Below are 72,089 nucleotides of genomic sequence, written 5' to 3'. Positions count from 1 at the left end.
CGGTCTTTCTGCTATTTTGCAGGCAGTAGGTGTGGTGAGCAGCACTTGATAAGGCCCTTCCCACCTTGGTGAGCTCCAATTTTTCCTTTGGAGTACTATGATCAGGATCCAATCACCTGGTTTCAACCTGCAAGACACTGGAGAGATGTCACTCGGCAGTTCGTTGTTTAGAACAATCTCTTTATTCTCAAGTAATTTAGTCATCCATTCGGCTAGTGTAGTTTCTCTTATTGACTTATCTATGGGCTCACATTGACAAAATGTGTCCCATTGTCTGATCTTATCAGAGTGGGGATGCCATATGTTGGAATGAAATGGTTGCACAAACATTTTGCTACTGAGATGGCGTCTGTTTTTGTTACTGGATAGATTTCTGGCCATTTTGAGAATACGTCTATGATCACTAGAGCGTATTTTGAGCCTTGGCATTCATTTAGCTCAATAAAATCCATGTGGATTGTATGAAAAGGATGAGGTGGTGTGCATTATGCGCATTATGTTTTTGGCAAATCATGCATGTTCTGACAAATTTTATCTACCACCCCTCCCTCCTGTTGACACATGATTGTGTGTGTCAATAATGCTGCTGATATGTGTAGGGAGTTTGGTAGTATTGGTTCGCCATTACAAGTCATCAAATCATTTTCTAGCTGTGCTCTACCTTTTAACCATTTCCTTCGTTCTGTAGTTGGTGCGGCTTTCTGTTCATTTATAAGCACATCAAGTGCTATTTGCAGTGAGGTGTCAGACATTAATGTCTGTAGTTTGTTGTGCTGCTGCTTTTGCGGCTTGATCTGCGAAGTTATTGCCTTTAGTGACCTCTGAGTTGTCTTTCTGGTGTGCAGCACATTTACATAATGCTAACTGTACTGTTCTGGCAATATATCACTTCCAACAGTGCCTTTAAAAGATTTCCATGTTGCACTAACCATCCCTCTATTCTGCCAAATTTTTGCAAAATGATGTACAGCTGCAAAGACATACTGGCTGTCAGTGTATATGTTTATGTCTTGTCCTTCATGCAATTGACAGGCACGTATGACAGCCGTGAGTTCTGCGCTCTGTGCAGAGTATGAGGAAGTTAGTGCTTTTGCTTCTAAAACTGTGTCTACTGTGGTTACCGCATAACCTACACAGTTCCGCCCAAGGCTACTTTGGACGCTGAACCGTCTACAAAGATGTTAACGAAACCAGCCCGTGGGGTGCTGTGAAGGTCAGCGCGTGGTTTTGTTTCCTCATCTAGCTTCCTAGCTCCTTTATACAGCAGTGTGCGTCACCATCTTGCAAAGTAGGGGGAAGTGTGCTGGGGTGTAACTGTCCACACTTTTCAATTCTGATGTGTGACTGTGAAAGCAAAATGCCTACATAGGAAAGTTGTCTGGCATGTGCCAAACTTCTAAGTTGGGAAAAACTTTGCATTGCTTACAGTTCAGAGCTCACAGCTCTAAAACTAGGCATCAACAAATCATATGCCTAATCATTATGTGTCACTGTGATCCACAAGTATGATCACAAATTTGTTTTCCAAACTTACAAAACAAACAAACAAAACAAATTGCCTATGGCATCAAGGCTTTGCGTTCATATTAATTGAGTGTAAGCTGCTTTCTTCATTGCAAGTGTTTGTTACAATAAGGTTTAATTCATGCATCTTATCACTGAGTTCTAAATTCAAACTATCTCACTTCTGACTCTTTCCAAAAATAATTTCACATATAACAATGTGTGTATGTGTTGTCTATTCATTAATATAGTTGTCAATTATTTCTGTCATTATTTTTACCTTCTTTTGTTTATGACATGGCGGACATCTCTAAACAATCATGAGTTCAGCCTTCAGTTTCAACCCAATTATACCTTCAGAGCTGTCTTTACACACCACAGGCACACATATTTCCTGTTTCTGCAGACTAATCGAACTCTTTTGTTTTTCTTTGTATTCATAGTCTATAAACCCTCTTTAATTCTACTAAATCTTGATCTAAAACCAATACACCTTTATGTCACGCTCACACTTCTAAATAGAGCCCTTTCAGACATCAGGAATCATCACACACACTGCCTTTCCTCTCAAACTTCCACTTGTTCACTCACTCTACTATGAACCTTTGTAGTGTTATTATTACTTATTTTTTATTATTTTTGTACAAATCACACCCAATCACTCAAAACCTACTACTCACAGCATTCACACAGTTAAAATCACTCAAAATATGCTTTCATACGAGTATTTCAGACATGCTTTTCAGAAAGAGCAAGTCAAAACAAAAACAACTGAAACCTCTAATCATTCTCACAGCACACACATAAACTGGAGTAAAAACTAAAACACACCGGCATCAGTAGTAACCTCAAGAGAGGTTACTACTGAAAGATATATAGTGGTCACTTACTATACATCCAGAGTAATGAATTCAAACTCTATTTATACAATTGTAGTGAGCAAAACCAGCATCTCAGTCACAGGCATTTAGCAACACTTGCAAACAATAGTTATAAAGCTCAACAACACTCTAAACCGAAAGCAACAATCTCCATGCGCGTCACCGCTCCTCATTAGCTTGGTAGTGTCCACATATTTAATTCAGCTTCTCAATCTTGTAGCTTTAGCTGTTGTATACAGGGTTTGGCTCATTAGTTGTTAGCATAGGTTCGCTCTTCATCATAACAAAGTCTCATCTAAGATGACAGGTTTACAAGCAGGTCAAGTGTCTCTATGCACCTGATTAGATTTGGTATTTTCTTTATTTTCTTTATCTCATATATCATTGTACTGAGGTTGAGCAAACCTTAAGCTTGATTTAGACTACTTTTAACAATCATCCACCTCACATCATATCATAACTGACTGAGGTGCCTCTTCTTATTAATAGTATGTCATTATTAATGTTATCATTGTATTGTTTTTCCTTCTTTATAACAGCAATAGTATATTACAATACACTACTTTACTTTACTACTAATATACAATAGTTTATTATTTCATATTTTATTATGTATCCATCACGGGTCTGTGTGAATCTGCAGCTTCACACCTTCCCAAGCTGGAGACACACTTTCCTTGGCTGAACAATGACACAGCCGTAATATACCTCATGCATCTCTCTTTTTTATTTGATATATTTTCGTGTGAATTATCTGCTTTCATTTATTCTATTCGTTCAGCTTGGTTGTCTTCCCAATTTTTTTTCATTTGTTAGTACCAATTTACAGGTTGTTATCCTTCCTATTATCGGTTTGAATACATTAGATAAGCTCTACTTTAATTTAACCTTTTGTTTATTCCACTTCATTCCTCTTTCCATGCTTTAAAATATTACAACTCTTGTGTATGCTTTGTTTTCTTTTTAGCATCCTTTTCAGTATTTATTTCTGCTTGGAGGGTTTCTTATAATTTAGTTATACATTTTCCCTCCCACGTGGGACATTTAGGTTTTCTTTGGATTTCTCCATCTACATGCACTAATTTGTCCGGCGCCTGGACATTTTTTCTCTAACCACTGCTCGTCAGCAGTGAGTTTTGAAGCTTCGTTACCCATTTTAATCCTTTACAACTACACAACTGCGGCACCTTCTCTGGCACGAGAATTGAGAGAGGTAGTTGACACGGCCTTCTACTTTCAAGCTATTCTTGAAAGCGGTGTCACCTGTACGTGATAAAACACGACCTTTTTCTCTTTTCACCAGTACTTGGGTGGCCAACAGTAAACAAATTAGTGGAATAGTTCAGCCTCCTTATTGTGCTGTAAAATCAACTTATTCCACCAACAAAAATAAAACAACAAATACCTTTATACGCGCGCTACCTTTACCCACTACGGGGGAGCTACCAGTCCCAGACGAGCTCTATCTTTATTTTAAACGCTACCATCCCCTCTCGGGCGAGCCTACTACGATTTTTCGCAACGTGTTTCAGAGTGTCAATATTCACCTGTTTGCTGATTAATTGCCGGGTTGTCAGGTCCCCCTCATCGACCCCCACCGTCATGGACCACTTTTAAGAAAGCTGGCCAGAACCCGAATTCACGCTTCTGGTCTTTATCCTGTACCTGGACAGGAGGTGTCGACAGACTTCAGCGCAGGCTTCTCACGACGTCAGGACTCGATGAGGTTTTCCCGTGGGGTCACACAAAAGTGTTATGTCCCATCCGGCTCGAAGGACCAAGAAATGTCAGGAGTTTTCCTGTATTGCAACTCAGGTCAGAATAAAGACACTCAGACAGACAGGTTAACGTGTACACGGGTGAGACTCATGGAGACCCGCGCCCTGGAACAGTTGTCAGGCTTTATTTATACCCCAAGCATATTCGTGTAGCATGTACAGGAAGAGATAAAATAGAACTGTGCTGCATGCAGGCTTCCTGTTGAACAGAGCGTAACTTCTCTATTTAAGCTGAACACTGAAAGAGCAAACACATCTAGATGAAATGTACTTTTAAGCATAACATAATAAAATTCCTAAAGTCCTAAAAAATCCCTTAACAAAGTGACATCATATTCAGTACTTACTTTTGACAGTTCACTCTTCGGCCGCTCCCTTCTGCCGTATTTTGCGGCAAGATTATCCACACCCACCGCTGCGCTATGAATTGTGGGATATATGGGACCACGAAGCGTGCACCGGACCACGCTTGATATTTGGGGAAATCGATGGCGCATTTGGAGTATGCATTTGAAGTACACTTGGAATTGGGACAGCCGTCGGTTACGTAATCGCACTTAAAATGCGTACTTCAAGCGTGCAGACCCTGAATTGGGACACAGCCTGCGTTCCTCCGCCACTGCCTCGTTTGAATTTTGGACGAAATGGATTCTGGGATATTGCATTTCGTCCTTTCGAGCTGATTGGACACCAGAACATCCAATCAGATTTTTTTGCATCCAAGTCTGTGATTGGCTGGTTTTGTGGCACAAATATAACGGTGTACAGAAAGAGTTGAGCGCGCACAGGCAGAAATGTTGAGAGTGCGAGCAACACATTGCGAGCAACACATTGCGAGCAAGCACAAGTGCAAAAACTGAGCGACAGGGGCTGCTATTGTGTGTGTGTGAATAATAGAAAAAACACTGAAATACATTTTTTGCACGCAGCTATGAGTTTTGTTCACTCAAATTTAGCTTTTCTTCGCTCAAAATAAATTTCTCCTCAAAATGCAACACTTGCACCTGCAATTTTTTTTTACGTGCGCTCAATTTTTTTTACGTGCGCTCAGAATAGTGGCACAAAAATAACGCCGTAGAAGGGAGGGGCTTCTCCCCAAACACAAACAATATATACAAAAACTTGCAACACTGCAACATGCTCTAACAAAAATAAACACTGACACAGCAACACATGCAAAGGAAATAAATAAAAAGAAGGACATGTCCCATCCCCCAGATGACATTTGTTACCGCTCACTAAATTATACAAAAGTGTGTTGCATCCTCGGTGTAACAAGAATGTGTCTCCACACTCCAACTCCACCCAAGAAAGAGCAAAATCTCTGAGGAAGTGTAAATGCAATGCAGCCGTTTATTGACTTTGGCAGTGAGCTGCCAAAATAACAAACAAAAGATCTCCAAAGGTCCCTAATCTTCTCTGCCAAACTAAAAGTAAAAAAAGTCAATTTGTTTCCCTAAACTCCTACTGGAAAAACAAGGGAACACAGGTTTCAGCAACAAAGGCTCACTGCTATGAGGCTGCTGCAGTGTTCAACATATACCGTCAGAGAAAGGGTTACCTAATTTACAAAAGTTTTTACAACTGTCCCAAAAGAGTTGAGCATTTCTTTAGATGTGCTATTATTAGTTCGAGAAAGCTTTCTTTACTCATCCAAGTGATGAAACTTTCTCTCACTGAGAACACTACGAACAGAAGAACAGAATTTTGGGGAATTTCCTTACCTGGATGGTTGAGCATACATCAAGATATTTACAACTATTTACAAAGGACAGATCACAGTGACTCAGCCTGGAGCAGTGAGCTCTGCTGTGGGAGGATCTGTCACTATCAAGTGTAGGACCAGTCAGAATGTTTATGTTTGGAAAAGCTACCATCTTTTAGCCTGGTACCAACAGAGAGATGGAAGCCCCCCCAAACGTCTCATTCACTATACTAGCACCCAACAATCAGGGATTCCAGCTCGTTTTACAGGCAGTGGATCAAACTCTGACTTCACTCTGACCATCAGTGGAGTCCAGGCTGAAGATGCAGCAGTTTATTACTGTCAGAGTTATCATGTTATCAACAGTCAGTATGTGTTCACACAGTGAAAAACAGTCGTACAAAAACCTCCTTCATTCAGACTGAACAGAAACTGAAGTGACTGCTGCAGCTGGAAGATACTGCAGAGACTGATACAGTTCAATGAGGACACACACACACACACACACACACACACACACAAAATAAAGTGATTCATCACAAATTTGTGTCCTACTGCTATCGCATACATGTTGTGTTCAACTTTCAAATATATATTTAACTAAAGAACAAACGTGGGCCATTAACAGATACTAGGATAAGTCTTCTTCATGACCTTTGACCTTAGAAGTGGAGCAAATCCACTGAATCTATATCAAGATAAAATAATCTGAATCCAAAAATCTGTAAATGTTCCTGATCAGTGAGGGTCAAAATAAAAACAACACACCTGTGAATTTAAGATTTTACTGTAAACATCTCATCAAACATGAAGATGAGTGAAAAATCTGTTATTGAACTGAAGGTGTTTTCATATTTTGAGTATTTGTTCATATCGTGATTCATTTAATCTTCTCCTTGTTCGTCAATCAAATTAAAACTTTGTACTTCAGATTCTTTCTAATCACTCCTTGTACTCGTTGACTCTCCTGTCTGTGAGTTCTCCTCAGAACAAACAGCTCATAAGAGACACTAAAGACTCTTTCTTCTTTAGACTTGCTTTGTAGTCTGGTGAGATTGTTTCCGTGGCAACCAGGTCCCAGCATTGCTTCATGAACCAGTCTGTCTGATACAGGTGAACAACACCACCAACAACCTACCACACACATTCATGTAACTTTGAACAAACATAAAAAATAACCTGTACAATTTTAAAACTCCTTTTTCAGCTTTTGCCAAAATGCAGATCTCCTTAATGGTTCTTTCAGCCTGTGTTTTATTTTACCAGTGTAAAATAAAGACATCATGTTGGAGTGCAGAGTTGGTCTAAATTCTTGGAAATGAAAAATATATTCATCAAGTGCAGGTTTGTAGATTTTGAATAAAATAAAATGTCTGATTCAACCAAAATTCACTTTGCAAAACATCTTTATTACCTAAAACATGAATGTTGTCATTATGAGAAAGAAAATAACAGTTTTAGTCTTTATTTGTTCTTTAAAAAGAAAGATGGAGAAACAGTTACAGAGTTGAGAATGAGAGCATTAAACCAGTATCAGGTTGAGTCAGGTCAGGACTGGGAACACTGGACTCTCCTCAGTGGCTCTGAGACCAGAGTCTGGCAGCCCTGGGTGGCCTCACAGGTCACAGAGCCCACCTTTATCCAGCGGTCTGCAGGGAGCCTCAGGGTGCTGCTCCAGCTGTAGAGGCCGTCATTCTGCAGCACCACGGGGCTCCTGCTCTCCTCCCAGCTGATGCTGCCACTCCCATCCACCTTCCAGGACAGCGTCCAGTCTGAGGGGAAGCCCTTGTTGGCCAGACATGTGATTGTTGCAGTCCCCTGCTGTAGCTCCTCACTGGAGGGGGGCAACACTGTCAGGATGGGACGGGTATCACCTAGGAGACACCAATCAGCTTAGAGCACAGGGAGCACACAGCTGTCAATCAAACCACAGACAGTCGGACACCTTTACTGTAAGAGCTGATTTTCTCCGTTAAGAAGTTTCTGTCAGGTGTTTTTTCTGCTCCACCAATCATTAACTCACACATTGTTTCACTTCCCTTTAAGAAACCTCTCATGCATATCAGCACAGAGAGAATCATCACACAGTTTGACCTGAAATATGTTCAAACTACACTGGAAATAAAAGAAGCAGATGTGGCAACATTTACAAAACAAGTTTAAAATCATCAATATTGTACATGACTTACATTAATATTAACTGGAAACAAATATAGAGGGAATATATTCAGGTACAAAAACTGGATTTAAAAGGTCAAATAAATTCAAACTAATTTTCAAATAATTTTTTGACAGACTACACATATCAGAGATCATCTTTTATTTTCTAATAGTCAAGATTCCATTTTTTCTTAATTTGACTAAAATGAAAACATAAAATTTTGAGATCTCATCTGAAGATCTATACGTCATAAGTGGATGATTAAAACAAGTTTGATACTTTAATTTCTAAAGTGATTGTTCATACATACAAAACTTTGAAAATACTTTTAAAATGTTATTTAATATAAAGACAGTATTTGATCATTAAACCAGAATAAACTTACTTCCAACATTCAGTCTGGTTCCTCCACCGAACGTGTACCACAGTGATACAAACTCATTGAGGCGCCGTACAAAAACCTCTGACTGTAGAGAGACACGGCTCTCTGACTCTGTTAGACTGAACTAAAGCTACAAACCCTCAACATTTAACCATTAAAACTGCAAATTAAAAACCAAATCATCCTATGGATTATTCCAATGTTTTAAAATCAATAAAATGTATGTTTCATACACATTCATAAACCACACTGTATTCCACTGTGAACACAGGAAATCTTCATAATTACATGCCTGTGAAGGTTCTCAGTCATCCAGGTCATCGTAGTCAAAGGAGTTTGCAAAGAAAAGCGTCTGGACTTCTTTAAGTTGCTTGAAGAAGTCCAGACGCTTTTCTTTGCAAATTCATAATTACATTAAAAAAAAAATTTTTCCTGCCACACCCAGCAGACAAGTAGAATAAAATTAAAAGAAAAAAGCTGCTTAAATAAAACAGGTTTAAATGTGACTTACTTCCAACATTCAGTCTGGTTCCTCCACCAAAAGTCCACCACAGTGATACAAACTCATTGAGGCGCCGTACAAAAACCTCTGACTGTAGAGAGACACGGCTCTCTGACTCTGAAACAAACAAACTCAACAAAATAATTCACTGTTTGCACAGCAGCAATGACTCAGCTGATATGACTTCTTCAAATAACATCATACAAAGTGAGATGAATTACAGTTAGATCCATAAGTTTTTGGATGATGACAAATTTTTGTAATTTTACTCTGTACACCAACACACTTGATTCTGACTCAAACAATTAGGATGTGATTGAAGTGCAGATCATCAAGCTCCTTATCCTTTAAAGGCATGAGGAGTTTTTGGAGTTTAGTTTTGTATCAGCTGTTCAGGAATCACAGCCATATTTAAACATGGTCCTCCATTTTCAGAGGCACACAATTAATTGGACATATAAAAGATAATTGCAAATACAATACTTGGAAATAAATCCTTTGTAGACAATGATTGCCTAAAGTCTAGAACCTATGGAGATCAGCAAATGCTGTTTCCTCCTTTGGGATGCTACTCGGCCTTTACTGAGTCCAAATTAAATTTCTGCTTGTTTGTGGGTCTCTCTGCATTCAGTTTAGTATTTAATTACAGGAAAGCATGCTCTGTTGAGGTGAAACAAGGTGACTTGACCATTTAAAAATATCCTATTTCCTTGCCTAAGAAAGTCTTACGTGTTTTTTTCCCAGTTTTCTTTGGGCCATTACCCATTTGCACTGTGAAGGGTTGTGCAGTGTGTGTTGCAGCACTTGGCTGAATGTGAGCAGAGAGTATAGCTGTGTACACTTCACATTTCATCCTGCTACCTGTATCAGCAGCAGTGTTGGGAAGGTTACTTTTAAAATGTATTCCACTACAGATTACACAATACATGCCCCAAAATGTATTTTGTAACGTATTCCGTTACGTTACTCAATCAGAGAAACGTATTCTGAATACTTTGGATTACGTATTATATTATCATGCTTTATACAACTACATGAATGTAATATTGCTGTGTGATTTATTACTATTAATGAAGGCTACTCGCCATACCAACTAGATGTTTAAATCATAATATAAAATGAGTAACAGTAGGTGGACATTAGGTAAGGCTGCACTTTTTGCAGCGATCTCGTATAGAAAACTATTCCGCGTGTATATAAAACAGGGTCGCGGCTCTGAACCATAGTAAAGGGACCTCTGGCTAATACGTCGGGTTCGTGTAGCTGAAAACTAGCTTTACTTTGTTGTCTGGGTCAACTTTGCTAGCGAGAGACAGAGAGAGGTGTTGAAAGGCTGCTCCAACGGAACTTATTCTTTCAGAGGAAAACACGAACACAGTGTACGATCGAGTCTTAATAGCTTACTTACAACTGGGCTCGTCAGGCACTCTGTTTGGCTGCAGTGATTATTATTATATTTACATGCGTCCAGCTCCTGTTTCTGCTCGGTGACAACTTGTACTTTTCCGCTCTCCTTTTTCTCCCTCCCTCGCTCACAGATACATAACGGGTATGGTAGTCCATTCTCCCTCCAGCACGGGCTACACTGCCCATGAGGCTACATTCTTTAGGGCGATGCCTGTAACACTCTGCCTATTGCCTTCATATTAAATCATTTTTGTTAATAATTTTTAAAAATATTAATTCATGTCATTATGCAAGTAGAGGTGACATGGGCTGCGAAATTGAGACACAGGCTTTAGAGCCTCTTAATGCGTGTTTTGTTTGGGGCGTGGAAACCAAAAATAGAGAGGGCATAGCCGAACATATGAAAAGTAAAATACCGCCCTGTAATCTATGGCGTTATTTTTGTGCCACTATCCTGAGCGCACGTAAAAAAAATTTGAGCGCACGTAAAATAAATTTGCAGGTGCAAGTGTTGCATTTTGAGGAGAATTTTTTTGAGCATTTTGAGCATCTCCGAGAACGTTAGAGCACTTATGGAAATATGTGATGTCTTGATAAATCGAGCAGACATTTGAAGTTTACACAGCAACATTCTCGCATGAAAATATCTTAAAAGTTTATTTTGTGACCCAGAAAGAGTAATATTTCAAACTCCGCCACTCTGTGTTCCTCCGCCACTGCCTCGTTTGAGTTTTGGACGAAATGGATTCTGGGATATTGCATTTCGTCATTTCGAGCTGATTGGAGACGAAAACAGCCAATCAGATTTTTTTGCATCCAAGTCTGTGATTGGCTGGTTTTGTGGCACAAATATAACGGTGTACAGAAAGAGTTGAGCGCGCACGGGCAGAAATGTTGAGAGTGCAAGAAACACATTGTGAGCAACACATTGCGAGCAAGCGCAAATACAAAAACTGAGCGACAGGGGCTGCTATTGTGTGTGTGTGTGGATAAGAGCAAACACTGAAATACATTTTTTGCACGCAGCTATGAGTTTCGTTCACTCAAATTTAGCTTTTCTTCGCTCAAAATAAGTTTCTCCTCAAAATGCAACACTTGCACCTGCAAATATTTTTTACGTGCGCTCAAATTTTTTTTATGTGCGCTCAGAATAGTGGCACAAAAATAACGCCATAGTAATCCCTTTATTTCAGCAAAGTAACTGTATTCTGGTCAAAGGAGTTTGCAAAGAAAAGCGTCTGGACTTCTTTAAGTTGCTTGAAGACGTTTCACCTCTCATCCGAGAAGCTTCTTCAGTTCTAAGGTCAAATGGCCGAGAGTCCCAGATTTAAACCCAGTGGGAGTATCCCCCCAAGGAGGGACAAAGGACCCCCTGGTGATCCTCTAATCACATGCGCCAAGGTGTGAAAGCGGGTGTGGTACCTAATCAGCCAGGGTTTCGGGTGAGCTCATGTGAAACCTGGCCCCACCTTGTCATGTGAATTCCTGAGGTCAGATGGCCCAGGATGTGAGTGGGCGTTAAGGCGTCTGGGGAGGGAACTCAAAACTGGATTATAGATGGCAGACAGTTGGTGTCGTAAACCACCGCCTCTGTTCAAAGATGGTCGCTCACAGTGGACATAGATGGCCTCTTTCACTCCTCTTTCAAACCATCTGTCCTCTCTGTCCAAAATGTGAACATTGGCATCCTCGAAAGAGTGACCTTTATCCTTAAGATGCAGATGGACTGCTGAGTCTTGTCCTGTGGAGGTGGCTCTTCTATGTTGTGCCATGCGCTTGTGAAGTGGCTGTTTGGTCTCGCCAATGTAGAGGTCTGGGCATTCCTCGCTGCACTGTACAGCATACACCACGTTGTTAAGTCTGTGTTTTGGAGTTTTGTCTTTCGGGTGAACCAGTTTGTGTCTGAGTGTGTTGCTGGGTCTGAAGTACACTGGGATGTTGTGCTTGGAGAAAACTCTCCTGAGTTTCTCTGATACACCAGCTACATAGGGGATGACAACGTTGTTGCGTCTGTCTTTCTTACCCTCCCTCGCTGGTGTCTGATCTTCTTTTCTGTGCCTCTTTGCTGACTTTATGAATCAGATCTTCTTTTCTGTGCCTCTTTGCTGACTTTATGAACACCCAATTCGGATAACCACATGTTTTCCGTGCTTCCTTTACATGTGTGTGTTCCTTCTTTGTCCTTTGTCCTTTGTCCCTCCTTGGGGGGATACTCCCACTGGGTTTAAATCTGGGACTCTCGGCCATTTGACCTTAGAACTGAAGAAGCTTCTCGGATGAGAGGTGAAACGTCTTCAAGCAACTTAAAGAAGTCCAGACGCTTTTCTTTGCAAACTCCTTTGACTACGATGACCTGAATGACTGAGAATCTTCACAGACATAACTGTATTCTGAATACAACCTTTTTAAACGGTAACTGTAATGGAATACAGTTACTCATATTTTGTATTTTAAATACGTAATGGCGGTACATGTATTCCGTTACTCCCCAACACTGATCAGCAGTAAGATTATCAATAAACACTAGTGGCCCAGCTACACTGGCAGCCAAAACCATCAGTGCCATAACTTTGGCTCCACCATCTTTGACAGATGATGTGATTTGCTTCAGATCAGTTTTTCTCCTTTGTAATTTTCTCCTCCAATCATGTTGAAAAAACTTCATCTTGGAACTGTTCCTGCTCTTTTAAATGTTTTACTGGCAAAGTTTAATCCAGACTTCCAGTTCTTGAGTGTGACAACAACCAGTAACTGTTTCCTTTCATGAAGGTTTCCTTTGATAGTAGACTTTGACTATGATACAGCTACCTCCTACACAGTGTTTTAGACTCGTACATTTGTATTGTAAATGACTCATAATGAAGGTTTTTTTAAGTGAATTCTTAACTGTGAATTTTTTTTTGTGGTTTAGGGTCTCTTTAGTGTTGCTGAGCTTCCCAGCACATCCATTCATTTTAAGAATGAATCAGATTGTTGATTTGAACAGTCCTGATTTTTTTTTTTTGAGCTCTCTTTTATATTTGTTTTGGTTTTTCAGTCAATTCATAATCTCTTTGGACTTCATGCTGATAAATACAAGTATCTGTATTTATCAGTATATCAGTTCATCTCTTGAACTCATATACTTTTTAAATACTTTATCTTTTTAATTTATCTTAGAATAATGAGGAAACAAGTCCTGTCTGTCCATGAAATGGATTTTGGTCAGCTGTTACTGTTGAGCATCTGGTAAAAAAAAGAGAAAAATGTAAATTATATGTATATAAATACAATCAGAACTTTAGAAAACTGACTCTCAGATCTTGATTATGTTAATTTGACTGATCCAAGTCACACCACAAGGTTCATTACCTTAAAGATGTGATTTATCACTTTCATAGCAGTAGGTGAATGAATGTTTAAATCTGTTTTTAATGTGTGATACCAGATTGAACATCAGGAAAAGACTTCCTGAAGATCCTGAATTAATCAATGAATAAAATACTAAAACAAAAAAGAAAGAAAACATGCTTGGACCTGGAAAGTGCATCCTAGACCAACTAACATTTATTTTATCATTTTACATTTTACTCAAGACATGGTGGCAGATTGAAATGACACCTTTGCATTCCCATTATGATGACTGCTTATGTAGTCATGTTGGAGACAGTCAGATCATTTCCATAGAGAGGCACTTTGCATCAGCAGCACCATGCTCCAGTGCTCTGGGAGAGTTTATAGTCCTGAGAGTTGAACACTGGATGACTGACAGCTGTCCTTCATCACAACAGAAGCCACAGAAATCCTCCTCATCAAAAACATGACTTTGATCTGCGTCCTCATCTGGACTCTCCTCTGCTGCTGCTTCACAGGTAAAGTCCAGAGAATCAAACTCCTCTCCTCTATCAACATCTGTCCCTCTGAAATGAAGCCCACAAAACCATGAAGCTGCTTTATGTTTTTGTCTCTGTATCCTCAGAGTCCAGAGGACAGATCACAGTGACTCAGCCTGGAGCAGTGAGCTCTGCTGTGGGAGGATCTGTGACCATCAAGTGTAGGACCAGTCAGGATGTTTATGACTCTAAGCGTTTAGCCTGGTACCAACAGGCAGATGGAGACCCCCCCAAACGTCTCATTTACTTTGCTAGCACTCGAGATTCAGGGATTCCAGCTCGTTTTACAGGCAGTGGATCAAACTCTGACTTCACTCTGACCATCAGTGGAGTCCAGGCTGAAGATGCAGCAGTTTATTACTGTCAGAGTCAGCACTATCCTAATAGTCAGTGGGTGTTCACACAGTGAAAAACAGTTGTACAAAAACCTCCCTCAGTCAGACTGAACAGAAAGTGAAGTGACTGCTGCAGCGGGAAGATACTGCAGAGACTGATACAGTTCACTGAGAACACACACAGACACACACACGCGCGCGCGCGCACACACACACACACACACAGGAGTGAAAATGTAATTTATGGTACTCTAATCAAATGAGCTTGAATCCAAAAAATTATAATGAAAAATAATATTTTTTAATAACTGAAAAGAAAACATTACATTACAAAAAATGGAAATTATAATTAAGTCTTCAAAGTCAGCGAGTCACCGTAATACATCGCTTTGACAGTAACAAATCCAGCTTCCAATGAAAACTTGAAGTTAGAATTAGTAAAATAATTAAATTTCCCCTTCTGTCTGTCAGGTTTTGTGTGGAGGCGAGGAAGAAGGAACCCAAACGCAGGACTCGCAGGTAGGTGAAGACTGGTGAAGGTTTATTATAAGAAGTGGATGAACAGAGGGTGAACGGACAGTGACTGGCTGGACAACTGAATGGCTGACTGAACTGAGAGAACACTAACGGGAACGACAACATAACATCACACGAATATCAATGACACGACAAAGAACTGGTGAAACCGAGGAGCTTAAATACACAGGTTGAATGATGACAATGATTGGAAACGGGTGAGTACAGGCCTGAACATAATCTGACTAATGACACAAGCTGACATGGGAAAAACAGGAAGTGAGAACAGGCAGGAGATAAACAGTGAACATGAACTAAAAATACTGGGTCAACGACCCAGAAACCCTGACACTGTCTTTTTTTAACTGTTAAATTCTAGCTTCAAGAATAACTTTGTCTTAAACTGGAATATTGGATCATCCTATAATATGAAACTGAATTGTCCTTGTGTTTAAATAGTCTTGACAAGCACTGGACATCTTCAAAACCTAGTACTGATTACAGCCGGCCTCGACTAGAGACAAAAACATAACTGAACATCCCATCACATCAATAGTGAACATGATAAAATAGCCACATTACAACTACTTGACTATGTTACACCTGACAAACTATCAGTGTTAATATTCAGGGAAAAAAACTACCACAGTACAAAACAAAACTGTGAAATCACCTTCACCAGTACAGCCGGGTGGTTAAATCATAAACTTAATTCAATTATGGAGTTTTCCATCTGGACTAAGTAAGTTTCCTCTCAGGATGTTAGGCTGCCCGTAAACATGTTCTCTTGTCTCTTTGTTTTGAATCTGTGTTTTGTTGAATGTTTTTAATTAAGGGAAGGCACACTTTCCTGATGTTACCAACTTCCACCACAAGGCAGCAGCATCGCAACGAACAGCAGTTACTACTTCCAGATTTCACCAAGTCCATCTTTGTCTATGGTTTTATCTCATGTTTGTTTAACTTTGGGATCACGTTTGGTCTGTACAGAGCTGGAGATGCATGAAGGACGTTGATGTGAAATTACTTTAAGTTCTTGCTGTTGATGTTAGTGATCAGTGCCTGCCACTCAGGCTAGACACCACCACGTCCTTACATGTGTAACAAGACGTAGAATCTGCAGTCTCCAGTGTGTCCAACGTCAGCTTGTGAAACTGCTGTGAAATCCAGATGATCAAATTATCAAAACAATGGTAATCAATTCAGATTTTTTCTTCTCCTTTGAAACAGCATTAATAATAATAATAATAATGATGGATTGCATTTATATAGCACTTTTCGAGACCCTCAAAGCGCTTTACAATTCCACTATTCAGTCACTCTCACATTCACACACTGGTGGAGGCAAACTACAGTTGTAGCCACAGCTGCCCTGGGGCAGACTGACAGAAGCGAGGCTGCCATATCGTGCCATCGGCCCCTCTGGCCAACACCAGTAAGCAGTAGGTGAAGTGTCTTGCCCAAGGACACAACGACCGAGACTGTCCAAGCCGGGGCTCGAACCAAGACGAACTGCCAACTCTTGAGCCGCGATCACCCCACATTAGACTAAATACATAAAGAAATCGCTACAGTAGAAGCTGTTGTGGAACCTTCAATCAAGTCATGTTTTAAACAGATGAAAATGGTGTTGTTGAAATATGGAGGTTTGTTCAGCTTTGTTTAAATGGGTAAAATGCTTTGTAAATAACATTTGGCTGAAAATGAGTCACCAAACAAAGTGTCTTTTTTGTAAACAGTAGAAGGGAGTTTCAAAATGCCACTTCTAAATATAATAGTTTTTATTTTTTTTATAATGCATAAATTATTTCTATTTGCAAACAATTATGAAATCATTTCAGAAAAAAATAGTTTTATTACTTCACAAAGCTTTCAGTAGTTTGGCCTCTAAGTATATCTCTGACATGCTCACTGTTTACAACCCAGTCAGCCTCTCAGGTCAACAGATGCAGATCTTTTAAATGTTCCCAGAATTAGAACTAGCTGTGCTGAAGGTGCTTTCAGTTATTGTGGTCGTCTGATTTTCATCCTTGCTGACCTAAATTCAGTTATATCTGTGCATATTTAAATTCATGATTTTTCAGCTTCTATTTTCAAATTCAAAGTTCTGTGAAAATATTTTTGAAAACAGATCACTGACGAACTGCACCATGTGTGACCTCTGTATTGTGTCTTCTCAGGCCTTTAAACGAACGAACGAGGTCAGGTCGATTTTGTAGCAACAGCCCTTTTTATTCAGCATCTGCATTCACAACAACGGACAACAAGTAGAATGGTTTTAACTCTTGCGGACAATCAGTGTGAGCCCTCTATGGAAATCCTCCATTACTCTGAGGATTACATTTACACTGGCAGTGTCATCATATAGCGGTTAAATCTATGCAAATAAAATAGAAGAACCTTAACAGAAATAATCTGCATCTTAAATTTCCTGAACAAAAGGAATACAGAAAAATACTAAAACATATTTAAGCTACGTTAAGGTGCTTCCTTAGAACTGTAAATAAAATAATGTATATCATACTGTAAACAGTAGTGCACAGTCACATACCTGCATTCATTACAAAGGGCAACAAGAAGAATGGTTTTAATTGTTGTGGACAATCAGCGTGGGCCCTGCGTGAAAAAGCGGCATCAGAGTTAGCTAGCTATACTCCAGAGTCTCTTTACTGATAAAGAAGTCTCACATAAACGAATGTTTAACCCAACATAAGGATGGAAAAAATAACCCACAACAAATAATATTTAACCAAAAATAACTGGGTCAACTTGTATTACTGTTACAGCTAGCAACATGATTTTTCTGTCCACCACATTTGCACATTCGTTACCTCTACGGGAATGCTCCATTACTCTGAGGATTACCCAGAATTCCTTGCCCTTGGTAGTTACTCCAGGGTGACATTTTCAACAGTAGGTGGTGCCAATGTCCCATTTAGCGGGATTTATCTTGAACCTTATTTAACTATGTTACACATGCACTGGACTGAATCAACAAATTTCCATAGAGAGGCACTTTGCATCAGCAGCACCATGCTCCAGTGCTCTGGGAGAGTTTATAGTCCTGAGAGTTGAACACTGGATGACTGACAGCTGTCCTTCATCACAACAGAAGCCACAGAAATCCTCCTCATCAATAACATGACTTTGATCTGCGTCCTCATCTGGACTCTCCTCTGCTGCTGCTTCACAGGTAAAGTCCAGAGAATCAAACTCCTCTCCTCTATCAACATCTGTCCCTCTGAAATGAAGCCCACAAAACCATGAAGCTGCTTTATGTTTTTGTCTCTGTATCCTCAGAATCCAGAGGACAGATCACAGTGACTCAGCCTGGAGCAGTGAGCTCTGCTGTGGGAGGATCTGTGAATATCAAGTGTAGGACCAGTCACAATGTTCATGTTTCTGGCAGCACCCACTTTTTAGCCTGGTACCAACAGAAAGATGGAGAAACTCCCAAACGTCTCATTTACTATGCTAGCACTCGATATTCAGGGATTCCAGCTCGTTTTACAGGCAGTGGATCAAACTCTGACTTCACTCTGACCATCAGTGGAGTCCAGGCTGAAGATGCAGCAGTTTATTACTGTCAGAGTTATCACTACATCAACAGTCAGTATGAGTTCACACAGTGAAAAACAGTCGTACAAAAACCTCCCTCAGTCAGACTGAACAGAAACTAAACTGACTGCTGCAGCTGGAAGATACTGCAGAGACTGATACAGTTCACTGAGGACACACACACACAGACACACACACACACACACACACACACAGTTTAACAAATTCTTAAGTTACAACTGAACACAAGTTTCGTTCAAAAAGAGAAAACTTGTGATTACTTGCTGATGCTAGCTGTGTTTCAATAAATGATCTCAGAGCAGTGAAAGCTGAGTAAGCAGCAGCTTGCCTTGCACACTGGTCTCCTACAAATTTACTATGAAAGTCCAGTGGTTTATCCACAATGCACATGTGCAAACCACCAGAACAAAGTCACTGCCCTCTCAGCTTGACCAGCACCAGTCACTGTGAGCGGTAGACAGAGACACAGACAATTTTCCACAGCATTGGCTCTCTTCACCAGGGTGGAGCCTTCCTCGCTCCTCCCTGCTCCTCACCTGTTGGCAATTCCTCCAGCAGTATTTATGACCAGCACTCACAATGAACCTTCGCCAGATTGTCTGCCTACCGTAGTCAGTTCACTGCCTCTCATGTTTGTCTTGTGTTCCTCAGCGTGTTTTGCTTAACTATCTTTTCCTGTTCTCTAGTCGGCACCTGGATACATCTTGCCAACTCTCCCCATAATCATACCTCAGGATTCTGGTCTACTGCTGCTGGGAAAGCTCACTCACGCAAACCGCCATCCATACCTGCCTGCCTCCCTGCGCACCCACATTGCAGTCTGTACTCACCCGATCCAGTTCACCTCCTCCTCCAGCTAATCTCCACCTGCAACCATGTAAGACCTCTCAACTTTGAAATCTTGGATGCCTTCACTACTCCGCGGACCACTCTGATTATTATCTCTTTTATTTCAGTGTTCCTGTTCGCCATAGCTTTCATTGCCCTGTTCCTGCCCCTGCTATTCCTGTGACCAGATTCAGCTTGTGCTCATTGCTCACTGTTACATTTAGCTTTTGTTCAGTCCTCTCTGTTTAAGACTGTTGAAGACTGAAGTGCATGTTAGCCAGAGCTGCCGAAATCAGCAGAGGTGGCGGCTAAGTTAATAGTGTTCCATGTGTCTCGGTCAGGTCTTTTAGTGAGCTATGAGCTCCATGAGGAAAGACCAGTGATTCCAATTGATGGCGAGCCTCCCAGTGTGATTTCCAGGATCCAGATCTGCACAACCAGTCAGACGGCCAATGGTTTATCTGATTCCTGGTAGGATTCCACCAGTCACCCCAACTGGCAACAGTGAACAGACACAAAGAGTGCACTCTAGACTATAAAAATACTAAGTGTGAAACTTCACTGGACCTTTTTGCTGACTGACAGACCATTACAGATCATTCCCTCATCCGATCTGTGCTTTGACTTGACAAACCCTCTATAAACTCTGAGGAACAAACTGAACTATAAGGTTGCAACCTAACAAATACTTTCAAAGGGACACTTTCAATGATTAAGGAAAATGCATTTCATTTCTATTTTTATTTTAAGGGCCCTAGTTGTTGTTTTACTGTGAAACTGTTACTTGTTGAAACTAAAGTCACAATTAACTGAAGTTTTTGTGTATTCTGATTAATCGCACTCATGCCCAGCTCCTCCCCGAACCTAGAGTGAGGTGCACTTACCCAGGAGTGGGTTACATGCAGATTGAGCAACACAAGTGATTTACTGTATGAAGGAAATTCTCCTTTGTGATAATATTTTAAACATGCCTTTCTCTTGTCCTGTCAACTTAGTGAGTTATGAGTTGATATGTAAATTAGTTGATTGTTATTATCTTAGGGACGGATGACTTGATCATAACAAAAGTGAATATAAGAATAAGAATATTGTTGAGGGTTAAAAGAGTGGAGACTCTAACAGACTGAGTTACTGATTACATGGGAACAAACTTGCTTTGTAAAATACATGACATCATTTTACATGTTTTTATTTTAAAGCTACATAAATTGATTGGGTCTGTATGTAACTGAGTGCAAGGGACGAAATTCACGTTTCAGGGATGAAACATTGCAATGAAGTGTTTAGGAAGCATCTAAAAGTGAACATTAGTCTTGTATGAACTGTGCCGCTGCTGAACCTATGGTGAACCTATGCCAGTGGATCCCAGAGTTTCCAGAATTGTGTGTGTATATGTTAGGTTTTTGTAATGTTGATTGTCATTTATGCTTAGGAATATTTAACCATATATGCTTAGAGGTGTATAATCGATTGTGTAGTGACAGGATGTGTGATCTTTAGTAGGCTGTAAAAGGCTTTGTGTGCATTCCAGAGCTCTCTGACTTTCACACCCACATTTTAGGAGCATGGGAGAGGTCATACCTTGTCTTATTGTTTTATGGTAGGATAAACTGTTTTAGTCTAAGTGCCTGTTGTTTAGATGGACGGCTCTGGGGAGTCTTCCTGGGGTCGCAGTTTGACCACACACACACACACACACACACACACACACACACACACACGGTATTCTTTGTTCACATGTGTACCTATGTAAGATGTTATATGTTAATGACCCTATGCATACTCATGTAACCACAATAAAAGGGGGTGCTATGGGGAACCTGGCTGAGAGTCTGACGGAGGTCAAGTGGGTGGAACGACACTTGGCTCCAGACAGGCCTCCCCGTGCACGGAAACATGAAGAACTTTGCCTACTCGTGTCTTGCTTTGCTGTGTAATTACATTGTCTTCAACGTTCCAGCAAATAGGGTTAAGCAACAAACCTATCATTAATTGGTCCTTCGACGCCGGATCCCTGGAGTCGGCATTCACCGAGGAGAGAACCCTGACGTCAGCGAGACGTGAGAATTTGTCATCGGGTCGGTGGATTAGCTGTCTGTTTTCTCTCCTCGACGAATGACGATCGGCGGGATCCGAGGCTGATATTACACGCTAAGCAACGCCGAGTAAGTTGAGAGAGCGACTCTATAGCCGCAAAACTGGGTTAGGGTCCCGAAAGAGAGGTTTTGGTAAAATCGCCCAAGGGCCCAAGCGTCCGGTGAGTGTCCGGTTTTGAAATCGCCCTGGGTTTGTGTCCCGAGTGTCCCTTCACTGGGTTTTGAGTCGCACGACTGGGTTAGGGTCCCAAAAGAGTGTTGCTGTGTTTGTGTGAATGACTGCGGAGCAGGCGTGGTCTGTGACACGGTTGTTGTTGTTATCATGGGTTCCCGAGCAAGTAAGACTGCCTCACAGGGAGATGACACATTCATGCAAGAATTCACTCCCGGCAGCGCGAGCCATTTATATTCTCATAATTGTCATGAGCGTAAACTGGTCGCGGGAGAATCTCAAATCTTGGAAGTTTTCTGAAAACACAGCAGCCTTGAAGAGCGTGCAGAGAAGGCCAGCCCACATCAGCAGCAGTTAAGCTATGCTCTGGTGAATGGCTTTCACCCACCCATTGCTGATTTCATTAGGAAGCAAAATGTTAATCATAACTCTGACCGGTCCTTCACATGCATTAACTGCACCCGCTGTGCACAGGAAGGAATTAAAGAAACAAAGAAGAAGTCACAAAACTCTGCAGTCGCCGCTTCCCTAGCAGATAAAATCATTTTTGAGGGACAGACTGGAAGAGGGCTGAATAGGGGCAGGAATAAGAGAGGTGAAGGCCCGCGGGGATTTAGGTGGGAACGCGACAGAGGGAAGGAGAAATGCTATGCATGTAGAGAAAGGGGTCACTATGCTAGAGAGTGTCCTAAGCGCAAGCCTGAGTAACCCCACCTGTATTAAATGATTAGTACCCGTCAAAACTGCCAATACACACACATGTTTAGATTATTTTTTTAGCTTGCCCTGATCAACAACAGCCGTGCTCCAGACCACAGATTTGATTGAGGTGGATAAGTGTTAACAGTAATCTGCATTAAGCTTAGGGTTGCTCAAATTCAGTACAATGACATATGAGATGAAGTAAAATAGGCAAATATTTTAACTAATTACGTGCATAGAGGCACTTGACCTGTTTGAAAGACTGTTGTCTTAATATGAGCCATTGTTGAGATATAGAGCACACCTATGAAAACAACTAATATGCTGAACCCTGTATGAAACAGCTGAAAACTACATGATGGAGAAGCTGAATTGAATATGAAAGTGCAAGTCTTTGCCACTGTGGGGCAAAGCACGCAACCACTGTGTGAGGTTGTGTTGCTGTCTCTTCTGAGCTGATGAGCAAGCTACACATTATCAGATCGGGAGCTGGCTGAGAACTCATCAAAGAGAGAGAAACAGAACTGTGATAACTCGAGTATGTAGCGTATCCGTGAGTTCAGCTTCTTCTTTCAGATGCGCAGCAGTTTTCCTGCATCTTGACTCATGTGTGTAGAGTGTTCATAGCATCAGCATCATGTTTTTGTTTATTTGTTTTGTTGGGTTGAAAAATAATTAAATAAACTTGTGATCATACTTATGGATCATCATGGCACATATCATCAGCCATATGGTTTATTTATGCAGATGAAAAAAGTGAGTGTGAATGTGCCTGACGTCGCAGTGTGTGTGTGTGCGCTGTGTAAACGTAATTGTCTCTAATTGTGAGAGCGGTGATTCTGCAGGTCACCAGCTATTGTAAAGAGAAAAAAAAGAGAGTAAAAAAGTATAAAAGAGACAAAATTTACATTGTAGATGAAAAATAATTATAGGAAAAAGGTTTTGTGTTTATCAGCCAAGAACAACTACAATCTCATTTTCTGCTTTTAAGAAAGGAGAGTTCAAAAAACAGAGAGAGAGTTTTGTGTGTTGGTTAAGCAGTGATGATAATAATGAAAAAGTCTTAGTTTTGTTACTTTCAGATGAAAAGCAGACCTGAATCAATTTTCCACATGCAGCGGTCGGAAGAAAGTTATAGTTTAACATCATTGGAAAAGTTCAGGCCAAGTTTCTGGCTAACTTATTTACAGCACCATGTGTCCCTCATCCTCACAAGCGAGCTCTCACTCCTCCCTGAAGACAAGGAATGCAGTTCCAAAGAGCAATAACATGGCAGATAAAGAGACAGCAGCAAAGTCCTGAGCAAAGAGTCCCAGCAAGCAGCAGCAGTGTGGACAAACAGCAGTGGAGAAGAAGAGCAAACCTCATCCTGACTGATTGATGAATGGCATTGTGTTTCCAGCAAGCTGCAAATTCACTGTGCTTGTGAAAAGAACGTTTGAGGAGAACTGAGGAGAATGTTGGAGGTTGACATTTGCCACTTTCTGAGTAAAATGGCAAGAAGAGACAGTGGAACACAGGACAAAGCTGAAGAAGAACTGCCGGCTGTTGGACTGTTGAAGTGGGAGAGGACAACAGAGTGAGAGCAGTAGGTGAGAACACAGAGGAATGCTGTTGTTTAATGTGGGAAATCAAAATTTGGGTTAGCAAACCTGGGAAACAGAAAACTGACTGTTTAAGTTGGAAAATTGTGAAGGAATCTGAACCACTGCAAAAAGAAACATATACAAAATCACACACACAAGCAGAACATGCATTAACCCTACTAACACAAACACAAGAGAGCTCATGAAGATTAGACACCATCTTGAGCATGTGAGTCTGTTTATCACCTGGTGTGATGCAAAGACCAGTGGACTCACAGCACATTAGTTAAGAAAGGATCAAATAATAGCAGAGAAGTGTGTAGGAAAGGCAGCTTTAAGAACAGGCCCTGCTGGAGATGCAGCTCCAGACATATCCATTAAACCTGCCTAATAACACAAACACACATGCAATGAAAATCAGCTTGTTATCTCTCATCAGTGTTAAAATAGTGTCAATTTAGCAGACACTTGTTATCAAATGCTGAATTTACCCAATACTGACAGTTAACTCTCTAGGTTGCAGGACAACAGTTTAATTTTTGTGGGAAAAAGATTCTGGTTTGACCAACCCGTGATCAGACAATAAATTTAGTTGTTAATATAGTAAATTGGGAGATGTTTTCTGCCTGATTGATGCAGCACAAGTAATTTACTGTATGAGGGAAAATTCTATTTTTGTGATAATATTTTGAACATTTCTGTTGTCCTGTCAACTTAGTGGGTTAATAGCCGATATGCAAATTAGTTGATCGTTCTTAGATTAATGAAAGGTGATTGAATTCTAGCACGAGTGAATGGGATGTGTTGGAGTTTGTTGGAGTGGAGACTAAAAAATACTGAGTTTCCTGTTTTGATGTGCGAGTGAATCCTGCACCCAGATACACAACTCTGAATACATAAGAACAAACTTCTGTTGTGAAATGTATGACAACATGTCACATGTTTTATGATGACGGGGAAAGAGGAAAACTAAATAAAATCTGTGGCCCAAATGAGTGAAAAGTACAGACCTGGGGATTAAAATTCATAGCTAATAAGACATGAGGCTTATGTTGTGTGTTGTGCGGCTGATGGTTGGTTTGAAGTTTATCTAGCTGATGATTTTTCTTTTGTTGTGAAGTTGAGCCTGCCAATTAGTATGATGGTATGATAAATCATGCTAATGGTATGATTTACCCTCCTGAGATGAGGAGCATGTTGTTGGGAAGGAAGTATTATTTTTTGTTATTTTTATTATTTCCATTTATTATTTCATTTTATTAATTCTATTTTTATTATTTTGCTATTGCTATTGCATCATAATCATATAACAAGCATCTGCATTGACGCATTTATTAAGAGTGATATTGCATTTAGATGTTTAAACATATTGGCACCCAATTAAGTTTTTATTACAGGTGCAGTTATAACCACTTTAAACTGTTGAGTTGAATTTATAATCTTAAATGTTTATATGCAGACTGCATGGTGAAAGAAAAGGCCCCACGCAGAGTAACTCTGTGCCAGAATAAGACAGGAAGTTACATGTTTTTTGAAGTTACATGCTTTGCAGGAAGTGAAACCAAAACCAGAGTCTGAGTGAAAGCTAGTCTGAGGAGCAGTTTCGATGATGCTATTATTTTTTATACTTTTATATCTTTTGATTAAGCTTTCAGTAGAGGTTCTTGATTAAAACATTTATTCAGTAGAGTACACATACATAGTTTTGGTTCGGTTATTACATACACGAGAGCGGCTTCTGTCTCTCGGTCTGGGGGAGGTCAGGAGATAGTCGGCAGGTGAAATGGGGTGCGATTGTGGTTAGCACATAGACATACATGTAACCACACACACACACACACACTTAGTTAGAGGTTCACTTGTAGGGGAAAGTTTAAATTGTTTGGCTAGGGTGCAGTTTCTGTGTGTACGTGACTGTTTGATGGAGAAGCAGGTGCACGAGGCGAGAGCTGAGCTGGCTTACGGGAAACCACCGGGGAGAAGATGGAAGCCAGTGTACTTTTAATTGTGTCTTAAGTTGTCAAATAGAACATTTGTGGTTTTGAAGCTGATGTATGTGATGACGCAATGAGGAGGCGTCACTAAATATACTCTGATGCATATAAAACTGTATTTTGATGTTAGGAGGATGAGATTGTGGGGCTCTCTGCTTACAGAGTCAGCTCATTCTCCCACGCGTGTCTTTTCATTAAAATCATCGTCTTTACCCTTTGGACCAGTGTGGTTACTTGCATTCCTCCTGTGTTTCCTTCCCTATATTCTTGAACCTTAACAGTGTGTCATGACTTAACGAGGCCTTTTTATTTTGATACTTTCACAGTGCACTGAAAGTTTTGTTTGATGATCTCATTTGGAGCAGATCTGCACGATTAGAACAGAAGCGCTATACGACACGTCGTCGAGAAAATTTTTGCAAGTGGGCTTCTCCATTAAAATGGGCTCAGGAGAAAGTCACTTATTTGGGACAAATAGAAAATAGGTCCCTGCCCAAAAAAGGATTCAGTGAGATAATCTGATCTAAATTCTTCTTTTCTTTTTGAAATGACGTCATTTTGCTGAGGGTGGAAACGGAACGCGACGATGGATTCCACTATCAGCAAAGAAAGAATGAATGAATGTATGAATGAATGAGTGGAAGAGAAAAAAAACTGACTGACTGGTAAAAGCTGACAAAAGCTGACAAGACTTTACTGATGTAACACGACAGTGCGAAGTTAACCCCCACCTGACAAAGGTGCAGATGAATCTATGTGTGTTTCTTTTTACAGGAGCAGAAAGATGATAGCAACATCCGAGGTTGCATGATGATTTAACCTTTTTAATGCCACTTTCTGTGTCTGTGCATCTATCAGGGGTGTTATTCACTACCTTGTTTTGCTCACAGAGATAACAGTGACAAAGTGTGTATATACCTGCGCAGCGCTAACATTTGCATTTTCTTTTCTACAGCATTACAGTTCTTCATGTGAGTTGATCATGTGATTTATACCAGGATAGCTGGTTGATGTTCTTCCTACTACAGGATTTTTGGGTTCATGTGTGAAGAAAACTGTTTACAGGTTATGAGTTGGTGATGCTGTTACACTGTGTTGTTAGGAAAATGTTAAAGGTTACTTTGACGATGTGAATAACATGTGAGACATTTCCTGTGTTGAAACTAGTGTCACTTCTTTCCACAGCTACAGGGAGTGCAGAATTATTAGGCAAATGAGTATTTTGTCCACATCATCCTCTTCATGCATGTTGTCTTACTCCAAGCTGTATAGGCTCGAAAGCCTACTACCAATTAAGCATATTAGGTGATGTGCATCTCTGTAATGAGAAGGGGTGTGGTCTAATGACATCAACACCCTATATCAGGTGTGCATAATTATTAGGCAACTTCCTTTCCTTTGGCAAAATGGGTCAAAAGAAGGACTTGACAGGCTCAGAAAAGTCAAAAATAGTGAGATATCTTGCAGAGGGATGCATCAGTCTTAAAATTGCAAAGCTTCTGAAGCGTGATCATCAAACAATCAAGCGTTTCATTCAAAATAGTCAACAGGGTCGCAAGAAGCGTGTGGAAAAACCAAGGTGCAAAATAACTGCCCATGAACTGAGAAAAGTCAAGCGTGCAGCTGCCAAGATGCCACTTGCCACCAGTTTGGCCATATTTCAGAGCTGCAACATCACTGGAGTGCCCAAAAGCACAAGGTGTGCAATACTCAGAGACATGGCCAAGGTAAGAAAGGCTGAAAGACGACCACCACTGAACAAGACACACAAGCTGAAACGTCAAGACTGGGCCAAGAAATATCTCAAGACTGATTTTTCTAAGGTTTTATGGACTGATGAAATGAGAGTGAGTCTTGATGGGCCAGATGGATGGGCCCGTGGCTGGATTGGTAAAGGGCAGAGAGCTCCAGTCCCACTCAGACGCCAGCAAGGTGGAGGTGGAGTACTGGTTTGGGCTGGTATCATCAAAGATGAGCTTGTGGGGCCTTTTCGGGTTGAGGATGGAGTCAAGCTCAACTCTCAGTCCTACTGCCAGTTTCTGGAAGACACCTTCTTCAAGCAGTGGTACAGGAAGAAGTCTGCATCCTTCAAGAAAAACATGATTTTCATGCAGGACAATGCTCCATCACACGCGTCCAAGTACTCCACAGCGTGGCTGGCAAGAAAGGGTATAAAAGAAGAAAAACTAATGACATGGCCTCCTTGTTCACCTGATCTGAACCCCATTGAGAACCTGTGGTCCATCATCAAATGTGAGATTTACAAGGAGGGAAAACAGTACACCTCTCTGAACAGTGTCTGGGAGGCTGTGGTTGCTGCTGCACGCAATGTTGATGGTGAACAGAACAAAACACTGACAGAATCCATGGATGGCAGGCTTTTGAGCGTCCTTGCAAAGAAAGGTGGCTATATTGGTCGCTGATTTGTTTTTGTTTTGTTTTTGAATGTCAGAAATGTATATTTGTGAATGTGGAGATGTTATATTGGTTTCACTGGTAAAAATAAATAATTGAAATGGGTATATATTTGTTTTTTGTTAAGTTGCCTAATAATTATGCACAGTAATAGTCACCTGCACACACAGATATCCCCCTAAAATAGCTAAAACTAAAAACAAACTAAAAACTACTTCCAAAAACATTCAGCTTTGATATTAATGAGTTTTTTGGGTTCATTGAGAACATGGTTGTTGTTCAATAAGACAATTATTCCTCAAAAATACAACTTGCCTAATAATTCTGCACTCCCTGTATGGATGGCTAACTTTATGGTCTTTTTATAGCACCTCTGGACCCTGTCAATTTGTGCCTGACCTCCAGGATTGTCCATGTGTGTTGCTAATGTTTGTTTTTTCTAAGAGTGCATGTAGAGGATTCAGCAGAGACGGACAAGTAACATGAGTAAGCAAATAAGAGATGCAGTGTTTGTGGAATAGTTTAATATGGGGCTCATTAGCTGGCCACTACTGAGCTCCTAGTGTTAAATACATGGAGTGACTTTGCTTAAGGGAAGTCACCGATTACATTAATGCTAACTGAGTACATGGGATGATCCATGTCTGAGGCAAATTATGGCAATGATTGTATTTCTCTTATTTGAGGAAACCTGCACATGATACTGTCCTGCTGATGCTGAATGCTTTATTACTCTTATGATACAATTGTTTATAAGTGTGGAGTTTGATTTCACTTCCAGATCTTGTTTTCCAGGCCATGATGGTGTGTATGATGGCTCCAGGCGGAGCCAGATGTTGAGCACACTTACTGTGCAAAACACACTAACGTCTTTTATTGCAGGGTTACGGAGCTATTCCAGAGGAGATGCCCTGATGTCGCCTGGGACGTGATCTAGCTAACCTTTTTCTTTAAGACAGGAATCTAGGTTTGATGAGTTGACTCATGGGGGTGTCCATGCGTCAAGAGGAGGGGTCCAGAATTACATGAAACTATGTTTTCTAAACTATGTTTTTTAAGATTGTTGCAGTGATTTGTGTGATTAACAGTTCATCAACGGGTATTAAACCTATGTAAAGTGGTGCATCCATGTTCAGATGAGGCTTTGATGGTCCATAAATGAAGCCCACTGAACTAAAGAATGTGGTTTGATGATGGTTTACATGCTTTCCAAATAGAAGTTTTTCCTCCTAGCAAGGAAATACAGGTGCACCAGTCAGAGTATTGCTGAAAGGAATCTCCTGAGAAATCTGCAGAGGCCCAGTGAGAAGCAACCCATTCCAGGCATAGCTGACAGCCCAGGCAGTGGTTGAGGTCAAAGGTCGAGTTGTTTGGGGCCCATCATGAGATCAGATTTCGGAGCCACAGCAAGGACCATGAAGCTGCGTTGGAATGAGAGCTGTGCCAAGGGGGCTTTCCAGAGGCCAACAGAGGAGATTGTGGACAACAGACGGGCACCTGAAGGATGAGGGGAGCGTGCCAAGCTCCACTGACAGCGCAGGCGGAGTCCAAGGATGCCATCATGATTCTGTGAAAAGCACAGGAACCAGACGCTATGGTGGTGATGACAGCAGTTTCCTATGAACATCACCTAATGCTGTGTCACTATACTGTGCATACGATGGCACACTGAAGACTGCTGGGATCATAACAGCAGTAAGATAACTGGATCCAGCACCCTTTCCACAGGGTTTTCCTGCAGAGGATGGACAATGGAGGATATGTATCCCCCACAGGACAAGGAGGTCTGAAGTGAGGTGATGGAGGTAGTAGAGGCCATAAAACTAGAATGCTGAAGAGGTCTGCAGCTTTCACAATAGCTGAGACCCATGTTGACAAACAACAAACTCAACTGGTATGTTTGAATTTCTATTCTACATACATTTGGACTCTGGTCCTATGGACAGTGATGGAAACAACTGGAAGATACATTTATGACGCCCTGCAGAACTTAAACCACTCTGCAGAGAGACGTGTGATTTACATGTCTTGCGGAGGAGCACCACCAAGCTGAAGTGATCTTGAAAATGTTAATTTCTCTTTTGATCATTGACAATTCATTTGTTTACTCGTAGGATGCAGTTTACCATTGAATGAGAACTTGGATAACTTCTAATATATTTGTCAGACTGTGTACATTGACATATGCTGAGTATAGAAATGTTTGCGTTGACACTGTCAGACATGAGGTAATCATAACTGGGTACTTTTCTAGCATAATTGTCAAAAGGGGGGAAATGTTAGATTTGTATTGTGATTGTCATTTATGCTTAGAAATATCTACTTATATATTCTTAGAGTTTTATAATTAGGTGTAGATTGGTAGAGGTTTGATCCTTAATAGTCTGCAAGCTTTGTGTGCATTCCAGAGCTCTCTGACTTTCACACCCACATTTTAGGAGCATGGGACAGGTCGTACCTTGTCTTATTGTTTTATGGTAGGATAAACTGTTTTAGTCTAAGTGCCTGTTGTTTAGATGGATGGCTCTGGGGAGTCTTCCTGGGGTCGCAGTTTGACCCCCCACACACAGATACACACATACACATGTTTTGTTCACATGTGTACCTATGTAAGATGTTATATGTTAATGACCCTATGCATACTCATGTAACCACAATAAAAGGGGTGCTATGGGGAACCTGGCTGAGAGTCTGACGGAGGTCAAGTGGGTGGAACGACACTTGGCTCCAGACAGGCCTCCCGTGCACGGAAACATGAAGAACTTTGCCTACTCGTGTCTTGCTTTGCTGTGTAATTACATTGTCTTCAACGTTCCAGCGAATAGGGTTAAGCTACAAACCTATCAGTATATATCCTAGAGCAGCGGTCCCCAACCTTTTTGGCGCCACGGACCGGTTTATGTCCGACAATATTTTCACGGACCGGCCTTTAACGTGTCGCGGGTAAATACAACAAAATAAAACCAGTACCGGTACCAAAAAAAGAAGATTTATTCATAACACACGAGACAAGACCCAGGAAAACCAAGTTAACAATAAAAACGATTTTAAAAAATAACAAAAAAAAAACTGATAAAACCCCTGAAAACCATAAATTTCACACCCAAGCCTCAACTCTCATGGTCCAGTACCAAACGATCGGTCCCTGGTCCAGGGGGTTGGGGACTGCTGTCCTAGAGCACTTGTGGGCAACCAGTAAATATGATGTGAGGGAAATGAAGGGGTAGTGGTACCTAGTCTGATTTCAGACTTAGTCAGTAATGAATTAAAGCCAGGAGGAGTGAATGCAGCACTGCATGTCACGGCACCTGAAGTTCTAATCCCTACACCTTATTGTTCCACCAGGAAGCAAAATGTTTCTGTGATTTATCTGGCTGATGTTTTTTGGTTTCCTTAATACAAAGTTGAACCTGCCAGTTAGTTTTGGTTTGCTTTCTCTTTCTAAGAGAACAGTTATGCTTGGACATGTCCTAAACTAGGGGGGGGGTAACAGTGCACAAGAGGCTCCACTATCAGCAATGATTAGCATGAATGCATGTAACTGCACTGTGACGGACTGATGATGGGGACAAGTTTTGACTGACTTGCAACTAATACTAAAGACTGCACCTACTTTAGGATTAGTCACTAATGCCTAAATCACCCAAAAAGTGAAAAAAGGGTGAATGTTTGTTTTTGCAGGAGCGGTGAAGGTTGACATGAGTGTGTGGGCCCTGCAGACTTGATCATTTAGCTGCCACTTTCTGTCTCACTGATTTTTGTGTGAAGGAAGCTGTTTTAATAGCTCTGTGTTGGTTATGGAATCACATTGTATTGTTGAGAAAATGCCAAATGTTACAGTGGGGGAAATGTGTATACAATGTGAAAATATACTGTTTTAAAACTAGTGTTACTTCTTTCACACCTGTTTTACTTTGATAGTCCCTGTCCTGTGTGTAGTGTGTCTGGTTTTACTTCCCTTTGTCTCGTCAGCTCTGATTCCTCCCAGCTGTGTTCTCTCTGTGTGTCATCCTGGGTTTCACCTTGCATGTTTTCCTGCGTATACCTGCATGTCATTCTGTGAGTTATGGTCTCAGGTTTGTTTGTTAGATTTTCCCAGTTAAGGTTTTTCTTAGTTTCTGTCCTTCAGTCTGTAATCTCACCATTTGTAAATAAAGCTCACTCGTATCAAAGCCAGTGCCTCCATTTGGGTTGTCTCATAACTCCACACGCCTCAACCGTGACACGTTATCATATCACTATTCAGCTCAAGTTGCTGAACTCGTAACATTAAAACAAGTAAGTGACCTTACTTAAGATGAGTCAGCATTTACAAGATTTCTGAATAAACACATGGGATGATCCATCATTTGGGCACATTATGGAAACAGTGTTTATAATGATTCATGGAAATCCAGTGCACATGAAAAACTTATGGCTGCAGTGCTGGATGCCTTATTACTCCTCTGACCTACAGTTGTTTGTAAATGTTAAGTTTATATTAACTCAAAGATTCTGTTTTTCTAGGCAATTATAGTGTGGATGCAGAGGTGAAACCAGGAGTTAAAGAGACTTAACATGAAAACCACACTAACTTCATCTCCTAACACAGGTTTACAGACCTGGAGCAGATTTACTCTAAAATTATTTGGCAATTTTTCTTTGATTTTTTTCTATGATTTGTGTGACTAACAATTCATGTACAGGTATTGAAACTGTACAGGTGGTACAGATAAGCTTTTGATAACCCATAAGCAAAGTTCACTGAACAGAAGGTAAAATGAGGGTTGATATGCTTTCAAAATGGTTAGAAGTTTTTCCTTCCAGTAAGGAGATACAGCTGCAGTAGCCAGAGCATTGCTGGAAGAAATCATCCCAAGAGTAGAAACTCCAGACTGAGACTGGGTGCAGATGAGAAATCTTCAGAGGGAAGCAGGGACCAGTCCACACACAGCTGACAATGCAGACAGCGGTTAAGGTAGAGAGTCGTGCCACTTGTGGTCCTGCTAGTCATCACAAGAAGATTCCAGGACCACAGTAATAACCCAAAGGGTTAAAAGATTTCAATGTTGATGTTGAGGAAGACAACAAGGGTGTACGTCGTGCTCTGCCCTTTCATCCTACAGCTGCGTTGGAACGACAGAGAGTGAGGGGTGAAAGAGCGCCCTCCTCCAGCAAGCGTGTGCCAAGCTCAGGCTCAGTGACGTACAGAGCGAGGTTCTGTGTCACCTACGAGGAATCAGCGATGGAACGCAGACATTGCCTGATTAAACTGTCAGGCTGGTTTTGCCTGAAGAGGTCCAGTGTGTTTTTAAATTATGGTGGTGATTGGTGCGACCTTTCTAATCATTTTACAAATGATATATATTTACATGACTCTCCAAAAATCACAAACACAGGAAAGGTGTATATGGATTACTGAGTTTCAAACTTTCCAGTCCGGATCTGATTAAAAGTGACTAGAGTAATTATAGTGCGGAAATTTCACAATTACTTGTGCACATTATGTAGAGTATAGAGACTGCTCTTCTGGCATGCCAGTTCCTGATGTGTAAGTGTATTAAATCCTGATTACCTTAGTAAACAGAGCAACAACAGTTGTTAGGTCCTTTGATACATGTACTGAATTCTGATACATTGTTTGACACCCTGAAATAGGATTTTAGGATCATCACATTTCATTGAGGGATTTTACTAGGCCTGAAAAATGCTGGGAGGAGTTTGAATGCACAACAACAGTAAAGATTACAGTACACTGCATGGGTAGATGTTGGGAAACACTAATGCAGCAAAATGTTTGCAAGTTACCTCTGTGGTAGCCATCTTGCTTTTCCTGTAAAGAGGAAGCCCACCTCAATTGCAGTTCTTTTATAGGCCAGTTTGAATTGAGGAGGCGTGGTCTCAGAGTATATAAAGCTGGCAGGAAATGATTAGGGGGCCGTTTTTTTGGAAGCTGCTGTTTGTATGTGCAGGAGACAATAAAATAACTACTTCAGTTAAGACAGAGTGATGTTTTCCTCACCACAGCTCTCTGTGTAACAGTAGCAAACACAAATCTATCATCTGCTGTAAAATTTAGATCAGTGTTTGATCTATGGTGGCTGTGTGGAAACACGTGGCTATTTCGGCGACTTTGACTTCGAAGAGAGATATTATCACGGGAAACTAGACGCAAGAGGAGAGAGAATGAAAATAGAAAACCTAAGGCTAGATAACAAACGGAGACCTGGAGATACAAAGAGAGATCAAAACTATAACAACCCAAACTAGGAAATTTGCCTGAGAATATTAAATAAACCAGAATCAAAAGTCCAGTATCGAGAACACTGGGTACAAACCCCCGGATCATGACACGTATCATCATGACAAAAAATAGTCCACTGTCTTTTAGTTCTAAGATTTTATATATCAGGAAACAATAAAAATAATTTAAGACATTAGCATGTTTTAAATGAGGTAAATACATCCACAGACTAATATCTACACATATCATCATTATTTAACAAAAACTAAGTCAAAATGCAGAAGCAGCTTGTGAAACACTGAGTACACCCTTACTGCTTTTATAGGAATTAAGAAGGTAATTATAAGTCAGGTGTGGATAATCAGATGTATTTGATTAATTGATTATCACCAAGTGTGAGCATCTCTATAAAAGCAGAGGTTTGGCAGTTTGCATTCAGGTGTCTGGTAACACAATGCAAAGGAGGGCTGACAACAGCAAACATTTTATAGAAGCAACTGTTTCTGTCTATGAACATGTGAATAGTTATAAGACCATTTTCAAACAATCTGAAGTTCATCATTCTGCACTGACAAAGTAAGACAATCGACCAGAAGGGAGCCAAAAGAAAAAATCCAAATAAAGTGTTTGATTACGGTTTTGAGCCACCACTGAACATAACAGCTTCACTGCTCCATGTAAGTGATTCTCCAGTTATTTGAACACTGCTGAAGAGAAGAAGACCATTTTTGTAAAAGACGTCCTCGTAGGTCATAATATGGTGGTGACAGAGAGCTCTAACATATCTTTGACGTATACAGCATAGTATTCATAACGTTTAAATCTTCATCAGATAATTTAGTGATTCCTCAGACATTTTCATTATAGAAAACACCACTTATATCAAGACAGAAATGGATAAAGGTGATCATTTAGACCAACTCTAAAGGAATACGTGGTTTTCAACCTTTTCAGAAAATGCTCTCTGCAACAGAACAGCCTTCAGATTCTCAGAATGTTTCTGAAAATATCGTGTGAAAATGCCAAATATGCTGTGAAAAATTCTCTCTTTATAATAAACCGCATCATCAGATTGATCCAACTCCCTGTGTGAGTCAGTCAGATGATTTCCATAGAGAGGCACTTTGCATCAGCAGCACCATGCTCCAGTGCTCTGGGAGAGTTTATAGTCCTGAGAGTTGAACACTGGATGACTGACAGCTGTCCTTCATCACAACAGAAGCCACAGAAATCCTCCTCATCAAAAACATGACTTTGATCTGCGTCCTCATCTGGACTCTCCTCTGCTGCTGCTTCACAGGTAAAGTCCAGAGAATCAAACTCCTCTCCTCTATCAACATCTGTCCCTCTGAAATGAAGCCCACAAAACCATGAAGCTGCTTTATGTTTTTGTCTCTGTATCCTCAGAGTCCAGAGGACAGATCACAGTGACTCAGCCTGGAGCAGTGAGCTCTGCTGTGGGAGGAACTGTGAGCATCAAGTGTAGGACCAGTCAGAATGTTTATGTTCATAGCAACTCCCACTGTTTAGCCTGGTACCAACAGAAAGATGGAGGAGTTCCTAAACGTCTCATTTACTATGCTAGCACTCGATATTCAGGGATTCCAGCTCGTTTTACAGGCACTGGATCAAACTCTGACTTCACTCTGACCATCAGTGGAGTCCAGGCTGAAGATGCAGCAGTTTATTACTGTCAGAGTGATCACACCCCAAGTGTGTTCACACAGTGAAAAACAGTCGTACAAAAACCTCCCTCAGTCAGACTGAAGAGAAACTGAACTGACTGCTGCAGCTGGAAGATACTGCAGAGACACACACACACACACACACACACACACACACACACACACACACACACACACAAAATAAAGCCATTCAACACAAATATGTGTCCCACTCTCATGCATGTTGTTTTCAACTTGCAAATATATAATTAACTAAAGAACAAACGTGGGCCAGTAACAGATACCGAGATGAATCTTAGTCATGACCTTTGATGACCGCAGTGGAAAAAAGCCATAACCTCTAATCAAGTGTCAGGGCTGTCGCCAGAGCGTGGAGTGAACCCAAGACAGACTCCAAGCTGTGATGTGGACAATGACTTTATTTACAATGATGTAGAAACACAACAGTAGTGGATAAAATGTGATTCGGGGCAAAAGAAGTGTAACATAAACTATTACCCACATTGCAAAATTGGTATGGCCCTGATCTGGCCCACACAATGTGCTTACACATGGCCCACATACCGCAAAGAATGACGGCCCTTTGGTGGCCCAGACCTGGTTTGGCAGAGTTGGCCCACACATGGGCCAGCACAGGGCCAGTTGCAGACACACTGCTGGTCCTGTGCTGGCCCAGAACAGTTTCAGCTCTGGCCCCAGATGTCAGCCTAATTTGTACCTTAATCAACCCATGTAATAACAACATGTGCCAGAATAATAATAGTGCAAAAATAACATGATGAAACTCTGTTCAGACAGTGAATGGACGGATTCTTACATAGTCTTATATAATATTTTATCAGTATTTATTCCCATTGTGAAATGAGTATTTTTGTCACGCCCGGAGTGGCAGGCGTGTGGAGATTATAGAGAGGACCCAAAAGGCGGCAGCTCTGGTGCAGGTGAGTCTTTATTTACTCGCGTGGGTACAAACAACAAAGGCAGGTGAACAAAACTGAAAAACCTAAACTGGGAAGAGCTAACAAACAAACCTGAAACCTTGGGTCGAGAAACGGCGATGTAGGGAGAAAACACGAGAACGTGGAGGGGAGCAACACAGACGAACCAGCAACTAACAGAGGCAGACACGAGGTTTAAATACACAGAAGGATAACGAGGGAATGAGACACAAAAGGAGGGCACAGCTGGGAGTAATCAGACCTGACGAGACAGGGGAAAAGTAAACTGAACACACTGCGATAAGACAGAGACTTTTAAAGTAAAACAGGAAACACATGCACGTAATGACACAGACTCAAAACGCAGACTAAACACAGGGATACACTGGTAGAAAAGAATGAACACTAACCGAGGAAGAACAGAACCAAAATTACAATAATAGAAAACACAAAACGCTGGGTCAAAAGGACCCAGGATCATGACAGTACCCCCCCCCTCAAGGGCTGGCCCCAGACAGCCCAAAACAAGAAAACCAAGAAACGCCCAAAAACAGAAAACAACCCGACCAGGGCGGGCGGTGGGGGTCCAGGAAGGAGGGCTCGAAGCCAAAACAAAACAGGAGCACCAGAAAACACAACACGAGCCCAAAACCAAAAGAAGACAAAAAGGAAACACACCGGAGCACAGGAAAACAGTCCAAAACAGAACACCACAGGGGCCGGCTGTGAGGACGGCGACGTGGACCCAGTTCGGGGGGACGGCCAGGGGCCGACAGCACCGGAGCCCGGACAGTTCAGGGGCCGGCCGTGAGGACGACAGCGGCGCCGCCGTGGGCACAGTTCAGGGGGTCGGCCGTGAGGACGACAGCGGCGCCGACATGGACCCAGTTCAGGGGGCCGGCCGTGCGGAAGGCAACGGCGGCGACTCAGGCGAAGGCGGTCCGGGGGCCGCCCACGACGGCGATGTCGCCTGGCCAGTGGCCTGGAAGGTGGCCAGTCAGCTGCAGACCCCGACGGGGTAGGACCAGGCGATGCTGAAGACACGGAGGCTGGACCAGGCGACGCTGAAGACACGGAGGCTGGACCAGGCGGCGCTGAAGACACGGAGGCTGGACCAGGCGAGGGTGAAGACTCGGAGGCTGGACCAGGCGAGGGTGAAGACTCGGAGGCTGGACCTGGCGAGGGTGAAGACTCGGAGGCTGGACCTGGTGAGGGTGAAGACTCGGAGGCTGGACCTGGCGAGGGTGAAGACTCGTGGCGTGGCTGTTGAGGCCGCAGGCGACGGCGTGGAAGCCGGAGACGAAGAGGCCGCATGCGACGGCGTGGGAGAAGGAAGCGGTGGCGCTGCAGGCGACGGCGTGGAAGCCGGAAGCGGTGGCGCTGCAGCTGGCGGCGTAGATGGTGAGGCTGCCGCTGGCGTGGAAGCCGGAGACGGAAGCGCTGCAGGCGGCGGCGTGGAAGCCGGAAGCGGTGGCGCTGCAGCTGGCGGCGTAGATGGTGAGGCTGCCGCTGGCGTGGAAGCCGGAGACGGAGGCGCTGCAGGCGGCGGCGTGGAAGCCGGAAGCGGTGGCGCTGCAGGCGGCGGCGTGGAAGCCGGAAGCGGTGGCGCTGCAGCTGGCGGCGTGGAAGCCGGAAGCGGTGGCGCTGCAGGCGGCGGCGTGGAAGCCGGAAGCGGTGGCGCTGCAGCTGGCGTGAATGAAGAGGCTGCAGCTGGCGTGGAAGCCGGAGACGGAGGCGCTGCAGCTGGCGTGAATGAAGAGGCTGCAGCTGGCGTGGAAGCCGGAGGCGGTGGCGCTGCAGCTGGCGTGAATGAAGAGGCTGCAGCTGGTGTGGAAGCCGGAGACGGAGGCGCTGCAGGCGGCGGCGTGGAAGCCGGAGACGGAGGCGCTGCAGGTGGCGTGAATGAAGAGGCTGCAGCTGGCGTGGAAGCCGGAGATGGAGGCGCTGCAGGCGGCGGCGTGGAAGCCGGAGACGGAAGCGCTGCAGCTGGCGTGGAAGCCGGAGACGGAGGCGCTGCAGCTGGCGTGAATGAAGAGGCTGCAGCTGGCGTGGAAGCCGGAGATGGAGGCGCTGCAGGCGGCGGCGTGGAAGCCGGAGACGGAAGCGCTGCAGCTGGTGTGGAAGCCGGAGACGGAGGCGCTGCAGGCGGCGGCGTGGAAGCCGGAGACGGAGGCGCTGCAGCTGGCGTGAATGAAGAGGCTGCAGCTGGCGTGGAAGCTGGAGATGGAGGCGCTGCAGCTGGTGGCGAGGAAGCCGGAGGCGGTGGCGCTGCAGCTGGCGTGAATGAAGAGACTGCAGCTGGCGTGGAAGCCGGAGACGGAGGCGCTGCAGGCTGGACGGATCCCTGGGATCCTCCAGCGACGACAGGAAGCAAAGGCCGGACGGATCCTTCGGACCCTCCAGCGACGACACGAGGCAAAGGCCGGAGCGGTCCTTCGGACCCTCCAGCGGAGACATGAGGCAAAGGCCGGAGCGGTCCTTCGGACCCTCCAGCGGATACACGAGGCAAAGAGTCCACTAGCCGACATAAAGGCAGCTGGCAATGCACTGAGCACTGGCTTTGCCCAGGCAACACTAACACGGAGGAGTTCTCTGAGGGCTGCTTAATCCTCAGGGGTCCAGTAATAGCTGGGGGGTGAAACCTAGCTTCTGGGGAGGCCCTGGAGTGCATTACTTCGCTTGAAGCAGCTAAAGCGCAGGAATCTCCCTGGGAGGAACTTAGACTTTCTCCCTGCATGAAGTGAGTGTGTGAGATTGGTGACGGAATGAGCGACGGAGCTACGGGGGACACTGGAGCTACGGGGGACACTGGAGCTACGGGGGACACTGGAGCTACGGGGGGCACAGGGGCCTGAACTACAGGCGGCACAGGGGCCTGAACTACAGGCGGCACAGGGGCCTGGGCTGCGGGTGAAACTGGGAGCACTGGAGACTGAGCAGCTAAGTGAGCTACTGGAGGCTGAGCAGCTAAGTGAGCTACTGGAGGCTGAGCAGCTAAGTGAGCCACTGGAGGCTGAGCAGCTAAGTGAGCCACTGGAGGCTGAGCAGCTAAGTGAGCCACTGGAGGCTGAGCAGCTAAGTGAGCCACTGGAGGCTGGGCAGCTAAGTGAGCCACTGGAGGCTGGGCAGCTAAGTGAGCCACTGGAGGCTGGGCAGCTAAGTGAGCCACTGGAGGCTGGGCAGCTAAGTGAGCCACTGGAGGCTGGGCAGCTAAGTGAGCTACTGGAGGCTGGGCAGGAGTGGCGGAGCGAGGCTGGGACGAGGAGGTGGGGAGTCTGTGTAGCTCTGAACGTGGAAGTCCCAAGAACAAAGCAAAGGATTGCAGCGGAGTAAGCCCAGTGTCTTCCACCACACAATCCTTCTCTCGCCGCTGCTTGCTCCTCCTGCAGGGCCTGACTTCAGAAAGCAGCGGTGGAGTGACACCAGAAAGCTGAGTTGAGAGCGGCTGCTGAGCAGGCGATGAGCTGTTCTCAAAATCATCTGCCGCACAGAAGACAGCCCCAGAATGAACAGTCGAATAGTCCGAAAAAGAGCCCTCACTCACCACAGCCGGCGAATCAGAAGTCCGAACGTCCGGCTGTGGGGTGGCGCGCCGGCGGCGCGATCGGCGTTTCCTCCCCGCAGATGGCTCCGACGGGCCGGGCACGATCACATCCGGCGAGTCGGGCAGAGAGGCAGGGGTGGCTGAGAGCAGGTGAGGTGTGTGCCGGAGAAAAGCCTGCATGGTCGGAGGGAGAGATTCCAAAAGCCATGGCAGGCCAGAAAAGAGCCGTTGTAGCCGGCTTTCAACAGCGCGGCGCAGCTCGTACGGAGGGTTCTCCAGCCATTTCCCGAGGAGGATCTCCACATTACAGGTGACGTCATCTTGGAGCTCCTCGGACGGATTGAATGCCGCAGGGTCCATGGTGGCTGGTTCGTGCTGTCACGCCCGGAGTGGCAGGCGTGTGGAGATTATAGAGAGGACCCAAAAGGCGGCAGCTCTGGTGCAGGTGAGTCTTTATTTACTCGCGTGGGTACAAACAACAAAGGCAGGTGAACAAAACTGAAAAACCTAAACTGGGAAGAGCTAACAAACAAATCCTGGGTCAAAAGGACCCAGGATCATGACAATTTTAATCAAAAGAGTATCAATATTTATGCTTTTGATCCCATTTTTAACACTGGGTTACAATTGGATTAGCAATGAATTTAATAACGCTCTATATTAACAGTTACACACTATATAGAACAACTTTATAGAATTATATTTGTTCGCAGATGTTGGCAGCTATGAGTGAAGAGTTAGCAGCTTTTTTTAAAAACAAAACAAGACACTTTTTATCCATAACAGCAAATGAACTGTACAACAGAAAATGCAAATGCTATTTATGGTCTCCTCACAACAATGATAAGAAAAATAAACTGGGCCAATATGGCATGTTTGTTAATACAGAGACACACATGTTAATGTGATCTCTGGTCTCCAAGTGTCCAGCATTCAGACGGCTACCTGAAGACACGCTTCATGTGAGTGAAAATGTGCTCATACAGATATGTAGAGCCAAATACTTTCAATAAGGCCTCTGCAATGTTCTGAAGACAGTTAAACTTGACAGGTAGTGATGTCCAGCAGGTGAAAATGCAAGCTCCATGAACACACACAGCTGTGGATTCCAGCTGCGTTCGTAGTTTTGCAAACCCCCAACAGAGTCGAGCTTTTCAGTTCAATAAGCTGCATTTCGATGTCTTTTGTGTCCAGCCAGTTCATGTGAGGTAAATCCAGCTGCTCATTAAAGCTTTCTGGTTTGATTAGAAAAGAAAACATTGGTCCATACACCTCAAAGTCCTGAAAACGCATCGTGAATTCTGTCTCAAGTCTACGGATGTATCCATGTATTTCCGTGGTGCTGATGCTGTGCTGAGCTGAAAGCTCCTGAAGCATTTGAAGTCGCGGCCCATGTCACCTCTACTTGCGGCCCACATAATGACTGAAGAAATATTTTAAAAAATTATTATTCAAAAAAATTATTTAATATGAAGGCAATACGCAGTGTTACAGGCATAGCCCTAAAGAATGTAGCCTCATGGGCAGTGAAATCCATGCAGGGGGAATGGACTGCCATACCTGTTATGTGTCTGTGAGCGAGGGAGGGAGAAGAAGGAGAGTGGAAAAGTACGAGTTGTCACCGAGCAGAAATGGGAGATGGAAGCATGTAAATATAATAATAACCACTGCAGCCAAAAAGAGTGCCTGACGAGCCCAGCTGTAAGTAAGCTATTAAGACTCGATCGTACACTGTGTTCCGTTGGAGCAGCCTTTCAACGCCTCTCTCTGTGTCTCGCTAGCAAAGTTGACCCAGACAACAAAGTAAAGCTAGTTTTTGGCTACGAGGCCGACACGAACCCGACGTATTAGCCAGAGGTCCCTTTACTACGGTTCGGAGCCACGACTCTGTTTTATATATAACGCGCCGAATAGTTTTCTATACGAGATCGCTGCAAAAAGTGCAGCCTTACCTAATGTCCACCTACTGTTACTCATTTATATTAAGATTTAAAAATGTAGTTAGATATTGCTATGGCGAGTAGCCTTCAGCAATAGTAATAAATCACACAGCAATAGTACATTCATGTAGTTGTAAAAAGCATGATAATATATTAAGTAATCCAAAGTATTCAGAATAGGTTACTCTGGTTGAGTAACTTAACGGAATACGTTACAAAATACATTTTTGGCCAAATACATTTGAGGTATTCTGTTATCTGTAGTGGAATACTTTTTAAAAGTAACCTTCCCAACACTGCCACCGCCACCTCCAACACCACTCCCAGGAAGGTCCCGAAGCACCGAGCCCTAGTTAGTCAGCCGACTCCAGGAGAGCGCTTCAGAGACGATGACGTAAGCGAGGCAAGGGGGGGCTCCATGCTAGGCTAAAAGCTCGGGCTAATCGACCACTGCTACCCAGCCTCTTATTGGCCAACAACAGGTTCCTGGAAAACAAACTCAAAGAACTACGAGCCGGGATCACAACTCAGACATAGGGCTACACCGTGTTAGACTGAGCAGTCTGACCACATCTCTCTGTTCTGGCTTACAGGCAGAAACTGAAACAATTGAACCCTGTCATCAAACCTGTGAAACTCTGGACCCCAGAGTCTGAGCGCATCCTACAGGACTGTTTTGCTCAAACAGATTGGGATGTGTTTCAAACTGCAGCCACCATGGAGGACTTTTCTGTCAATAGACAGGACTATGCTGAATATGTGACTGGGTACATCAGCACCTGTATTGACAATATTGTTCCCACCACACAAGTCAGAAAGTTCCCCCAACCAGAAACACTGGATCAGCAGACATACACCCTGCAATGAAACCAGCCAGTCAGAAGTGCCAGCTTGATGCTGGATCCAGGCCAGACCTGTTTTCTATATGCCTGGGCCACATAAACCAAACCACAATTGGACCAGATGTGGCATTGGAGAGACCAAACAGCCACTTCATAAACACTATATAAATAAAATTGAATTGAACTGTGGAGAAGATCATCAGGACTCTACTGCCCTCTCTGCATCTACCATCGCAGAGTCCAGAGGAGCTGCCTCCATCCTCAAAGACTCCACACACCCCCAACATAGACTGTTCACTCTTCTGCCCTCGGTGTGAAATCTAGAAGATCCCGACTCAACAACTCCTTCTTCCCCACTGCTACCAGACTCTTGAACAGCTGACCTATTTCAACAGTGATAATAATTTTTGTACATTAGGTCATCTTTCATATTAAGCTCACAGCTCTTTTGCACACACATCTATTTCACACTTAAATTTTGTCTTCATTTATTTATTTATACTCCTAGATTTTATATTTCTATTTGTATATATTAACCGGACATCTGTGTGTGGGCAGCAAAGAAAGAATTTAATTGCACAGGGAAATGCTTTTTCTTTGTACATAAGAAAATAAACACTTTGAATCTTTGAAACATGAAAATGAGTAAAAAAGCTGTTATTGAACTAAAGGTGGGTTTTTTTTGTCTGTGAGTTCTCCTCAGAACAAACAGCTCATAAGAGACACTAAAGACTCTTTCTTCTTTTTTAAATTTAATTTTTTTTAAATTTTATAACTCATTTTTCAGCTTTTGCCAAAATGCAGATTTTCTTACAGTACAATACAACTTTATTTGTATAGCACATTTAAAACCAGCGGTACACCAAAGTGCTTTACAGTAATACAATAATTTAGAGAAAGGAAACATTAACAGGGAATAAATACACCAACAGGTGGAGAGTACTAATTAGCCGCAGCGCAGTAAAAATATGTAAAAGAAAATACAAAAGCAACTCGACTAGGAGATTATTCAGTAATAAAATAAAATAAAATAATTAAAACTACATAAAAGAACATTTGCAGGATACAAACACTAACTAGGGAAGGCTAAATTGAATAAAAAGGTTTTCAACCGTGATTTAAAAGACTGAACTGATTCAGACTCACGAATAGCAATAGGAAGATTATTCCAGAGTTTGGGTGCAGCTATGGCAAAATCACGATCCTCTCTGGTCCTCAACCGTGCACTAGGTTGCACTAAGAGCAACTGGCCCGTTGATCTCAGTGCTCTACTAGGAGTGTACAAGCTGAAAAGTTCAACAAGATAACTGGGAGCAATGTTATTTACAATTTTAAAGGTAAGCAATAGTAATTTAAAATCAATACGGTATTTGATGGGAAGCCAATGCAGGTCAGCGAAGACAGAGGTGATAGAATCAAACCTGCCAGTTCCAGTTAAGAGGCGTGCCGCCGCATTTTGAACAAGCTGCAGTCTGCAGAGAAGGGTAGATTGGAGGCCAAAATAGAGGGAGTTACAGTAGTCTAATCAAGAGGCAATAAAGGCATAGATAGGTTTCTTAATGGTTCTTTCAGCCTGTGTTTTATTTTACCAGTGTAAAATAAAGACATCATGTTGGAGTGCAGAGTTGGTCTAAATTCTTCTAAATGAAAAATATATTCATCAACTGCAGGTTTGTAGATTTTGAATAAAATAAAATGTCTGATTCAACCAAAATTCACTTTGCAAAACATCTTTATTACCTAAAACATGAATGTTGTCATTATGAGAAAGAAAATAACAGGTTTAGTCTTTATTTGTTCTTAAAAAAGAAAGATGGAGAGACAGTTACAGAGTTGAGAATGAGAGCATTTAACCAGTATCAGCTTGAGGCAGGTCAGGACTGGGAACACTGGACTCTCCTCAGTGGCTCTGAGACCAGAGTCTGGCAGCCCTGGGTGGCCTCACAGGTCACAGAGCCCACCTTCATCCAGCGGTCTGCAGGGAGCCTCAGGGTGCTGCTCCAGCTGTAGAGGCCGTCATTCTGCAGCACCACGGGGCTCCTGCTCTCCTCCCAGCTGATGCTGCCACTGCCATCCACCTTCCAGGACAGACTCCAGTCTGAGGGGAAGCCCTTGTTGGCCAGACATGTGATTGTTGCAGTCCCCTGCTGTAGCTCCTCACTGGAGGGGGGCAACACTGTCAGGATGGGACGGGTATCACCTAGGAGACACCAATCAGCTTAGAGCACAGGGAGCACACAGCTGTCAATCAAACCACAGACAGTCGGACACCTTTACTGTAAGAGCTGATTTTCTCCGTTAAGAAGTTTCTGTCAGGTGTTTTTTCTGCTCCACCAGTCATTAACTCACACATTGTTTCACTTCCCTTTAAGAAAGCTCTCATGCATATCAGCACAGAGAGAATCATCACACAGTTTGACCTGAAATATGTTCAAACTACACTGGAAATAAAAGAAGCAGATGTGGCAACATTTACAAAACAAGTTTAAAATCATCAGTATTGTACATGACTTATATTAATATTAACTGGAAACAAATAAATAGAATATATATTCAGTGACACAAAATGCTCTTCATGTATATCTAAAACAATTTTTAAAGTTCACAAAAACTCAAAGTAATTTCAAACAATACTTGACAAACTAAAGACATCAGAGATCATATTTATATATATTTTTTTCCAGTTTTAATTTGACTGAAATGTAGACATAACATTTTGACAGAGCAGATCTGAATTACCCTTCATGAAATAAGAGGATGATAAAAAATTCCAGCATCAAACTTCCTCTAAATTTTCGAGCTTTTCTCTCATTCAAAAATCAGAAACGAAATTGTTTAATGATATTTAATAAAAAGACAGTATTTGATAGTAAACCAGAATAAACTTACTTCCAACATTCAGTCTGGTTCCTCCACCAAAAGTCCACCACAGTGATACAAACTCATTGAGCCGCCGTACAAAAACCTCTGACTGTAGAGAGACACGGCTCTCTGACTCTGAAACAAACAAACTCAACAACATAATTCACTGTTTGCACAGCAGCAATGACTCAGCTGATATGACTTCTTCAAATAACATCATACAAAGTGAGATGAATTACAGTTAGATCCATAAGTTTTTGGACAATGACACACTTTCACAATTTTACTCTGTACATCAACACAGTGGAGTCTGACTTAAACAGTTAGGATGTGACTGAAGTGCAGACCTTCAAGGCCCACAAAACTCAGTGGTGGCAGATTTATTCTCTTATGTATTAATCACATATTTAATCATATCACATTAGTGATAGTAATATCACTTTCTTACTTAGTTGTGTGCATGTGCACTACAAATAGGCCTTATGCTCTATAACACACAGTGTCACAGTGGGGACATTGTAACGGGAGACATTAAACAGATAGTGAGACTCCTCCTTATCAGGGATGCAAATTCTTAGGTGACGGCTAAGCAGAAAACAAGGTCATAATTCTCTCTGTGAGGAGGGGGTCAAGGATGAGCTGGACTGATTCAACAAAAGGACTAGATGATACAGTCCCTGATAATGCATTGCTTTAAATGGAGAGACTCTTGAGGGATGACTGTTTTGAGGAAAGGCAGCCCAGAAACTTTACCAGCAGCACACATCGTTGTGTGCCTCAACTTTTGGTCTTTTACCCAAGCTTTTTTCCTTGGTTAGGTTTAGGGATTAGAAATCTGATCTACATTATCATATTAAAATTTGGAACACATTGTCATTAGTGGACCTTGGATTCATTGGGTGTTTCGGCTATTATCACTAGACAGCCTCATCCAAGGAGGCCCTGCCAGGGTTGATCAGGCCCCGGAGTCACTGGTTTGTGTTAAATTGTTATTTCTTCTATCTTCTGTTTAGTTTTCTTCAGTTTATTTTCTTCTATCTATTCCCTGCGACTGAGAAATATTTATGGAGCCTCACTTCTTCAAAGGGATAGAAAATGTAACAGAGAGAAGTAAGACAAGATGGGCAAGATAGGAGAGAGCAGAGAGGAGAGCCGGAAGGGGGGCGCCCAATGTGGCTTCCCACACCTCCCCGCCGGCTCGGGCTGTACGCTCTACCTCCCCACTGCCTCCCAGAAAAGGGAAGAAAAGCAGAGGGAAGAAGAGCAGAACATTTTCCTTTCCTTTCTTTCATTCCTCCTTTTGGTTTCACTACCATGAGGTTACCTGCACAGTCCCCAGGAGGCCCTGAGACAGCTGTATCAGTCAACCAGCAAAACTTCTAATGCTATGTTTTACCCCTTTGATGCCCCCTGTTGAGGCAGGCCCTCCAGGGGTCGATCAATCCTGGGCGTGTATCTCGCGGTTAGCTGACTGCCTTAGCTGCCCAAGTGATGTCAGCCCTTTTTAACCATAGCCAGCAACTGGTCCTCTCAGCAGTGTTAGCTAATTCTCTTATAGCCTGCCAGCATATATCTCTATACTGAAGGCACAGAGATATATGATATGCTATGGAATGTTATTTGTTTCGAGAGTGTTTGGGAAGGTTTAACAATAATTCAGTGTCCTTCCTCAGAAAACTGTTTGGTGATCGTTTTCTCCACATTGCAATTTGTTAATTAAATCACTTCAAAATGCTCACTGGGTGTATTGCAGGTTATTGTTAAAGTCTAAGGGGCTTGGAAAGAAAAGCATTTTAACTTCTTTAAGTTGCTTGAAGACGTTTCATCTCTCATCCGAGAAGCCTCTTCAGACTGAGAACCTTCACAGACGTTATTGTTAAAGTTTCCACAACAACTCCTTATCCTTTAAGGGCATGAGAAGTTTTTGGAGTTCAATTTTGTATCAGCTGGTTAGGAATCACAGCCATATTTAGAGATTGTGTGCCATTTACAAAGGCACACAATTAATTGGATAAACAAGGATAATTCTAAATATAATAATAATTTTTAATACTTGGATATAAATCCGTCGTAGACAATGACTGCCTAAAGTCTTGAACCAATGGAGATCCCCAAATGCACCAAAATGCTCTGCTAGGCCTTTACTGAAGCCATCTTCAATTTCTGCTTGTTTTTGGGTCTCCCTGAGTATAGCTGTGTACACTTCACATTTCACCCTGCTACCTCTATCAGCAGTAACATTATCAATAGACACTAGTGGCCCAGCTACACTGGCAGCCAAAACCATCAGTGCCATAACTTTGGCTCCAACATCTTTAACAGATGATGTGATTTGCTTCAGATCAGTTTTTCTCCTTTGTAATTTTCTCTTCCAATCATGCTGAAAAAACTTCATCTTGGAACTGTTCCTGCTCTTTTAAATGTTTTACTGGCAAAGTCTAATCCAGACTTCCAGTTCTTGAGTGTAACTTGACAGTAATAAAGTTTTTTTTCCCTATGTTTGATTTAGTTTTACAGCTGATTGATGATTTCTAGGACCTCATCTTAATACATGCAAATTCATCTCCTGAACTCAAAATACTTTAGAAAACTGACTCTGAGATCTTGATCATGTTAATTTGATTGATCCATCACTAAACAGCATCATAAAACTGATCCAAGTCCATGTTGGAACCAGTCCAGGAAAAACGTCACAACAAAAGTTTCATCGCCTTGAAGATATTATTCATCATCACTTTTATAGCAGTAGCTGAATGAATGTTTAATGTTTTTAATCCACGGCACCAGTTTGTAGATCAGAAGAAGACTTAGAGATCCTGAATGAATAAAAGATAAAAGCAACAGCAATCAAATACTTGGGGCCTGGAAAGTGCATCCCACACCAAAAAAATTAAATTATACCATTTTACATGTTACTCAAAACATGCTGGCCGATTAAAATGACACCTGTGAATTCACACTGTGATGATTGCTTACGTAATCCTGTTGAAGTCAGTCAGATCATTTCCATAGAGAGGCACTTTGCATCAGCAGCACCATGCTCCAGTGCTCTGGGAGAGTTTATAGTCCTGAGAGTTGAACACTGGATGACTGACAGCTGTCCTTCATCACAACAGAAGCCACAGAAATCCTCCTCATCAAAAACATGACTTTGATCTGCGTCCTCATCTGGACTCTCCTCTGCTGCTGCTTCACAGGTAAAGTCCAGAGAATCAAACTCCTCTCCTCTATCAACATCTGTCCCTCTGAAATGAAGCCCACAAAACCATGAAGCTGCTTTATGTTTTTGTCTCTGTATCCTCAGAGTCCAGAGGACAGATCACAGTGACTCAGCCTGGAGCAGTGAGCTCTGCTGTGGGAGGATCTGTGAGCATCAAGTGTAGGACCAGTCAGGATGTTTATGACTCTAAGCGTTTAGCCTGGTACCAACAGGCAGATGGAGACCCCCCCAAACGTCTCATTTACTTTGCTAGCATTCGAGATTCAGGGATTCCAGCTCGTTTTACAGGCAGTGGATCAAACTCTGACTTCACTCTGACCATCAGTGGAGTCCAGGCTGAAGATGCAGCAGTTTATTACTGTCAGAGTTTTCACTACATCAACAGTCAGTATGAGTTCACACAGTGAAAAACAGTCGTACAAAAACCTGAACTGACTGCTGCAGCTGGAAGATACTGCAGAGATTGATACAGTTCACTGAGCACACACACACACACACACACACACACACACACACACACACACACTTATCTAAGACAAAGTGAGACAATGTGTGATATGTAACATGTAATCTTAATGACTTTCTACCTCACCTACACCCCTTCTCTGAGATTTTAAGTGCTTTCGGTCCCTAGTTATAACATATACTGTGAGGAGTAGGAGGATATTTTGCTGCTATTATTTGCTGCTATTTTTATAATCATCATTACCATTCTATTAATAACACTATGGATATTGCATTCAGATGTTCAAACATATTGGTATCATATTAGTCTTTATTACAGGTCCAGTAAGAACCACTTTAAACTGTTAAGTTGAATCTATAATCTTAAAATGTTTATAGGCAGATTACATTGCATTATTTGAAAGGCTCACCTCTGAATATAATCTGGGCCTAAAAGTCTTCACAGGAAACTGCAGGTTTGCAGAGTGTGCAGGGCAGGAAGTGAAACCGAAAGCAGAGTCTGAATGCAAGTATTTTGAGTAGGTTATGAACAATCAGGTTATTCTTTAGTATCTTTTATGTATCTATATCTTTTGATTAAGCTTTTAGTAGAGGTTCTTGATTAAAACATGTATTCGATATATTACACATATAGTTTCAGTTGTGTACGTGCTGGCCTTCTGTCTGGTGGAAAGGTTACAAGGTTTAGCTGATGAAGTGAAGGGTGAAACAAAGGGCAGCAGAAGCTGACACACACATACACCCATATACACACATCGTAGATAGACTCAGTTATATAGGTAAAAGTTTAATCATGTTTTGCTTGCAACTGCAAAATTGTGCGTGCATATGTGACAGTTTGTGCAGAACATGTGCCTGATGTTCCAGACAGATAAGCGAGCGTCCGGGGACAACAGGAAGACACCTGGATGGAGACGAGACGATGTTCTTTTTAAACTATGTTAAAAGTCATTGTGGTTTTGATTTGACGTATGCATGTATTGTGTTTATCTGATGCAAGAGGGGGCGTTATACCCCGATGCATAAATACTGTGTTCTGACGTTTTGGAGATGAGATTTTGATGCTGTTTCTATACAGTGTCCATCTCCCACGCTGCGTGTGTTCATTAAAATTCGTTGACTCCAACTGACTGGGTCAGTGTGTTATTCCGATCTTCACCATCTCTCTCGTCCTCAAAAATGAACCTTAACAATAGTTATTAAAGTTACATAATTTTCTCAAAGATCAGTAAACTTTCTGGCTGACGAAAACAAATTCCACTTTCCTAAATTTTCTTAAAACCTTATCCCGACTTTATATAAGTTGGATTGTAAGAAAGGCAATCAAAAAATATGCATGCTTGCACTCTCTGTAATGTACAGATTTCTGTACACTGAGTAGTGAGAAAGACTCAAATGCCAGCACTCAGTAAGGTGCAGTAAGTGCTGAATAATTGTACCTTCTCAAAAGTAAGTGTTGTTTTTTGCGGCTCACTAAATTATGCAAAAGTGTGTTACATCCTCGGTGTAACAAGAATTTGTCTCCCGACTCCAACTCCACCCAAGAATAAGCCAAAACCAAAAGGAAGTGTAAATGCAGTACACCCATTTACTGACTTAGGCAGTGAGCTATGCCAAAATATTGAAACAAAAGATTTCTAAACATCCCTAATCTGTTTGTTCGGTGGGGGAGGCCCAGGAGAGAGGGGTGATGTGGCTGTTAGTCATCTGGTAGTTTGTCCATGATTATAACATCATGAGATTTTATTCATTTTAATAAAGCTGGAATTCAGTTAGTAATTTTGTAGATTAAAAAAATACATCATCAGCAAATAGTGAACATTTATACTTGATCTGCCCCATTGTCATTCCATAAATACATGACTGTGATCACATAGCTAATGAAACACCTCAGCTTCATTTAAAGATACTGATTGTGTCTGTTTGTGTTTCACAAGAACTCATTTGAAGCAAAGGAGCAATAGGGTTTAAAAAATCTGCTTTGGTATTACACAGAAGCTAATATTTATTATCAAACATTTAAATGTAATACAACAAACAGAAAGAATGAAACAAAATCATGGAGCTATTTAAGGTCTTCTCTGTTTCCTCCTTTGTCTTCAAATCTTTCTGTCCTGGCTGTAGTTGTGTGACACAGCTGATGACTTGGACTGGGGGCTTCCCAGAATCCCGGGATGGAATGAAACTAACAGCTGGTCCGTTGTCCGAATCGAGTGGGTACGTGCAACATACGGTGCCACAGCTCGGACGGGGCACAGAGCCAGCAGCCTCTCAGTCCAAACCTTCAGTGAGAGCTGAGTGCAGCTCAACTGAATGAGAGGTGGAAGTCCAAGAGGGCTTTCTTCAAGAAGGCAGGGTTGGGCCGGAGGACCACCCCCTTCCCATCCGGCAGCCACCTACAACAGTCACTATGGACTGACAGCGCCACTGTTTTCTTGTATTTTACTTTTATAGTGTTTTATGTTCTATGTTTTGTGTTTTCTTTTAATCATGTAAAGCACCTTGAATTGCCTTGTGCTGAAAGTGTGCTATACAAATAAAATTGCCTTGCCTTGCCTTCCCTCGAGCTCACTAATTAATCTGGTGGAAGTTAGGGCCAGAAAGAAGGCAGTCTTAAGCGATAGCCACTTCAACTCAGCACTTTCCAGGGGCTCAAATGGAGGGCACCAAGGACAAGGTCCAGGTCCCAAGGGGGAACTGAGGACCCTGGCCTGCAAGCTGTTAGGTGCAAAGCAGTGTCAGTGTCACTGAGTGCTGAGCGAGCAAGGCGAACGGCATCCAAGTTTTCCAAGGGAATGGTTTTTTTTTCTTAACTTAGCATTCTGTCATTATCAGTTTTAGTTTTCTTCTGTGGTTTTTCAGACCTTTTTAGTATTGTGCTGTCCAGTGCATTCATTCCTTTTAGGAATGAACCAGATGGTTGATTTGGATAGTTCTAAAGTTTTTGCTATTGCTCTTATGTTTATTTTGTTATTTCCTGTGGTGATGATCTCTTTGGACGTCATATGGATAGTAATTAATTAACACTACATGCAATTATTTTACTTAAAATCAATCAATCATTTGTTTACTTTTTCTCGGTACATGGAAACTGTCCATGAAATGGCTTTAAAAAACGAAGACGTATCCTTGTGGCAATCTTCTAAAATACATTCCAGATTTTAGAAAACTGACTTTGAGACCTTTATTCAGTGGTATGTTAAATTGATTGATCTATTATTAAACAGCATCATGAGACTGGTCCAAGTCTGCGTTGGAGTCAGTCTAGGAAAAAAGTGACACTAAAAGGTTCATTGCCTCAGTGGTGTCATTGATCACTTTTATAGCAGTAGCTGAATAAATGTTTAATTCTGCTTTTGAGCCAAATTACCAGATTGTGCATCAGGAGAAGGCTTCAAGATCCTGGATAAAGTAATAAATAGAATAATAAAAAACTACCAACCCAATTACATCTCAAAACACGTTGGCTAATTAAAATGAAACCTGTGAATTCACATTGCAAAGACTAATTATGTAGTCCTGCTGGCATCAGTCTGATCATTTCCATAGAGAGCCACTTTGCATCAGCAGCACCATGCTCCAGTGCTCTGGGAGAGTTTATAGTCCTGAGAGTTGAACACTGGATGACTGACAGCTGTCCTTCATCACAACAGAAGCCACAGAAATCCTCCTCATCAAAAACATGACTTTGATCTGCGTCCTCATCTGGACTCTCCTCTGCTGCTGCTTCACAGGTAAAGTCCAGAGAATCAAACTCCTCTCCTCTATCAACATCTGTCCCTCTGAAATGAAGCCCACAAAACCATGAAGCTGCTTTATGTTTTTGTCTCTGTATCCTCAGAGTCCAGAGGACAGATCACAGTGACTCAGCCTGGAGCAGTGAGCTCTGCTGTGGGAGGATCTGTGAGCATCAAGTGTAGGACCAGTCAGAATGTTCATGTTTATAACAACAATCACCATTTAGCCTGGTACCAACAGAAAGATGGAGGAGTTCCTAAACTGCTAATTTACTATGCTAGCACTCGATATTCAGGGATTCCAGCTCGTTTTACAGGCAGTGGATCAAACTCTGACTTCACTCTGACCATCAGTGGAGTCCACGCTGAAGATGCAGCAGTTTATTACTGTCTGAGTCTCCACTATCCTAACAGTCAGTGGGTGTTCACACAGTGAAAAACAGTCGTACAAAAACCTCCCTCAAGTGATACAGTTCACTGAGTACACACACACACACACACACACATACACACACACACACACTTTTATTTCATGACAAAAAATCAATTGGTGGAAACGTGATAGTACCTGAATATGACCTTTGACCTCAGATCTACGGTTTAATATATATATAATAAAAATATAATGGTTTCGTTTTTTTCTAATGGTACATGAAAATACTGAGCAGTTTTGTGCAGCATAAACAGATTAATTTTTTCATACTGTGGTGAATTTATAATAAAGCACTGGTGGGCTGGTTCACAGTGACTGTGGTGCTCATGTTCAGAGTTAGGTTACATTGATGGCAACAGAGATTAATTTGCATTTAAGATGATGACACTTAGATTAATTCACTGAATTTTAAAAACAGTATAAGGTTAGTATATAAACAGCATACTGTCACAAATAGAAATCAGCCAAGATAACTTGTGAAATATTATCTTGCAACTTGTGGAATCCAGCTGTGCAAATCCACAAAAAGCACAACCACAAGAAAAAACACTAAGAAAATCTACTGCAGCTCACAATATAAATTATTGTGAGTTGTGATTCTTTTCTCTGTGGTTAGCCACTACAACAGATCTTATATCTGCAGCAGAATTCTGAGGGAGGGTTAGCTGTCTGCCACAACCAGTTGGAGGGTGAACATAGATACAATCAGATTACAGTTTTTAGATGTGGAAAATGATACAGAATCCTAAAAAGTAATAAACTCAGGCACAGCTTTCTGGAAATCCTCCAGTAGCAGTAGCTCAGACACTGATACTAAATCATTGGCCTAACAAATCAATCACCATCCACCCAAAAGAATCTGATCCTCTCCATCAACATCAAAATTATTCTGACTTGATGTTTTCTGTCAAGAACAGTGAAAAATTCAAAAAACAAAGTGAAAAAACAAAGCCATCAAACTATTTAAGGTTTCACCTTTTTGTCTGCAAATCTTTCTGTCCTGGCAGTAATTGTGTCAAGGTTTGACTCTGGGCAGAAAAAAAACAGGACTTCCTTTAGCGGAGACAGTGAATGTATTTACAAGTGAACAAAGTTGTACAAATAGCAGTTCTAACATGCGACATCCACAGTAGTGTTAACAGCAGCTCCCAATGATCCAAATCCAAACACTCCCTCCACAGCTTCTCCCAAACTATTTACAGAAAGTCTCTGAGCTGTCTTCAACGCTGCTCCACAGGTTTCCTGGACATAAAGGAGAACACGGGAAAGTAATTGTTACACAACAAGGTGGTCTCAACTTACAAACCTGGGTTAAACTGATAGTTGTGACATACAAGAAGAAGTGGGAAACGAAGTACTTCATTACCATACTTACATAGAATTTTCAAGTATCTGTACTTTACTCAAGGAAATATTTTCTGACAACTTTCCACTTTTGCTCCCTACATTTTTAAAGAAACATCTCTACTTTCTACTCCTTCAATTTTCAGAACGGGCTCATTACCTTTGCTTTAACGCATTTGAGGTGAATTATTATTTTACTTCAATGTGAGCCTTCAAACATGAAACCGATTTGAGCCTAAATAATAACATGCATGAAGTCCTATTCACGGACTAATCACCAGCAATGTCACATATAGAGAGATAAAAGAGGAAAAAGGGGTTAAAGTGAGCCAGTGGGGTTTTTTGTGAGTTACGATCTAAAAATACCCCGCAAAAGGTGAAATCCGCGAAGTAGCCAGCTTTATTTTTTGGTGTTTTAAGGCTGTAAAACCCCTCACTACACACTTTATACACTTTTCTCAGACAGGCATGAACATTTTCACACTTTTCTCTCTTGTTTAAACACTGTCAAAGTTCAAACCTTCGTAGAAAAACCAGTCCATTATTATAGAATGAAATCAAAGATCAAACCCTGTTTCCAGGTCCAGAACATGGGAATAGAGCAGCTGCAAGAGTGTTGTCCTAGATCCACAGATCCACTTCATTCTTCCAACAGGTTACACATTATTTTTTGTATTGGGAATCAAGTATATCTGTCAGTTGGGCCTAGTGCATAAATGAAATACCCTTTGATTGTATTAAAACAATGAGTTTTAGTGAAAGTTTCCCCAAATCCGTCAGGGTTCCTGGGTCATTGACCCAGCATTTTCGGTTTATGTTTACTGTTTATTTTCCACATGTTCCATTTCCTGTTTCATTATGTTCAGCTGTGTACTCACCTGTTTCCAATTGTCGTCATTATTCAGCCTGTGTATTTAAGTTCCTCAGTTTCACCAGTTCATGGTCGTGTCATTGATGTTGTCACTGCTGTCCGGGTGTTTGCCTTTCAGTTCAGATCAGTCAGTCATTCAGTTCAGTCAGTCAGCCTGCCTTCTTCCCTGTTCTGTTCATCCGTTCATCCTGCCACTCCAATAAACACCCCTAATCCTCACCACAAGTCCAGCGTTTGGGTCCCCTCTTCTCAACATCCACAAAGCAACTCCTGACAAAATCAACATTAGCATTAGGAGAAAGAAATTGGCTATACCATTTGTTAGTCCAAACTTCCCTTTAAAGCATCACGTTTTTGTCCATTTAACCTCCCCCTGATCGGTTCACATGATTGGATTTCTGGGGAAATAGATCCCTTTATATCAGTGTTGGGTTTAGAGCTTTTATTGACAACAGCAGGAAAAGTTAGAAGTCAGGAACATAAACTCTACATGTGTTCAGTCGTCATGTCCTCATATTGTTTTAAGTTGTGAAGGACATGAGTGTGTTTCAGTATACATCCTTATATGGTAGGACCAATGATTGTAGTGTGTGTTACATTGTCCTCATATTGTTGGGCCACAGAGCTGTACAGTGTTAACAGTTTCTATAGAGTTTGGTATAAAGAACTCAGATCCTCCTGTGAATAATGTTCACTGAAACATGTATGACCTGTACTTAATTAACAAGTCAGGATTTATAGTATAGAATAGGCTTAAGGGACAACAGTATATAAATTAACCTCCGGGTTGACCTCCTGAAATGAGCTATTATGGACTCTTGTGCTGCCAACTTCCGGGTTGGCTCCCTGACATTTTACTTTTTGATTTGTCTTCGTGTTTCATGTTATCAAGCTCGTGTGGAATGTGTCTATGTCTCTCCATGTTTCCTGTTTTATTTTGAAAGTCGTGTCGCCATGTTCAATGTGTTTTGTTTTGTTCCCCTTGTGGCGTCATGTTCATTTGTGTCAGCTGTGTCTCCCCAGATGTTTCCATTTTCCTCATTACCCTCTGTGTATTTAAGTCCTCTGTCTCTTACTGTTCTTCGTCGGATGGTCTGTTTGTTTTCGTGTCTAGTCACATCACGTCATAGAGTTTTCGCTTCCAAAGTTCAGGTTCATAATTACGCTGTTGCATGTTCCTGTTCAGTTTCACAGTCTTTCGTGATTATTTCCATAGTTAGTCATAGATTTTCCCAGTTTAGGTTTCAGTTTAGTTTTGCCCTTGTTTCACCTCACCTTGTTTTCTGTGTTTTGGTATCAGCTGCAATAAAGGCTCGTTTTTGGTTTAAACTTTTAGGAAAAAAGTTTGTTTCTCCTGTGTCTGCTTTTGGGTCTGTTTCATAAACAGTGTTGGGAAGGTTACTTTTAAAATGTATCCCACTACAGATTACAGAACACATGCCCCAAAATGTATTTTGTAACGTATTGCGTTACGTTACTCAATGAGAGTAACGTATTCAGAGTAACATAATCCATTTATTTCAACAGTAACTGTATTCTGAATACCACCTTTTTAAATGGTAACTGTAACAGAATACAGTTACTCATATTTTGTATTTTAAATTCGTAACGCCGGTACATGTATTCTGTTACTCCCCAACACTGTTCATAAATATACCAGCATGTCTCGCCGTGACACAGTGCTATATTATAAAGGAAGTCAGACAGACGTGATGTACAAATAGTAGCAGAGGCAACTTTGTGCTTTGAATACTGCCGAAAGCAATCATGTGTGACTGATCGTTGCCGCTATGACTGCTGCATACATGCGCAGATTGCCCATACATGCTCATTAGCTGCAAAGGCAGTACCAAAACGTTGGTTCTCTCTTCTGCAGTAATGTAGCGTGACACTGAGACCTAAAAATTTAGAACAGAACATACAGTGTTTCTCTCATATTTCATTATGGCATAATGTGCACATCACAATCGGGGGATTTCATTACTGTCAAGAGATCAGCTGGCACTTGGTCAGGAATCCACAATGTATCTATCACAGTCCTGTAAGGAATGAGGCAGCAATTTTAATTGGCTGTATCTATAATATCTTTATAGTTATAGGATAACTATGAGGTGAAAACAGGAACCTGAAAACTCAACAAATACAAGAACTAAACCAATTTGAACAGGACCAGAACAGCAAAGAAATCTAAGCAAAAATTAAAGCTCAACTTTGGGACAATGACAGACTCAACACTGATCGTCTCTTCTCACCATGAGAAATGAATAAAGTCATCAAAATAAAAAGAGTATTTTGCTTCCTTTTAACTATCATCTGATGAAAAGCTAAATGTCATTTTAAGCTAAATGTGAAGTGTGGTTATTTCCAGTCCAGTTTTAAATATACAAAACCCCAGTGTCCGTGCACACTATTCTGTTTCTCTTGTACTGCAAAAAGTGGCAATAATGGGAATAACTAGACTAAAATGTTCTTGATTCAGAGCATTTCCATAGAGAGGCACTTTGCATCAGCAGCACCATGCTCCAGTGCTCTGGGAGAGTTTATAGTCCTGAGAGTTGAACACTGGATGACTGACAGCTGTCCTTCATCACAACAGAAGCCACAGAAATCCTCCTCATCAAAAACATGACTTTGATCTGCGTCCTCATCTGGACTCTCCTCTGCTGCTGCTTCACAGGTAAAGTCCAGAGAATCAAACTCCTCTCCTCTATCAACATCTGTCCCTCTGAAATGAAGCCCACAAAACCATGAAGCTGCTTTATGTTTTTGTCTCTGTATCCTCAGAGGACAGATCACAGTGACTCAGCCTGGAGCAATGAGCTCTGCTGTGGGAGGAACTGTGAGCATCAAGTGTAGGACCAGTCAGGATGTTTTTGTTCATAGCAACTCTCACTGTTTAGCCTGGTTCCAACAGAGAGATGAAAAACCTCCCAAACGGTTCATTTACTACACTAGCATTCGAGATTCAGGGATTCCAGCTCGTTTTACAGGCAGTGGATCAAACTCTGACTTCACTCTGACCATCAGTGGAGTCCAGGCTGAAGATGCAGCAGTTTATTACTGTCAGAGTTATCACTACATCAACAATCAAGGTGTGTTCACACAGTGAAAAACAGTCGTACAAAACCTCCTTCTCTCAGACTGAACAGAAACTGAACTGACGGCTGCAGCTGGAAGATACTGCAGAGACTGATACAGTTCACTGAGGACACACACACACACACACACACACACACACACACATACACACAAATAAATTTTCTCTCAAAGGCATTTAGCACAGATTTGTGCTTAATTAACTACAGAAAAAAAAGTGGGCCAGTAACAGAAACCAAGATCAGTCTTAGTAATGACCTTTTACCTTAAAAGTGGAGACACTAAATCTATATCAAGCCATAAAAATCTGAAGACAAAAATCTGGAAATGTTCCTGGTCAGCGAGGATCACAATAAAAACAATACACCGGTGAATCGCAGATTTTACTGTAAATATATCATCAAACATGAACATGAGAAGGTGTTTTCATTTTTTGAAAAATGAAAAAGGTCATTATCTATTTGCACTGTGAAGTGCTGTCCAATGACTTTCCAACTACTCCAATGAGTAAAATTGGCTCTAACATCTTTCACAGATGATGTGACATTCTTCAGATCAGTTTTCCTTCTTCATCATTTTCTTTTCCAATTATGCTGATAAAATTTCATCTTGGAACTGTTCCTGCTTTTTCTGTGTTTTTCTGGCAAAGTCTAATCCAGTCTTCCAGTTCTTGAGTGTAACCAGCAGTTTGTAACAGTTTCCTTTCATGAAGATGACTTTTGATCTCTTGGTAGTAGACTTTGACTATGATACAGCCACCTGGGGCTACTGTAGCTCAGAAGCATCCATCCAATGCATCCATCTCAGTCTGAATGTGTTTGAATGTTGTATAGAAAGCATTCCAGTAGGAAAAGCATACAAAAAAGTGCTTGTATTTCTTTATGGGTGAATGATGTAAATTATGTAGAGTTTTAGAGCAGAAAAGCACTACAGAGAAACCAGCCCATCACCCACATAGCAAAATTGGTATGGCCCGGGTCTGGCCCACACAATGTGCTTACACATGGCCCACATACCGCAAAGAATGACGGCCCTTTAGTGGCCCAGATCAGGTTTGCCAGAGGTGGCCCACACATGGGCCAGCAGAAGGCCAGTTGCAGACACACTGCTGGCCCAGAACAGTTTCAGCTCTGGCCCCAGATGTCAGCCTAATGTGTACCTTAATCAAGCCATGTAATAACAACATGTGCCGGAACATAATAGTGCAAAAGTAACATGACAAACCTCTGTTCAGACAGGGAATCTTATATAGCACTTTCCTACTCTCCCTGATTACTCAAAGTGCTCTATACAACATGCCACATTCACACACTTTCTCTAAACTGAGTGTCTCCTAACTACATTCATACACATTCACACTCCTGACATGCTGACTGGAGGAGCCAGGGATCAAACCACTAAACTTCCGGTCAGTAGGTGACCTGCTCTACCTCCTGAGCTACAGCCTCCCAGTGGCAAACCTGAGTAAACCCTCACTCGGTTTTGGATAAAGTGTACACTCGCAAACCTGTCAAACCTACATTTGAAACGTTGGCTACAATAGCAGTATAGTATTGCAACATGGGTCTTTGGATCTTCTAACTAAAATAGGAACATAGGAACACAAATACTGCCATCATTGCCAGACCTGGCCCACATCTGGTTGACATACACTCTGCCATGACACCAGTCATTAAGAAGTGTCATTTTGATGCTGGATATGGGCCAGACCTGTTTTTTATGAGCCTGGGCCACATAAAAAAAAGACCCCAATTGGGCCAGATGTGGCATGCCATCACATAAACAGTGCCATCTACACCAGACCTAGCCCATATCTGGATGACATTGCACTTACCATGCCAGAAGTCAGCCAGCAGTGGCGGCTATACACCAGATCTGGGCCAGACCTGTCTGCTATGTGGGCACTCTTATGTTTATTTTGTCTTTTCCTCCGGTGATGATCTCTTTGGAACTCATGTGGATGGTAATTAATAAACAATACATGCAATTATTTCACTTAAAATGAACTCATCTCTTTCTTTTTTTGGAATAATGAAGGGACAGACCTTATCTGTCCATGAAATGGTTTGTAGTCATTTGCTTTTGAACCTCTGAAAAAAAAAAGAAGTATCCTTGTGGCAATAACGTCTGCACCTTATCTGCTCAAATACATTCCGGATTTTAGAAAACTGACTCTGAGATCTTTATTTCAGTGATATGTTAATTTGATTGATCTATTATTAAACAGCATCATGCGACTCGTCCAAGTCTGTGTTGGAGCCAGTCTGGGAAAAAAGTCACACCAAAAGGTTCATTGCCTCAGTGGTGTTTGATCACTTTTACATCAGTAGCTGAATAAATGTTTAATTCTGCTTTTAATCCGCATTACCAGTTTGTGCATCAGGAGAAGACTTCAAGATCCTGAATGAATTAATAAATAAAATAATAAAAAACTAGTGCTGTCAAAATTAACGCTTTAACTCAAATTAATCCACCATCACGGTCAACACGATTACAATTTTTAACGCAATTAACGCATCTGGAGTGCAGAATGACTCAAAATCCCTGAAATGTTTCTGTAAACGCATTTCGGGCAGTTTGTCCAAGTAGTGTTACCTTCACAGATGCGTGAATGTGCAGTTGATCTGGTAGTGATGGGCAGCTGAACCAATCAACTCAATATGGAAGATGATAAACGCACATTGGCCCTCTCGATGGGAAATTTGAGTATTAAAAAAAAACAAGACGGAACAGTCGAACGACATAAAGCATTGTGCACAATTTTCTTTTCACCGAAGCACTTCCGGCTTAAACTATCACATTGACGCGAAGCATACGTTAGTCGGGGATGCTGCTAGGACTTTGGCTAACTTGTCACCCAGCTTGCGACAAACCAGTCACGGAGCATCGGGGACTCAGGAAGTCTACTCGGACATACTGACTGACACAATTGCCAAGTGGACTGAGACAAACTGCAGACCTATTAATATCGCTGAGAACACGCAATTTACACAGCTTTGGTTCCTCGTTTCAAGGACTTGAAGTGCCCCCCCAAGAGTGACAGAGAGAGAAAGTGGATAAATGTTCACAGAGTTTTATGTTAACATGAATGTTCAAGATGTTCAATAAACATGTTAAGTGCGTATATTTTCCCTTTTTTCTCGAGTCTGTTTGCTCATGCAAAATGCAAAGAAGAAAAATGAATGATATTTAAGTGGGATTAATCAAAATTAATCCAAAATAACCCTGTGGTGAATCTGATTTAACATTTTAACTGTTTGACAGCACTAATACACACTATATATTAGTGTATACTTATCTATTAGTATATAGGTTTTTAAAAAACTTCTCAGGAGGGAAACTGCTAAAAGATTGAAGAAAACTATTCAAATTCTCTTTGAATTTAAGCACACATTCTTTGTTTATTCTCCATTTATTTCATTATATTGCTTAAATGTCAGTTACAAGCTTAAATATAAAGTTGAAAAAGAGTAATTGCAACCAGGCTATTGATCAAGTAACTGCAATTAATCGTGATTAATTATAGAAAATTGTGAGATTAATTAGTTAATTTTTTTTAATCTATTGACAGCACCAAAAAAAAAAAAAAAAAGAAAGAAAAATTAATCCAATTACATCTCAAAACACGTTGGCTGATTAAAATGAAACCTGTGAATTCACATTGTGATGTAGTCCTGCTGGAGTCAGATCATTTCCATAGAGAGGCACTTTGCATCAGCAGCACCATGCTCCAGTGCTCTGGGAGAGTTTATAGTCCTGAGAGTTGAACACTGGATGACTGACAGCTGTCCTTCATCACAACAGAAGCCACAGAAATCCTCCTCATCAAAAACATGACTTTGATCTGCGTCCTCATCTGGACTCTCCTCTGCTGCTGCTTCACAGGTAAAGTCCAGAGAATCAAACTCCTCTCCTCTATTAACATCTGTCCCTCTGAAATGAAGCCCACAAAACCATGAAGCTGCTTTATGTTTTTGTCTCTGTATCCTCAGAGTCCAGAGGACAGATCACAGTGACTCAGCCTGGAGCAGTGAGCTCTGCTGTGGGAGGAACTGTGAGCATCAAGTGTAGGACCAGTCAGGATGTAGATGGTAATGATTTATCCTGGTATCAACAGAAAAGTGGACAACCTCCCAAACTTTTCATTTATGTTGCTAGCAGTCGAGCATCAGGGATTCCAGCTCGTTTTACAGGCAGTGGATCAAACTCTGACTTCACTCTGACCATCAGTGGAGTCCAGGCTGAAGATGCAGCAGTTTATTACTGTCAGAGTTTTCACTATCCTAACAATCAGCGAGTGTTCACACAGTGAAAAACAGTCGTACAAAAACCTCCCTCAGTCAGACTGAACAGAAACTGAACTGACTGCTGCAGCTGGAAGATACTGCAGAGACTGATACAGTTCACTGAGGACACACACACACACACACACACACACACACACACACACACTGTTAACTTTATTCAAACTTTATTGAACATTTCAAAACCGTTGTTTTTCTCATTGCAGGTTCACAGCATTTGAACCCATTTTAATATTGCATTTTTATCTCATTTACTAAAGACAAAGTGAGAGAACATGTGATATATAACATGTAATCTTCATGACTCTGACATTGATAAAATTCTTATTACATATATTTATTAAAGTTACATACTTTCCTCAGGGACTGATAAACTTGTTGGCATGATCTGAGGTGACCAAAACAAATTCCACCTTCCAAAACTTTCTTAGAACCTTCTCCCAACTTTATAAAATTGGATTGTAAGAAAGGCAATCAAAAAATACATGTCTTTGTACTCTCTGTTATGGACACAGATCTATAGATCTCTATGGACAGAACACTATGAAAGACTCAAATCCAAGCACTCAGTAAGGTGCAGTGAAATGCTGAACAATTGTAACTCCTCAATAATCATTTGTTGTTTGTTACTGCTCACTAAATTATACAAAAGTGTGTTACATCCTTGGTGTAACAAGAATGTGTCTCCACACTCCAACTCCACCCAAGAAAGAGCAAAATCTCTGAGCAAGTGTAAATGCAATGCAGCCGTTTATTGACTTTGGCAGTGAGCTGTGACAAAATAACAAACAAAAGATCTCTAAAGGTCCCTAATCTTCTCTGCCAAACTAAAAATAAAAAAAAAGACAATTTGTTTCCCTAAACTCCTACTGGAAAAACAATTGAAAACAGGTTTCAACAGTTAAGGCTCACTGCTATGAGGCTGCTGCAGTGTTCAACATATACCGTCAGAGAAAGGGTTACCTAATTTACTAAAGTATTTACGAGTGTCCCAAAAAAGTTTATTTTGTTTCTTTGGATGTGCCATTTTTAGTTGGAGAAAGGTTTCTTTACTCGTCCAAGTGATGAAACTTTCTCTCACTGAAAACATTACGACCAGAAGAACAGAATTTTGGGGGATTTCCTCACCTGGATGGTTGAGCATGCATCAAGATATTTACAACTATTTAAAAACACCTCAGCCAGCACTCATAACACCAGACACACACATTTACTCACACTCACTAATGAAGGTTTTGACTCAGGATTTCACACAGAACACTCAAAGCTACCATCAGCAACACAGGCTGTTTGTTGGGGGTGGAAGCCAGGAGAGAGGGGGGAGGTGGCTGTCAGTCATCAGGTGGTCAAGAGCTCCCTGTCTCTGCTCAATACTATGATGACTGAATGATTCTGTCACAGTTAGTGAGGCGACTGTGTGGAGAGAAGAGAGAACGGACACAAGTGCAGGCGCTGACGTGAGTGAGTTTATTTAATGAAAAGACAAAATGCAAACAAAAGGAGAACACGGTGGGACTTAGACTATCAAAACCTAAACTGGGATAAACTAACAAAAGAACATGAGGAAAGAAGAAAACGTTACAAAAACCTGAACACTGGAAACGAGGAGCCTGAGACATAAACATGAGATGAGACACAAGATGAGAAACAGCAGATTACTTGCAGACAAACCAGCAACAAACACAAGGAGACACATGGCTTAAAAAAACAGAGGGATAAAGTGGGAATGAGACACAGAAGGAGAGACTGCTGGGAGAAATCTGACATAACGAGATACGGGGGAAGCAAAACTCACTACACTGAACACAGGATACAGACTGTCAAAGTAAAACAGGAAATAGAATAGAGACGTGCACTTGACAAGGGATACAGGGGAGACAGAGCGAATATGGAACAGAGAGAGAGAAACCAGAAAGGCTAAGACCTTTAAATAACACTGAAACCAAAGGACTGAAAACGATAAAAATGAACTAAGACTATATAATAATTCAAAATACAAAATACTGGGTCACTGATGAAGGACCGTGACAGTTTCATTGATAAACAGCATCATCAAATCAAATCAAATCACTTTTATTGTCACGTCACATGTGCAGGTACACTGGTACAGTACATGCGAGTGAAATTCTTGTGTGTGAGCTTCACAAGCAACAGAGTTGTGCAAAAATACAATAACGTAAAACAAGCAAAATATAAGAATGGCTAAATCTGAGTGTAATAAATATATGTACAATATAAGAGTGTATGCATTACTGGATGTGTATACTAAATATGTTTTTGTTTTTTTGTTTTTTTACGTGTGCGTGTGTGTGTGTGTGTGTGTGTGTATACATATTTTACAAATTAAATAGATTAAACAATAAAACAAAATATATAAAATATACAGAGGTTGGTAGTTGAGACATGTGCAAAACAAGTGGCATTTATATACAGTGTGGAGTGCATAATGTTGTTGAATGTGGGTGAGGTGTCTATGAAGTGTTCAGCAGTCTGATAGCCTGATGGAAAAAGCTGTCTCTCAGTCTGCTGGTTCGGGACCGGATGCTGCAGAACCTCCTTCCTGATGGAAGTAGTCTGAACAGTTTATGGCTGGGGTGACTGGAGTCCTTGATGATCCTCCCCGCTTTCCTCAGGCACCGCTTCTGTAGATGTCCTGGAGGGAGGGAAGCTCCCTCCAATTATTCTTTCAGCACACCGCACCACTCTCTGGAGAGCTTTGCGGTTGTAAGCGGTGCTGTTGCCGTACCAGGTGGTGATGCATCCAGTGAGGATGCTCTCAATGGCACAGCGATAGAAGGTCCTGAGGATGCGGGGGCTCATGCGAATCTTTTCAGTCTCCTGAGAAAGAAGAGGCGCTGCTGCGCCTTCTTCACTGTTTTGTTTGTGTGTACTGACCATGTGAGATCCTCAGCCAGATGTACACCAAGGCAGCGGAAGCTGCTCACTCTCTCCACAGCAGCGCCGTTGATGGTGATGGGGGTGTGTACTTCCCTGCACCTCCGGAAGTCCACTATCAACTCCTTTGTCTTTGCGACGTTGAGGGTGAGATGGTTGTCTTGACACCAGTGGGTCAGGGCGCTGACCTCCTCCCTGTAGGCCGTCTCATCACCGTTGGTGATAAGACCCACCACTGTAGTGTCATCCGCAAACTTCACAATGATGTTGGAGTTTCTAGTGGCCGTGCAGTCGTAGGTGTAGAGTGAGTACAGGAGAGGGCTCAGTACACACCCCTGTGGAGCACCAGTGTTCAGTGTGATGGGGGATGAGGTGATGCTGCCCAGCCTGACTACTTGGCGTCTGTCAGTCAGGAAGTTAAGGATCCAGCTGCAGAGGGAGCTGCTCAGTCCTAGATCCTGCAGTTTCCTGTCCAGCTTCGAGGGAACGATGGTGTTGAATGCTGAGCTGTAATCTACAAACAGCATTCTCACATACGTGTCTCTCTTCTCCAGGTGTGACAGGGCAGTATGCAGTGTCAATCCAATCCAATCCATCATCAGATCAATCCAAGATCATTTCCATAGAGAGCCACTAAGCCACACAATACCTCCTCATCAAAAACATGACTTTGACCTGCGTCCTCATCTGGACTCTCCTCTGCTGCTGCTTCACAGGTAAAGTCCATTCATTCTAATAGTGCCAATGATGGTGATCTGCCAGATCTGAACCCGTACTGACTCTTGGTGAGTATGTTAGTGATGACATCACCTGGTATCTTCAGAAACCTGCAGAAGCTCCTAAACTGCAGATTGATGATGCTACCACCTGTAAATCTAGAGTTTGTGATTATTTAAGTGGGAGTCAGTCTGGAATTGACTTCACTTTGACCATCAGTGAAGTTCAACATAAAAGTGCAGGAGTTTATTACTGTCAGCAGGAGTACAGCCGTCTGTTCACATGTGAGGAACACTGTGAGAAAACACTTTTGGTTATTTAAACTTTTGTCTTTTACACTGTAAGAAAAAGTCCTAATATAAAAGTATTTTACTGTGTATTTTACAGTTTTGTTCTGTTCTTCTAGAATATCATTAAATTTACATAAATAGACTTTCACATTTCAAATGTAAATTAACGTAAAATCACTGTAATGTAATAAACATAATTTTCTTGTTTTTTAAATGTATCTGTCTGTACATATGCATATTTAGATTGTTAAAATACATTCACAAATGTATCATGATTCCACAAATATCTGTCCGTTATTTGAAAGATTGAACTGTTAAATTCAAATGTAATGCTATGGAAAAATATATGAAATGATTCTTATAAACTTTTTTTAACATCAAATAATTATTACTATTACTGCTATTCAGGGCGATCGTGGCTCAAGAGTTGGGAGTTTGCCTTGTAATCACAAGGTTGCCGGTTCGAGCCCTGGCTTGGACACTCTCGGTCGTTGTGTCCTTGGGCAAGACTCTTCACCTACCGCCTACTGGGGATGGCCAGAGGGCGATATGGCAGCCTCGCCTCTGTCCCAGGACATACAATCCATTATTATTTAAACTAACTGTATATTTCTGTACATTTACGTATTATGATTCATATTGCCACATTCATTGACCTTGTTTATAGGTAATTTCATTCTTTAATCACATTAAAATGTTCCTAATTTAATGTTTAAAAGCACTTGAAAAAGGCAAAATCCCATGTAAAATTAGGGCAACAAACTGTATTGTCATTACTGAAAATAACTGTATTTTTATGATAAAGTTATTTTCTTTTCTTTTATGGTATTATTTTGGCGCCCCAGCTGCTGGAATATTACTGTTTTTCTAGGATTTTTCTTTTAACAGTGTAGGAACGACAAATGAAAAATGATCAAATGTCTGAATTTTAATAATTTACTTTTCTTTTCAGAAGTGTGACCTTGTGTTAAGATGGACACTACGGATAATATTCATTACAGCTGATCAATTACTATTGACATTAATAAATAAATAAGCCATTCTGTTACACACTGAATGACTGACAGCTGATCATTCAGTTTTCATATTTAGTCACCTATATAATTTCATAAATTGGCCGTTGGGCCAACAAATTTATATTAAAAAAAAAGCATCAAATCAAAGTAATAAATTTTTTTTATGATGTCACACTTTCTATTTCAATCTGTGATCTTATCTGACAGGATTCTAGAGAGGCTGGAGCTTTACCCACCTGTCATAGGGTCAAGGGCAGGTTACACATTAACTTCATCATCCATATGGAAATCGCAAATTAAATTTTGAGTAATTTTAAATATTGATTAATAGGAAACTAAGCAAAAACAGAAAAGACATCATTAATCCAGACAAAAATTTCAGATTGAAAAAGCACGAATGATTTCATTGTGTCAGTCAGATGATTTCCATAGAGAGGCACTTTGCATCAGCAGCACCATGCTCCAGTGCTCTGGGAGAGTTTATAGTCCTGAGAGTTGAACACTGGATGACTGACAGCTGTCCTTCATCACAACAGAAGCCACAGAAATCCTCCTCATCAAAAACATGACTTTGATCTGCGTCCTCATCTGGACTCTCCTCTGCTGCTGCTTCACAGGTAAAGTCCAGAGAATCAAACTCCTCTCCTCTATCAACATCTGTCCCTCTGAAATGAAGCCCACAAAACCATGAAGCTGCTTTATGTTTTTGTCTCTGTATCCTCAGAGTCCAGAGGACAGATCACAGTGACTCAGCCTGGAGCAGTGAGCTCTGCTGTGGGAGGATCTGTGAGCATCAAGTGTAGGACCAGTCAGAATGTTTATGTTTATAGCAACAATCATATTTTAGCCTGGTACCAACAGAGTGATGGAGACGTTCCCAAACTGCTCATTAAGCGTGCCTATGAGCGAATATCAGGGATTCCAGCTCGTTTTACAGGCAGTGGATCAAACTCTGACTTCACTCTGACCATCAGTGGAGTCCAGGCTGAAGATGCAGCAGTTTATTACTGTCAGAGTTTCACTATCCTAACAATCAGGATGTGTTCACACAGTGAAAAACAGTCGTTCAAAAACCTCCCTCAGTCAGACTGAACAGAACTGAACTGACAGCTGCAGCTGGAAGATACTGCAGAGACTGATACAGTTCACTGAGGACACACACACACACACACACACACACACACACACAAAATAAAGTGATTCATCACAAAGATTGTCTTTAGTAAATGAGATAAAAATAAAAAGTGAGAGAATATGTGATATATAACATGGAATCTTCATGACTTTGACCTCCTACATGTGTTATAACCAGTGATGTGAATAACGGCGTTACTTTTTCAGTAACGAGTAATCTAACTAATTACTATTCCTATCGTTACAACGCGTTACTGTTACTAACGCGTTACTATTTTTCAACAACCAGACGGTTGAAGCTGTCTTCAGCTTACTGCATCAGTTGTAAGGAAGTAGCTGTCTACGTAAGTAATCTGGGGGCTACATCTTTAAGCAGCCACGCGCGCTCCCGCGGACGGCAATCACTTTGCCCGATGATCACTTTTTGGCACAACACCTGGAGCTCAGGGGGAAAAACAATCGCATGAGTGCTGCTGTTTGACTGAGGAAGATTAAAGCAGTCGTGGTAAGTAGTGATGGGTCAGTCGCGAACGAAATGGCTCTAGAGCCGGATCTTTGATGTGAACGATGCGAGCCGGCTCCTTATTGCGAGCCGTGGTTTTTTTTTTTTCCTTTCTCTCACCCTCTCTCTCTCTCTCTCGCTCTTTTTTTCCACTTCACTCCGCACGCGAGCCTGTGCTTTGCGCTGGGCAGAGGGGGAGGGGCGGTAGTTACACTCGCATAGCACAGGAACAGTGCGGGAGGGAGAGACAGAGAAAGAGAGCCAGGGACAACAACGTTACATTAGAAAGGTATAGTAATCATCCACAACTATTTTCAGTTGCAGATGATAAAGGATTCAGAAAGCTTATTCATGCAGGCCATATGACAGAGAATGTGCATCTTCTTTTTGTTTTCATATTTTAATTATATTTAATTGTGTTGTGGTTTGCAGTGTTTTGTGTTGTTTCATTTTAAATTTGTTTAAAAGGAAAAAGCTGAAAATTTAAATAGTTAAAAGTTGAAATGTGAATAGTTGGTTTTGTATATATGATTTATTTATTACATTTTATGTAATAAAATGTAATGTAAACAGATGTAGCTCTGTTTTGGAAGTTCAGTTAACGCTAGAAATGTGTTTTGGAGTTTGTATGTGTTTTGTCTCTAGGGCCACTGTATATATTTATATATAAACATATAAATATAACCACTTTCTTTACATTAGTAATTCCTTTTGTGCATAATTTTATATTATTGTTAAAATAAATTATTAAAGCAACAAAACAACCTGAAGAGCCGGTTCGGAGCCGAAAGAGCCGGAAATCCCATCACTAGTGGTAAGCCAATCACATGACCACTTAAAGATGACAAAGCAAGAAGGTGATATATACCAGTTTTTAAATTGTGTTGATAGGCCACGTAAAACCAGAGTCATGATAAACAATATATATGCAGCATTTTTTCCTCAACAGTTGTGTCACGTTTACTGTCTAAGGACAGCGCTAGCAAGATCTCTCTGCTTATGAGAGTGCTTTCTAGCGCTTAAAAAACAAACAAACAAAAAAACCAGCCCTTTCGTGTTGGTGGAAAAATGCACCATGTCGACCAATCAAAAAATGATATGGCAACATGACATTTAGTTGTTTAGGAAGAGGAGGAAGTTTTAGGAGTGACGGTGGAGAGAGAGAGAGAGAGAGAGTTTTGAGATGTGAGAGATTTGTGACGTTTAGCGTGTTTGGAGTGTGTAGTTAATGTGTTGTCTTGTGTAGTTAGTGTGTAGTGTTGTGGATAGTTTTGTGTTTGTGTCAGAACAATGAGGCGACTGCTGTCTCCAGGTAAACGGTTGCAAATAACTTTGTTGTTTGCAAAACTTGTGCATAGGATTTTAAAATGACAATTTATATTTGCATTTAAAGTTATGAAATATGATTCATTAAACATGTTGTGGTTGTTACAGTAAAAAATAACTTTTTCTACTCGGATTTTATGGTTTTTGTCTGATTTTAGATCAATTGTGTTATGTTAAAATGAAAACATAACTGTAAATTCAGACACGTGAGGTTGTGCTGAAAAGGATGATCCAAACAAGGCAAAGTAAATAGTTTTAAAGGTGAAATGTGGAGGGAAAATCAAAAGTAGT

The 72,089-nt window shown here is 41.6% G+C and overlaps 7 gene segments (V, D, J or C); 5 read left to right on the top strand and 2 right to left on the bottom strand.

The window, feature by feature from the left end:
* Positions 1-7,255: 7,255 nt before the first annotated feature.
* On the bottom strand, positions 7,256-9,671 carry LOC109199543 (Ig kappa-b4 chain C region-like). The segment is given in 4 exon segments: positions 7,256-7,741; positions 8,414-8,521; positions 9,396-9,441; positions 9,642-9,671. Coding segments are annotated over 4 exon segments (510 nt in total).
* A 4,443-nt stretch (positions 9,672-14,114) lies between these two features.
* LOC109199569 (Ig kappa chain V region 3381-like) lies at positions 14,115-14,714 on the top strand. The segment is given in 2 exon segments: positions 14,115-14,170; positions 14,278-14,714. Coding segments are annotated over 2 exon segments (375 nt in total).
* Positions 14,715-18,183: 3,469 nt separating this feature from the next.
* LOC109199568 (Ig kappa chain V region 3381-like) lies at positions 18,184-18,766 on the top strand. The segment is given in 2 exon segments: positions 18,184-18,235; positions 18,343-18,766. Coding segments are annotated over 2 exon segments (384 nt in total).
* A 26,595-nt stretch (positions 18,767-45,361) lies between these two features.
* On the bottom strand, positions 45,362-46,623 carry LOC109199538 (Ig kappa-b4 chain C region-like). The segment is given in 2 exon segments: positions 45,362-45,786; positions 46,476-46,623. Coding segments are annotated over 2 exon segments (459 nt in total).
* A 2,965-nt stretch (positions 46,624-49,588) lies between these two features.
* LOC109199539 (Ig kappa chain V region 3547-like) lies at positions 49,589-50,089 on the top strand. The segment is given in 2 exon segments: positions 49,589-49,645; positions 49,753-50,089. Coding segments are annotated over 2 exon segments (375 nt in total).
* A 3,721-nt stretch (positions 50,090-53,810) lies between these two features.
* LOC109199542 (Ig kappa chain V region 120-like) lies at positions 53,811-54,319 on the top strand. The segment is given in 2 exon segments: positions 53,811-53,867; positions 53,975-54,319. Coding segments are annotated over 2 exon segments (384 nt in total).
* Positions 54,320-63,442: 9,123 nt separating this feature from the next.
* Positions 63,443-69,851, top strand: LOC112844682 (Ig kappa chain V region 120-like; the record flags this gene model as incomplete). The annotated part of the segment is given in 3 exon segments: positions 63,443-63,499; positions 63,607-63,698; positions 69,653-69,851. Coding segments are annotated over 3 exon segments (343 nt in total), but the record flags the coding sequence as incomplete, so codon positions are not given.
* Between the last annotated feature and the right edge of the window lie 2,238 nt (positions 69,852-72,089).

The sequence above is a fragment of the Oreochromis niloticus genome, unplaced genomic scaffold (genome assembly GCF_001858045.2).
Source record: "Oreochromis niloticus isolate F11D_XX unplaced genomic scaffold, O_niloticus_UMD_NMBU tig00000736_pilon, whole genome shotgun sequence".
Taxonomy (NCBI): Eukaryota; Metazoa; Chordata; class Actinopteri; order Cichliformes; family Cichlidae; genus Oreochromis; species Oreochromis niloticus.
Note: the sequence above shows the minus strand (reverse complement) of the source record. Positions and strands in the feature narration are given on the sequence as shown.